This window comes from Oncorhynchus kisutch, linkage group LG7 (genome assembly GCF_002021735.2).
Source record: "Oncorhynchus kisutch isolate 150728-3 linkage group LG7, Okis_V2, whole genome shotgun sequence".
In the NCBI taxonomy this organism is placed as follows: Eukaryota; Metazoa; Chordata; class Actinopteri; order Salmoniformes; family Salmonidae; genus Oncorhynchus; species Oncorhynchus kisutch.
Window position 1 is genome coordinate 27,909,938 of NC_034180.2, and position 72,089 is coordinate 27,982,026.

General features: G+C 44.1%; 3 protein-coding genes across 3 annotated transcripts in view; all 3 read left to right on the forward strand.

Annotated features, from left to right (window-relative positions):
• Positions 1-237: 237 nt before the first annotated feature.
• Positions 238-4,483, forward strand: LOC109894384 (zinc finger protein 770-like). Its single transcript, XM_020487836.2, is given in 3 exon segments — positions 238-443; positions 823-4,108; positions 4,110-4,483. Coding segments are annotated over 2 exon segments (3,486 nt in total). The 5' UTR covers positions 238-443; positions 823-885; the 3' UTR covers positions 4,373-4,483.
• A 1,248-nt stretch (positions 4,484-5,731) lies between these two features.
• On the forward strand, positions 5,732-58,847 carry aqr (aquarius intron-binding spliceosomal factor). Its single transcript, XM_031828789.1, has 35 exons — positions 5,732-5,865; positions 6,164-6,267; positions 6,725-6,781; positions 7,107-7,147; positions 7,234-7,269; positions 7,360-7,480; positions 7,731-7,871; positions 8,462-8,530; positions 8,761-8,861; positions 10,185-10,261; positions 11,357-11,421; positions 12,638-12,868; positions 13,423-13,526; positions 15,896-15,998; positions 17,438-17,558; positions 18,010-18,151; positions 18,325-18,503; positions 19,402-19,569; positions 24,236-24,405; positions 24,926-25,167; positions 25,287-25,433; positions 26,266-26,335; positions 27,769-27,879; positions 29,199-29,308; positions 33,032-33,167; positions 34,535-34,744; positions 37,003-37,140; positions 37,247-37,318; positions 38,049-38,236; positions 39,437-39,608; positions 45,535-45,705; positions 52,085-52,170; positions 55,344-55,518; positions 56,413-56,526; positions 58,303-58,847. The coding sequence occupies exons 2-35, from the start codon at positions 6,193-6,195 to the stop codon at positions 58,609-58,611; spliced, it is 4,452 nt and encodes a 1,483-aa protein (XP_031684649.1). The 5' UTR covers positions 5,732-5,865; positions 6,164-6,192; the 3' UTR covers positions 58,612-58,847.
• Positions 58,848-70,293: 11,446 nt separating this feature from the next.
• LOC109894386 (actin alpha cardiac muscle 1) overlaps positions 70,294-72,089 on the forward strand; it is a 4,363-nt gene continuing 2,567 nt past the window's right edge. Inside the window, exons 1-4 of the mRNA XM_020487838.2 lie at positions 70,294-70,546; positions 71,317-71,459; positions 71,659-71,983; positions 72,069-72,089. The exon at positions 72,069-72,089 is cut by the window's right edge and continues 141 nt beyond it. Of these exons, the coding sequence (XP_020343427.1) occupies positions 71,331-71,459; positions 71,659-71,983; positions 72,069-72,089 (475 nt within the window). The 5' untranslated portion in view covers positions 70,294-70,546; positions 71,317-71,330. The remainder of the gene's footprint in view (positions 70,547-71,316; positions 71,460-71,658; positions 71,984-72,068) is intronic.

Consider the following 72,089-nt stretch of genomic DNA (forward strand, 5'->3'; position numbering starts at 1 on the left):
GGGCAGATTTGGATTGTGGATAGAATCTTAATCTGCAGTAAAAAATAAATCTAGAGATGAGGTTGTGTAATTAGTTTGTGTCTCCATTGGTGTGCTAAACCAACCACAATCCTATTACAAATAACTCATTCAAAGAGTTGTAGTGGATTTCTGGTTTGTTTTTGGTTTGTTATTATCACCTCGGATAGTTAAATAAAGGTTAAATAAAATAAACGTAATAGATACTGCCACTAAAGTAGACGTTCGAGCAGAAGTGACGGTAGTGTGGGAACCTAAAATAAGTCTTGCTGTTTCCGTCAGAGCATTATTGAGAGACGGACACAGTTCATTTTGAACGCTGTTGTCGTTTAACCTCAATTTATCGTCGTTTTCTGGATCACAAAGCATACATGTTTCTTGTGTTTCTCATTCTGGAGAACAACAGTCAGCCGGACTCGTGCTTGGTGAGTCTTTTATGCATTTATCATGGTGTAACTGGTAGGCTAAATGAAACACTAGTTAAGGTTAGCTAACTATCATCTTCAGTTTGTCATTCTGGCTTAAATCAAGCTTTCCGTAATATGTTACATCTCAAGTTAGGCCTATTTTATTTTAAATAGGAGTTTTAATGATCGGCTGACATATTTTATTACAAGAGCATGATGAAAGGTGTGAATAATTAATTGGTTTGCATTCCCGGGTGGACAAGTTTTTTTTGTTGTTCGGTTGAAGAATGCAGTTTTTGAGATTTGATTCAATAAATTCGGTATTATTGAATAGCCTATTCTATGCGTATACACCCATAAAAACATTGTATTTAAACTGTTTTTATGTTTTTCCTAGATTGTTCAATGAAGGAGAATCATAAAGCATTTGTGGAACATCATAGGAACGAAGAAGGCAACAATGCATCAGTGCTCCGTTTGTCAGAAGGGTTTCCCGAGTGGCTCTAAACTCCAGAGACACTATCTCATACACACAGGCCAGAAGCCATTTATCTGTTTGGTTTGTGGAAAAGCCTTTAGACAATCTGTACATTTAAAGAAGCACTCTGAAACTCACACAGGGAACTACTGCAATTGGAGTCCACCCACAGAGAGTTTGCTACATCCCATATCAGTACCTACAAACCTTGATCCATCTCTTAGGAAATCAGGACATTATTTGACTACCGATACCCCACTGTTGCCTACAGTGTCTTTTAAAAGAGATGGGCCCATGCAAAGGACATTACTAGAGATGTACACTACAGCTACAGAGATCGAACCGCAACCTGAACTAATCCCACCTGCTGATAATGGTTGCTTTATCAGCCATCAAAGCACTCTGCCAAGTGGAAATGGCTTCACAAATGTAATAGTGCAAGATAACATGATCGGCTCTGATGGAATGGAGAACGGTGCGTGGCACACAGACAATGTCCACACATGTACAGTCTGCCTAATGTGTTTTAGTTCGTCTCACCATCTTCAGAGGCACTTACCAATTCACAGTCATCCAAAACCATTTAAGTGTAGCATTTGTGGGAAGGCCTTCAGACTAAGGGTGCATTTGAAAATGCACTCTCAAATCCATGAACGTAAACCTACTGGGTTTCAGACTATCCCCATGCTAGGGTCTCAGCAGAGCTCTTCCAGAGGTAGAATGAGGGTGAACCACGAATGTCCAACTTGTTCAAAAACGTTCTGTTCTCCATCCAAGCTAAAGCGTCATTTTCTTACGCACACTGGCCAGAAGCCCTTTTCCTGTGAGGACTGCGGGAAAACATTCAGGCAGGTGTCACACCTGAAAACACACCTATATGCCTCACATAATATATCAAATTTCCAAAGTGGGCGTACCAAACAAAAACAAATAGATACTAGAAACAAAAATAAAGAGATTGAGCTACAGTGTGAAATAAGTGTCAGTGCTCCACAGCACCTGGACAAGTTGGAAACAAAGTCTCCTCTTCCTGTCAAAGTGGAGCTGAATACCAGTGGTACCAGTCACTTTCAGTGTAGCATTTGCTCGAAGACATTCAGCAGTTCAATTAGACGCAGGCAGCATTACATGATGCATAAAGAAGTAAGACCCTTTCAGTGCCGTGTCTGTGGCAGAGCCTTCCATCTTTCAACCCATTTAAAGATGCACCAATTCAGCCATAAGACCGTAGATGAATCTCAGAACACAAGTCAGGTGGATGATCACGGGGATGCTGTGTCGAAGACAGAACATGCATACCAGAATTCAGACAAAGGGATGACTACTCCAGAGACTAATGATTCGAAAGTATTTGAGCTTGATATTATTGTTAAACCAGAGCACTGGAAGCTGAATTTCAAAGTTGATAAAGACTTTCCAGTTTCCACTCTGCAGGACTCAACTGCAACATCTTACCTGGAGACACCGGTATCTGGTCAAACCAACAGCCAATGTAAGAAGATCAGCCAGAAAACAAAGACTCAGCCACTGAACCATCAATGTCTCGCATGCCTTAAAAGTTTCCCATCTCCATCCAAACTGCAGAGGCATATGTTGACCCATACTGGTCAGAGATCGTTTGGGTGCTACACATGTGGGAAGAGGTTTCGCCAGCCAACACATTTAAGGATCCACTCCCGCACTCACCTGTGGTCCAGAAATGGCAAGCAAAGATATGCTCAGCATTCTAGACCTCCATCACGTCGAATGACTGAATACAGAGGGTATCCAGTGGGTGTCCAATTTCAGGAAAAGCTCAATTTTGATAGGAACTTTCACCTCAACTCCCCTACAGAGAGTCAGTCAGGTCAAGGCAGTGCTTTTACATGTGGACACAATGAATGCAACAGTAAAGTGCAGTTTCAGTGTTCAACATCCTCTCTATCCAAGCTTCGGCTCCCTCTCCAAATGCCACCAGAAACAACACTGAATCAAAGTGGCCACTTACAATTGAAAAATCTGGCAAAACCTTCAGCAGGAAAAGTTCACAATGACCCTTTCCTGAGTATAGGTCCTGAATTGGCTTTAAAAGGTGCTGATGCCACCCCTGTGGGGAATACAAGCCATACCCAACACCAGTGTTTGCTATGTTTCAAATATTTCCCATGTGCCTCTAAACTACAAAGACACAACCTTGTACACACTGGCTTGAGACCTTTCCGATGCCTGGCATGTGGAAAAACGTTCAGACAGACCACACACCTGAAAGTCCACGAGGGAACTCACAAGTGGAGACCCTTCAGACCGGCCTCTCGACAGGGAAACCGAATGAAAGTAAGAAGGCCCCAACAACATCCGTACTCTAAAGTCTGTGCTCAAGTTACCGTGGCGAGTTCTATGAGAACAACAGAGCTGTTACATTTGAATGGTGTGAATGACTGGAGACCATTCCAGGACAATTTTGAGGATACTTGTAATATTCAAGCAGAGGCACAACAGGACAACAACATAGTCAAGACTTCTAAACAATCCATACAAAACCATTTGCACAAGCGCAACAACTCCAGGCCTATAAACAAAGTGATCTGTGTTAAAAGAAAAGCACACCTGTGCACAATTTGCCAGAAGGGCTTTGACACTCCAAGCAAACTATCCAGACACTTTCTCATACACACTGGGATAAGACCATTCAAATGCAGTTTCTGCACTAAAACTTTCAGACAGCCTTGCCACTTGAGAAGCCATGAACAACGAACACATGAGATTAAAACATGTAGTGATGTCCAGGAAAACAGCAGGTTTGGGGACCATGAAACTCTTGCCTCTGCTCAAGGAAAGACACTGAGAGACATGCCACAGTCCTACAAAGACAGTTCTGATCACTGCTCAGTCACTGATGAGGGTTTAGAACATTCTTCACAGACAAGAGACCCAGGCTTTGTGGCAAAACAAGACATACCAGATGATAGTATGGAATCTGGGAGTAGACAAAGTGAAGACTATTGGTGCACTGAGTGTCACAGTCACTTCTTGTCCCCATCTGAGCTTGCTACTCATCTAAATGTTCATGTCCAAAGCAATGAGATTACAGGTCAGACCTCATTGCAACAGGATATGGGGGGACACATGGATGTTCAAACCAATCGAGTCATAGCAGATGCAGACAGCCATAATGTTATCCAAAATGAGAGGCTTGATCATTCCTGGTGTGAAAACAATTCACGCGCCATTTCAGTGTGACACATGCATCACATCTTTTGAAATGGAAAGGGATATTCAGGTCCATAAATGTGTCTCAAGAAATCTAATTGAGTTTACTGAGTCAAGCCCATATCAGTGTGCAATTTGCTTCAAGGATTTCAAGACTCCCTCCAAACTCCAGAGATATTATGTCACCCACACAGGAGAGAGGCCTTTCCTGTGTAAAGTGTGTGAGAAGACTTTCGCACAAGCGTCTCATCTAAAAACACACCAACGCACACACAAATAAGACATGGCCTTAACAGATACATTTATATTTTAGTCTTTCAGCAGAACACTTTTATCCAGAGCGATTTACAATAGTGGGTTCATATTTTTTTTTAATTCATGTTTTTATTTACCTATATCTAATATGATTTCTTTTCTCAGTTTAGTTTTGTATGCCCACAACACTGTTCAAAAAGATTAAAATTACAATTTGATTGATTTTAATAAAATGTGCCCTTTTGTCATTTGTTGATTCCAGAGTTTAAAATGAATTTATTGTCATGTGAAGCCAAGGCATTTATGGTAAAAACAATTTGCGTGTTATTTATTGGTTAAGAGTTATTTTTTAATCATCTGCATAATTGCCATTTATTTTGTTTTATTCAACCTTTATTTAACTAGGCAAGTCGGTTAAGAACACATTCTTATCTCCAATGACGGCCTACCAAAAGGCCTGCGGTGACGGGGACTGGGATTAAAAATAAAAATATAGGTCAAAACACACATCACGACAAGAGAGACAGCACAACACTACATAAAGAGAGACCTAAGACAACAACATAGCATGGTAGCAACACAACATGGCAGCAGCACAACATGCTAGCAGCACAAAACAGTGTACAAACATTATTGGGCACAGATAACAGCACAAAGAGCAAGAAGGTAGAGACAACAATACATCACACAAAGCAGCCACAACTGTCAGTAAGTGTCCATGATTGAGTCTTTGAATAAAGAGATTGAGATAAAACTGTCCAGTTTGAATGTTTGTTGCAGCTCGTTCCAGTCGCTAGCTGCAGCGAACTGAAAAGACAAGCGACTGGCAGAACGGGTGTTGTGTGTGGAGGATGAGGGCTGCAGTAGATATCTCAGATAGGGGGGGAGTGAGGCCTAGGAGGGTTTTATAAATTAGCATCAACCAGTGGGTCTTGCGACAGGTAACAGACATGACCAGTTTACAGAGGAGTATAGAGTGCAGTAATGTGTCCTATAAGAAGCATTGGTAGCAAATCTGATGGCCGAATGGTAAAACCATACTTAGCTGTTTTGATCAAAGTTTGTGTGACATTTTTGGATCAAAAAATGTCTATACTATATAAATGTCTATCTCTGAGATTTTATATTGTCTGTTGAATTATGCAAAAAGGTACTTCATAGTTCATCCTAATAGCACATGAATGATTCAGGTAACCTATCTTCATAGACTACTATGTTCTCTCATATCACTATATAGTCTAAACTATTGTTTAGCCATAATAACAACTCTATAATGATAAACCCAGATATGATAGAAATTACCCCAAACTTGATCGATTTTCCATGTGGGTGCGCCCAAAGATTTTGGAATATACTGACTGAATATACTGGCACTGCTCTCTGTGTAGGAACTGTTATGTTTACATTCCTTGTTTCACTAGGAATCTAAACATAGCGCACCGGAAATGTGTCGCAAATAAATCGTTTTGCTTGTGTACATGCGTAGCGGGAATCACACAGATGTTTTGAAATACCAAGGTTAGTTTCTACAATTATTTGACTTTATATATAAACAAGCAATGTTTTATTAGCAACACATTTTTGCCACCATATCCAGCTATTTGAATATAACGGGTACTAGCTAGCTAGTGTAATCTACTACTACTCTTTAACGTTATTAGCTAACGTTAGCATTAACTAGCTAGCTAGTGCGCTGTACTGTAAAGTCAATTTAGCTAGCTCGTCCAGATTTATCTAGCATACTAGTGTTTTAAATTACAAATGTCATTGGAATAAGTAGTTTGCTATGTTATCTTATAGTTACATTTTTCCCCAGGAAATTAAGATAGCGAGTTGAACTGCGACATGGAGAATCAAACCCATGCTAAGAAAGCATCTGCGCCCTCTGTGTCCCAAATCAACGCAGAATATGTCACACAGGTAACTATATACGCAAATACTGTTTTAGTGCTTTGTCTTCTTAATAGCTGTCTCAATTACACTTGTGCTAAAATAACTGCCATCTCTGCTTATGCTGGACTTCACATTGGTAGTTGCTGCTGCTTTACTCTGTAAACATCCTTAACTGTCGGGAACCGAGTTTTTTTTTTCCCCTTGTTTTTTATGTCACTGATTATTTGACCGAATCACAATTTAGCAGGGGTGCGTTCAGTTCGTTTCAACGTTTGCTACGTTGCTGACGGCGTTCCACAACCCTTCCCCGTTTTTCAACTGGTCGTTCAGAACAGTACCGTTTATGTTTGATTGAACATTGCACACTGTTTTTTTCGTACTGAACACAGCCCTGGTTGCCATCTTTTTGAATTGGAGGGGAAGGGTTTCCGGGGAGGGGGTGTACTGTGGATTGCTGTTATAATAACACTCTTTCTTCTCTAAGTTGTCTAACAGATACTGGGCTCCCCATGCCAAGAATAAACTACCATTTGACCCAAAGGTGAGCCTCCTACTGACAAACTTGAGTTCAAATCATCAAATCAAATGTATTTATATAGCCCTTCGTACATCAGCTGATATCTCAAAGTGCTGTACAGAAACCCAGCCTAAAACCCCAAACAGCAAGCAATGCAGGTGTAGAAGCACGGTGGCTAGGAAAAACTCCCTAGAAAGGCCAAAACCTAGGAAGAAACCTAGAGAGGAACCAGGCTATGTGGGGTGGCCAGTCCTCTTCTGGCTGTGCCGGGTGGAGATTATAACAGAGTTATGAATATAGTGGAGGAGATGGTCTTCTTGCTCTAACAAACTATTTGTCACCCACTCAGGTTTTGGAGGATGTCTATGAGAGAGAGATTCTCAAGTCCAAGTGAGTGAACTCAACTCTTGAATAGCATCAGTATTTTGTAATGTTAACTTGTCTTAAATCCTCCATTTCTGCTATTTTATCTTCAGGTTCGCCATTAGGAAGATCATGTTGTTGGAGTTCAGGTGGGTTTTTGACCATTTTCTATGTGGCCTCAATGCATTATCAGTCATTTAATGTTTTTAATATGCTGCTATTTGTGTCCTGTCTCTCAGTCAGTACCTGGAGAACTACCTGTGGGTGAACTATAATCCTGAGGTCTCCAGTAATGCCTACCTCATGTCCATCTGCTGCATAGTCAATGAGAAGTTCAGAGAGAACGTCCCTGCCTGGGAGGTAAGAATGGATTGAGTGGCCTGTCAAACAGAAATGTTCATCCTTAGGTTCACGTAACAAATTGTTATCTGTGTTAGCATGTTGAACCACACTCGCTGTTATGTTGTGAATATGAGTGATGTGGTCAGCTGTACAGGGACAGCCCCTGCGTTAAAGCTACTTAGGGAAAATGTTTCCAGCAAGCATTGATCAATGTCCTCTAATATCAATGCATGTCTTCTTTATCCCTTGGTTTATTATCTTTATCCAGGTGTTTAAGAAGGAGCCTAGCCACTTCCCGTACTTCTTTAAGTGTGTGATGCAGGCCGTGCTGGCTGGAGAGGAGGCTGGCCTGACTCTGAAGGAGCAGACTGTACTGTTGGTCTTCCTTGACCACTGCTTCAACAGCCTGGTATGTCACACACCAACCAATGTCTACCTCTCTGGAAATGTAGAATTAGTGATTGGCTGAATCAACCACATAATATAAGTTGAGTAATGCATTGTTTTATTGCGAAAGTATGTTAGTAACAACCATAGAATGAAGAGTCCCTTTCTTCTGACCTTGTTCACTCCCCTTTCCCCGGCCTGATGACAATGGATAGGTGGAAGCAACAAAGCTGAAGCTAGATGGAGCTACTGCTTACGCCTATCCAGTAGTCTCAGGGCCACGAAGATGAGCTAACAAAAGGAAAACTTCCTTGAGGTGGTTTTAATAAAGGTAGTTTGGTTTAGGTTCCACTAGGTGACAGTATTTCACTTCAAATTGTGTATTCAGGTGTTTCCCTAGCACATTTGTGTTCTCCACTCCTTCTCAAAACCATGGGTAGCCATTGCACCAGTCTCACTCTGAAAATCAATTTTCATCCCCTATGCTTCTCCTGAACTCATTGTGATGATTCTAATCAGTTTGGTGCATTGCCATTAGTCTACCAATGTACAAATATCCTTATATCCCTCTCCGACCCACACCCATTCTCTCTCTCTCTCTCTCTCTCTCAGGAGGTGGATTTGATCAGAGAGCAGGTGCAGCAGCTCATCTCACTGCCCATGTGGATGTGTATCTTGCCTGTAAGAACTCTTCCCCTTATCTCAAGTGCTCTTATGTCCTTAGAACTGTCACCCTGTTAGATATGCATTATGTTTAAAATTGTGACAATATTTTACACATTTACAAATTGTGATTGATTAAGTGGAATAGGGTTTGTGAGCCAAAAACAACTTTCCTAGTGCAAATGTTGCATTTACAAATTTTATAGCATCCTTAAGATTGATTAATGAACACACTTTCATCTTTACAGTCTAGACTGCAACACGAGCTGAAGAAAGTTCCCAAGCTCCAAAAGTTTTGGAATCTGATCAAGAAGAATTTTGACAAGCTGGAAGGCAAAGCATCAGAGCAGTAAGACATTCTCCCTCTGCCTGTAATCTGGACCAGTAGAAATATACCTTCTGCATGTATCTGGACCAGTGGACATAGACCTTCTGCATGTATCTGGACCAGTAGACATATACCTTCTGCATGTATTAGGACCAGTAGACATAGACCTTCTGCATGTATCTGGACCAGTGGACATTGACCTTCTGTATGTATCTGGACCAGTAGACATTGACCCTCTGCATGTATCTGGACCAGTAGACATAGACCATCTGCATGTATCTGGACCAGTGGACATTGACCTTCTGCATGTATCTGGACCAGTAGACATTGACCTTCTGCATGTATTGGGACCAGTAGCCATAGACCTTCTGCATGTATCTGGACCAGTAGACATAGAACTTCTGCATGTATCTGGACCAGTAGACATAGACCTTCTGCATGTGTCTGGACCAGTAGACATAGACCTTCTGCATGTGTCTGGACCAGTAGACATAGACCTTCTGCATGTATCTGGACCAGTAGACATAGAACTTCTGCATGTATCTGGACCAGTAGACATAGACCTTCTGCATGTGTCTGGACCAGTAGACATAGACCTTCTGCATGTATCTGGACCAGTAGACATAGAACTTCTGCATGTATCTGGACCAGTAGACATAGAACTTCTGCATGTATCTGGACCAGTAGACATAGACCTTCTGCATGTGTCTGGACCAGTAGACATATAACTCCTGCATGTGTCTGGACCAGTAGACATATAACTCCTGCATGTATCTGGACCAGTAGACATAGACCTTCTGCATGTATTAGGACCAGTAGACATAGACCTTCTGCATGTATTAGGACCAGTAGACATAGACCATCTGCATGTATTAGGACCAGTAGACATAGACCTGCATGTATCTGGACCAGTAGACATAGACCTTCTGCATGTATCTGGACCAGTAGACATAGACCTTCTGCGTGTATCTGGAAGAGTAGACATAGACCTTCTGCGTGTATCTGGAAGAGTAGACATAGACCTTCTGCGTGTATCTGGACCAGTAGACATAGACCTTCTGCGTGTATCTGGACCAGTAGACATAGACCTTCTGCATGTATTAGGACCAGTAGACATAGACTTTCTGCGTGTATTAGGACCAGTAGACATAGACCCTCTGCGTGTATTAGGACCAGTAGACATAGACCCTCTGCCTGTGTCTGGACCAGTAAACATAGACCCTCTGCCTGTGTCTGGACCAGTAAACATAGACCCTCTGCCTGTGTCTGGACCAGTAAACATAGTCCCATCAAAGGCACAGTGATGTGTGTCGCTAATTATTATTTCCCTGTCTTTATTTCCAGAGCTAAGATGGAGAGGACGTTCCTCTCTGCTCTCATTAAGAAGTTTCTTGGTGTTCTGGTGTCCATTTCCCCAGCAGGTAACATTTAGCAACACAGTTATGATTTATGAGCAAAGCACTGTTTCATTATTCCCCACAAGCAGCAGGACACCGCGGAGGGGAGGGGGGTCAGATTTACTTAGAAGAGATTCTCAAGGCTAAAAATGGTCCTCATACAGAAAAAGCTGTTGTGCAAATGTATTTTAAAAGTTAGCAGAGATACAAATCTTACTCTGGCGGCAGGCAGCCCAGCGGTTAAGAGCCTTGGCCAGTAACCGAAAGGTCGCTGGTTCGAATCCCATAGCTGGCTAGGTAGGGGGGGGGGATCTGCCGTTCTGAGGAACCGGGGCCGGGGAACAGTTGTGACTCAAGGCCAAGGCAGTTAACCCCTGACAACAACTTCTCCCCGGGCACCGATGAAGTGGATGTCGCTTAAAGCAGCCCCCCCCTCACCTCTGATTCAAAGAGGTTGGGTTAAGACACATTTTGTTTGAATGCATTCAGTTATGCAACTGACTAGATATCCCCTTCCCTACCAGTGGCAGACGAGGACAGCCCAGGCAGGTGCTACTTGCTAGACTTTATCCTTGTATATGATTAGCCATAGATCTTTGATAGTCTTTATCTATGCGCAGACCTCATATCTCTGTGACCGTCTCAGCTGTCGCCTTCTCTCAACTCAGACCTCATTACTGGTGTGAGACCCACTTTTTCAACCCTCTATCTATCCCAAAGTTCATCCTTTCCTTCTGACTTGACCCCCACTTTGAAAGGGCAGTCCTGTCCAGATGCTTCCCCTCCTCACAGTCTCCATGGTGATGTAAAGCAGGGTGACCAGACTACCCTTAGCCAACCTGAATGCTCAGAATAGCATCTTTCCCAACATGCAGCTGGGTGAAGGTGGTCATGCTGAGACCCAGACTCTAATCGTCCTGGTCCACAGCACGGACACATTGATCTCCCAGTGTGCTGCAGTGCCTGAGGAAGACACACACACCGTGTTCTCCATGCACGCCCAGGCCACTTCCTGGCACTACCTCACACACACCACCCCCCCATTCCCTTCTGTGTGATAGCGTGTATGGTCATGTATTTTATTACCTGATCTGAACGTCTCTGTGTTGTCTCTCTCAGGCCCTGTACCCATGGAGAAGGTGCACTACTGCGAGAGGTTCATCGAGCTCATGATTGACCTGGAGGTAAGTAACACCATTTATAAGGGATGCTATGTTCTTGTTGTAGTTATGAGGGGTACCAGGCAGCCATTTCATATAGGATCAACTGAATATCTGCAATCACTGAGCATGCAAAGACACTTTTGAGTTCGCTGTACCTACCTGTACAGCTATTTTGGTCTTGATCTGTGTTGAGTATGGAATGACTGGTTTTTGTTGACTTAGAAAATCTAGGTTATTTCTAACATAGAGGTGTAAGGTCACAATGTAGCACGCTTTCTTATCCTCTCTACTCTGGCTTTATGATGACATGTAGCGAGGTGTCACAGTCAAGGTGGTCCCTTCCCTCTCCAGGCTGCAAGGTGACGCTGCTCCTGTTTCCACACAGGGAGGATAGGATGAATTGAGTTCTATTCCATCTGATGACAGGCTATACTTTTTCCCCCTGGCTCCGGCAAGCTGCCTCTGGAGAAATCCTTTCCCTCAGCAGTATCATTTTACAAAGGGATGGCAGAAATCTCATACTTTCCTCTCTGCGATGATATGATGATGCCCTGTGAGTCTCTGTATGGAAAAAGAGACCCTACATTTTACACTTCTGCTAGGCTGAGCTGTCTTATCTGTCATGGCTGGTTGGGGATCAAAGATGGCTGCCGTAGATAACGCTTGCCTGTGTTGTGAGAGGGTATAATCCTTTGCAGCACCTGCCTTCTGTATAGAGGTGAATTCAATGGAATAAATGAAGGTTCTGGTGTTGCCATTTTTCATAAATGTTTCTGTATAAGTATTGTCATTGTTTCTCTCCTTTCCTCTTTTTTTGGAATTGTGAACTCTCTAACCCTCATCAAAAAGTGTCCAAAACAACCTTCTCAAGTCGACCCTTTATCAATAGGGCCCTATTTATACTTTGGGCCTCAATGCTGGGAATTCTGTTTGGTAGATGGATTGATCTGAATGACCCCAGTGACTGAGTCAATCCATACATGGACTAATCCTGGTTAGTGATGTTGCACTGTCTCCTTGTTATCAGCTACAGGTCTGGGCGGCATAGTAATAGTAGGCTGGGTTTTAGAACACCCTCAATGTGTTTAACATTCTGACTGAAGACCCTTTTTGTTTTTCTAGGTGTATGTGTCTCAAAATCTATAATTATTGAGGTTCTGGTCTCGTATAAAGGCTGCTGTTTCAGCATGGTTTTCCCGTGATGTGTAATGTGTGGATCCATTCTGTCTGTGTTCAGGCCCTGCTGCCCACCAGGCGCTGGTTCAACACGGTGCTGGACGACTCCCACCTGGTGGTGAGCTGCCACCTGTCCAGTCTCATGCAGAGAGAGAAGGAGGGTCACCTCTTCTGCCAGTTACTGGACATGCTGAAGTTCTACACAGGCTTTGAGATCAATGACCAGACGGGAAACGCCCTGACAGAGAAGGAGATGACCACACTCCACTACGACAGAATCACTTCACTGCAGGTACACGCATACAACACCATGCTGGCCTGGTTTTGTTTGGTTCCCCTACCCGTCTAGTTAAGAATGTGTTGGGTATAAAAATAGTTTATTTGATAGGGATTGTTAACATCAGTGGCACATTTTAAGCGTTGAAAGTAGAGCGCGAGAGTCGCGTGCACCTGGGCGACGTGGCCGGTGCTGTCAGTAAAACATGTACGAATATGAATCATTCATGATTTAGTGACAGCTTCCAGACGTCTTTGACAAGGAATAATGTCAAGTCACATTTCAGTCCCAGAGAGAATTCTCCATAGATTTCAGTGTTCAACATGTTTCATGATTTTTTTTTTACCTCTCAACTTGATATGATCAAATGCATCTTTGTATAAATATACAGGTTGGTTCATCTGTTCTTAGCTTGGCTCTCCATCTGTCCATCTCTCTCTTTTCCCTACTTCTCTCTAGCCCCACATAGATGCTGGATTAATAAATGAGGGAAATCCGTAGGGTGCCTGACATCACACTGGCTCTGAGGTGTTTGCACCTGCTTTTAAAGTTTGTGTGTTGTCTTTCAGAGGGCTGCCTTTGCCCATTTCCCAGAGCTGCAGGACTTTGCCCTGTCCAATGTGGCAGCAGTGGACACACGGGAATCCCTTACAAAACAGTTTGGTCATCTCAGGTAAAGTGTGTCTGTGTGATAGACGGGTGGGAGAAGAATCAATTGTTAGTGTGTGTGTGCGCTTCCTATCCTTGTCTCCTTTCCTCCTGGTCCTAGGTGCTGCTGGTTTGATATAGGTAACACTGGGTCTCAGCAAGCCAGGCAGTGAAATATAAGCTGTTTTTGTGTGTGGAGGAAAACATCCATACACATCTAAACCTTTATATCTTCACGCTACCGTGATGACAAACCTTGAGTTGTCACTGGCGTAACTTTAGCATCCCTAACGCTGCCCCCCCCCGACAGTCACCGTTAGTCAGCCTGTGAGTCCTTGAATGTGCAGTAGAGTGGTACCAGCCAGAGGGAGAGAGAGAGAGGCTCGCCTCATTAATTGAATCGATCTGCAGGAGCTGGAGAATAAACTCTTTGAACAGCTGTGTTTGTCAGATCATGTCAGGGAGTGGCCTCAGCAAAAAACATTCCCCCCCTTTGACGGGGCCTTGTTAGTGTGTGTGTGGGGTGGCGGCAGGTAGCCTAGAGGTAACAAAAGGTCACTGGTACGAATCCCCGAGCCAGCAAGGTGTGCCGTTTTGCCCTTGAGCAGGGCAGTTGTCCCTAACAACAACTGTTCCCCGGACGCCAATGACGTGGGTGTCTCTGATTCTGAGGGGTTGGGTTAAATGCGGAAGATGCATTTAGTTGTACAACTGACTAGGTATCCCTTTTCCTATCCTTGTCTCCTTTCCTCCTGGTCCTAGGTGCTGCTGAGTTTGAGATAATTAACACTGGGTCTCAGCAAGCCAAGCAGTGAAGTATCAGAGCTGTTGTGTGAATTTATTCCAGAAGAGAGGAGCTCAAGCTGTCGTTTCTCCTGTGTATTGTTGTTCTCGTGAATGAAGCCAGGCTCTGCATTGTTATCCAGTCGCCCCACTGGCTTCAAAGTAGCTCTGGAAACTCCACATATGCCCATCACTTTTAACAAGGCACTTTTTTACCCAGAAAACCTTATTTTTAATGCCAGCTATTTCAGCTATGCTACCCACAAGATAAACTGCCACTCGTCCACTATTCCCGATTGATCTGCTAAGTACCCAAAACACCCACAGGCGGAGTATTTTTCCCTTTCAGTTTTAAAGGCCCAGTGTGGTAATACAGATTATTTTCCTGGGTTTTATATATATTTCTTCACTATGAGTTTGGAATAATACTGTGAAATTATTGATTTATTTTCAAATAGACACAGGCCACCACCCCTTGTCTTACAGGAGGAAGCTGTTCATTCTTGCCGATGCACAGAAAACCCAGCCAGTTGTATGTTATCCATGTCGTCGTTCAGCCACGACTCTGTCAAACACAAGATATTAGACGGTGGCAGAATCATTATGCACAAAATAAGTTAGAAATAATGCGGGAAAAACCCACAATAGCACAATTGGTTAGGAGCCTGTTAAACGGCAGCCATCTCCTCCGGCGCCATTTTCCCCTCCCCACTCAGACACCTCTGACTGTCCCAGCAGACTTCTTGCTTGAGAAATTGCTCTTAGCTAAGAATCTGTTTTTGTTTCCTTTTTACCCTTTACATTTGTTGGGGGAAAACAATTACAGTAAGATACTTAATTGTTAACAGAAATGATTTGATATTGAGATAATTGCTGCATTCGTCTCCTTAACAACTCAAAGCAGCTATTTTAGTTTGTCATGAAGTACAGTACAGCAGCGTGACCCATACCAGTCCCTAGACGGACCAACTGCATGGCCAGCAAAACCCACTGATCCGTGTGGTCAAATCATGGCATCATCACGAGCCTGCCCACACTTCTGCTCACAATGACACGTGTCCCGCTCTGTCTGTACAGGACTCAGTCACAGTGTCTCTTTATACCTTACCCCTGCCTGTGTCATGGCACATGCCGAGGCAGCCTCTGCCTCAGCTCTGAGAGATGGAGATGTGGTTGGATTTGAATAATCGCATCGACCCCGGCCCCTGGACACGCCATGCTGACAGAGCAGGACTGCAGTGGCCGCTACTTAGCAGAGCAGAGTTGAGAAAAACACGAGGACTAGCATAGATTACATTGCAATTCTAACAAGCACAGATTTAAGGAACAGCCTGTGTGTTGGGAAAATTTGGCACTTTTCACATTGTCAAATAAAGGGTAGCGACCCGGACGCTGGAATAGGGGAGTTTTCCTCAGAAAAATAGAATCATCGGCACAGTGTAAATATTCTCCTGAATGTGCATTTCTACCCTTGGGTCTTGTTGTAGTAAACAGACTGACCTAGCAGAAAATATATGACTGTTTAAATCATGATGCTCAAAGGAAATAAATATTAATTGGAAGTTTGTAACGTCAAATATGCTAAAGTTGTTTATTTTTTCCTCCATGCAGTTCCAACACTCTCCACAGGGTGGCCTCGTATCTATGCCTCTTACCAGAGCTGGCAGAGGGACAGGACACCACCTATGAGAAGGAGGTCCTCCTGGAGCTGCTGGTAGGTGCTACGAAACAGGGAGACGTTGTCCTTAACCACTGATTGGGGATCAGGTATTTGTGTCATCGTCCTAATGCTTTAAGTTAGGAATGGGGAAAGGGTTATCTGATCCTAGATCTGTGGTTAAGGGGGAAGGGAAGGGAACGATAATGAGACGCCACCCAATGTGCTTGGCTAAACCGCAGCAACGTCAGGATATGGTCATTTTCAGAACAATAATTGCCTGGGGAACGTAGCGGCATAACAGGTATTTGTGGCTTGTTTAAAAGCCACTCATTTATGCTTTTGACCTTGGAATACAGTATGCAACCCCCAACAATGTTTCTCTTATCCTAGGAAAAGACAGCAGTGGATCTGATTGCTCTCCACACACACACACACACACCTTTTAGTCCCTCCTAAAAACAGAAATCCAGTGTGTTAAACAATTCTCATCCCCCATAACCCTCTGTCACCAAGCGACCAGCCACTGACCTGCTCTGTCCTTACTACTGTAATTACCCACTTCAAGTCTTCTCTAGGCCTCCTCTTCCCACTACTGAAGAGAAGCTTTTCCATAATTAGCTGATTAGATTGTTTCCCAGAACCAATGTCAGGGGACTCATTTGGCCCCGGGTTGCCCTGGGCAACCGAAAATCTCCAAAGATTCCAGTTAGGTATTATGTGTCTGTCAGAGGCTCGGGGCGCTGTGCTGTACAGTAGGGAGCAGAGCAGCTCACACACACTGCAGAGTCTGCAATTAAACCTGGGGAAGGAGAGGACTGGAGTTATGCTGTGTTCAGCCTCTAGCTATCACTGTTCTGATGGTTATTTAATTTCCCCAAGACATTAACCAACCACTCTTGAATTCTGAACAGAATATTGTTTTTCCTTTTTAATATGGACTGAATTCCTAGGGGAAGTTGGGAACTTGAGTTTTCCTGGATTGCAGTGAATTTGATCCAACGTTATATTTGTTAGTTTTAAAATTGGTATTTGAACTGGACGTTACTTTCCATCGAGGCATAGGGTCTAAAGCTCTATGGACCTCTGCCAGTCCCTGATGGACATGAGTATGACAAAACCCTGGGTTGGATAGTGCCTGGCAGAGAACACAGCAGTGTAACAGGATTAGCGCAGCATGGCGGTTATTGACAGTGGTCACATATGGGAACACAGGGATTATATAGGCTTCTGCATCATGTTTGGAACACAACCATCATTTAGGCCACAACATTAAGGCCCCTGACCTAAAACACATGAATGAATGAGGAGTTTGTCGTGACAGGGGGATGGTGACTGGCAATACGTCTGACCCGATTTAATTTGACCAAACATTGTTCTTAATACCACTGAGTAGGGGGGGGGATATGTGTTGCAAGGGCAGTCTGTACCAGAGTAGACCAATGGCTCGTTCATTCAAATTCTTTGTCTGTCTTCCTACTCACACATTCTTCCAGGTGTCTCGTCATGAGAGGAGAATCTCCCAGATTGAGCAACTTAATCAAATGCCTCTTTATCCAACGGAGAAGATTATCTGGGATGAGAACATCGTCCCCACTGAGTACTATTCTGGCGAAGGTCTGTCTTTCTATGCTATCTCCTCACAAACTCATCTCACACACACACACCGCTGTTATCCCACACCTCAGGGGCACCTTAGCTGGCATCCTCTTAATGGGCAATCCTCTTTAGGCTGGCTGGAGCACCTTCACCAGCTAAGATGCCTACAGCCCCGTAAAGCCATTGAAATCCATGAGCCTAACGACATTTTATAAGGCTGTTTTAGCCTGCCAAGAGATTACAGGTGTAAAACTAGCTGTATAGTCGACTCTGCAAATGTATAGTTCACTCTGCCACTGTTCTAGCTAAGGGATTGTCCCTGTCAAGTGGGTCCAGAATTGTTCCTGGTCAGGGAAAACACAGGGCCATGTTTGTTACTCTGAAATAGATGTGTAGGTAGTAGGTCTATTACCAATGACATGCATTTGTTCCCAAATCTGTTTCCTCTCTGTGTGTGTGTGTGTTCCAGGTTGTCTGGCTCTGCCGAAGCTGAATCTGCAGTTCCTGACCCTCCATGACTACCTGCTGAGAAACTTCAACTTGTTCCGTCTGGAGTCCACCTACGAGATCAGACAGGATGTGGAGGACGTGGTGACTCGCATGAAACCATGGTGAGCAGAGAACGCACACACTTAATAACTGATGGTAAAATAAGGTTGCCACATTTCTGTTTCTTTCAAATGTATATTTTTGTATCACTCATATATTATAACTCAATTTCTATTACATTCAGGCAGTGTGTTCAGGTGTTTAGGGGCTGACCTGTTGTCTTGTCTTCCTATAGGCAGTCAGAGTATGGTGGTGTGGTGTTTGGGGGCTGGGCCAGAATGGCTCAGACCATCACAGCCTTCTCCATTGTGGAGGTGGCCAAGCCCAACATCGGCGAGAACTGGCCTGCCCGCGTCCGAGCGGACATCACTGTCAATCTCAACGTACGAGACCACATCAAACACGAGTGGGAAGGTACTTGGCTCTCTTCTCCTTTCTCTATCCCCTGCTCTCTCGCGCTCCCCCTCTTCTTCCTTTTCAGCATTCTGTCTATACCAGGTATTTCCGCTGTCGCGGATACGTCAAATAAAAATGTCATTCACATTAAAACATTTTTTTACAAATATTTCAAACAGTCCATTTATATTTTCCAACGGGGCTATACATTTGGGTGAGGTTTTTTCTCCCGCCTGAGTAGCCTCGTTTCACTGCCAAAAATAAAATTAAACCATCTAGTGTTCAGCGAAATAACAACACAATGTCAAAAACAGGTAGCTTAGTCAAATAATTAACATCCAATCACATTAACCATTACTCTCTCGCGGGAATTCCACTAATGGTCCGTATGTAGCCAAACGTAGCTGCTGCTCATTCCATTTGCTCTAAAATGTATAAATGGCTTAAAAAAGTAAGAAAAAAGTAAGGTCCATAGAGACGCATACCAGCTCAAATGGTAGTATTGTTAACCAGTAAGACTAGCTGGAAACCAGTAAGACTAGCTCTTAGCGTCGGCTAATGGGGATCCTAATGAATCAAATCAAGATTCATTGTTTTACCATGAACATATCAAACCATATGACATTGCTGATTGTAGCTAGCACTAGAGGTTGTTCTGTCAAATAGGAATGTTTTGAAAGATGAAATGTATGATGTGGAAATTGTGCTGGTTAATTTGTGAATTGATTTATTTAAAATCAATCTGTAGTTTTATTAAAGGGGCCTCTGCTCTCCACCCACACCTAGCAAACCTCAGTGTGCAGGAGGATGGCTCAATGTCATCTCAAAATCCCCCTCTCCTCCCCCTTGTATAATTACAACTTCATGTTTTAAAGATCAGCCGAGCGCTGACGGGGCTCTTTTTCACCTTTCCCAGGGCTGCGTAAGCACGACGTTTGCTTTCTGGTCACGGTGCGGCCCAACCTGCCCTACGGCACGCGCTTTGACCGCCGCCAGCCCTTTGTGGAGCAGACAGGCCTGGCTTACGTGAGGGGCTGCGAGGTGCAGGGCATGCTGGACGACAAAGGCCGTGTCATCGAGGAAGGTAGGCTGGCGCACACACACACACACAGATGTGCATACATGCACTTCCCACCGCCACAGGCACACGCATCCTGCCCATACACACTCACACATACTCATGTCACACACCCTTCGCATCATCATCCTCCTCCGACCCCCTAACTTCCAGCCCATGAAGTCTAGGTGGCATGGTGACACTCAACCAGAGAACTGACCTGTTCACATTAACATTCCATTAACGTTAGGGCAACCCATCGCACCTGAACGCTTCTCAATGCTTTATTTATTCCATTTTATTCATGTAGAAAAGGACATGTTATACAGTGCATTGGGAAAGTATTCAGTCCACATCTTGTTACGTTACAGCCTTATTCTAAAATGGATGAAATGAATAGTTTTCCTCATCAATCTACACACAATACCCCAGAAGGATAAAGCGGAAAGTTTTTAGTTTGTGCAAATTTATAAAAACATACTTTACTTGTGTAAATATTTGGTCTCTTTGCTATGAGATTTGAAATTTCCATCGATCATGCTTGATGTTTCTACAACTTAATTGGAGTCCACCTGTGGTAAATTCAATTGATTGGACATGATTTGGAAAGGCACACACTTGTCTATATAAGGTCCCACAGTTGACAGTGCATGTCAGGCAGGTTTGGAACCTCCAAGATTCTTCCTAGAGCTGGTCAAACTGAGCAATCGGGGGAGAAGGGCCTTGGACAGGGAGGTGACTAAGAACCTGATGGCAACTCTGACAGAGTTCCTCTATGGAGATCGGGGATCCTTCCAAAAGGATAACAATCTCTGCAGCGCTCCACCAATCAGGCCTTTATGGTAGATTGGCCAGTCGGAAGCCACTCCTCAGTAAAAGAACCATGACAGCCTGCTTGGAGATTGCCAAAAGGCACCTAAAGGCTCTTAGACCATGAGAAACAAGACTGAATACTTTCCAAATGCACTGTATGACAGGCTGTTCTAGACTCCAACATGACATCCATAGTCTCAGATCCATCCTGTGACTGGGCTGCCATGGTTTTTCTTTCCGCTAATGTTTGCCTATGAAAAGAGACATTCAGGCATACTACCCTGATCGAAGGTCAGTTTTGCATTACCCCTCCTAATGATTAAGGTTATGATTGGGGAAGTGTACGCTGATCCTAGGGCTACTACAGACAGCTTCTACCTAGAGACTTCCTCTTCCACCAGCAGCGTTCAGAGTGGGCTATTGGAGTGTGTAATGTCAGGTTAACCTAAGTGTTCCTCCTTTCCCCTGTCTGAACATGTGCCCGTGCACCACTACCAAAGCACTATTATGTACCTTCTTCACTCCTCTCCATATTCCCACTGTATTAAACATATAGAGAGAGGTGCTAACTGGGCTGGTGTATCTATGTAACAAGCCTAGCGCTGTTTAAACTTTCAGATGCCCATAGGGCCGAGCCAGGAACAGGCATATCACATGTATCACTGGGCTCTTTGTGAAGAGTGGTGCTATCATTTGTATTTATTTATTTATCCTCCATTTATTCAGCAACCCAATAGAGATTTAAAAGCTTTTATAGATGGGGGCTTTTTTGCCTGGTCTACATTGCCATAAGCTGTAAAAGTCAGCAAAGCTGGAAAGAGCTCAAAGATACAAACACTTAAATCTGATTTTTGGCTACTTTTCCCTACTGGCTGCCTACCTGCATAGCTCTTCAGACACCAATCTCCAGCTGTCCTCAGCCATTTATTCCAGTGTGTAAGTGTCCTCCTTTCAGCCACTCATTCGTCAATTGCACCACGCTACTTTTAGTAGAGGGGATTTAAAGGAAATGCATGGGACAGGGGCCACCGGCTTGAGTTTCACTACCAAGGCTCTGGACTATGGCACCACCAATACTCCCATTTAAATGTTTGTGAAAGGTGAGACACACACAGGCGCGTCTGTGGCTCCCTATGGGAATAAGTCTAAAGCCTCCAGCCTGTGTGTGTGAGAGGCATGAGAATGTAATGTGTGTCGGTGCTGAGGTGGGAGATGAGTGGCATGAGAATGTAATGTGGGGGTGGATAGTGAGGTGGGCGATTAGTGGCCTGGACTAGGATAAAAGCTCTCTTTGGGACCAGGGAAGATGCCCTGGTATTCATGAAATGGTAGGCAGATGACCCCTAAAATATATTTTGGGGGGTCTGGCCAGTGTAACTAATGCTTCTCTGATCTCAAGATCTTTCATCTTTCTCTCTCATCTCTCTTGCTGTGTGTCCTTGTGTTACATAAGTGATGAATGTGGCCAGGCTCATATACCACCGCCGTACATCATTAGCCATGCATTGGCTAATAGACTATGTTTGAGCATTAATTGGGTTATCAGTAAACCTCCAAATGCAATTTGGAGGTTTACTGGAGCAGATGGAGCAGTCCTCCATAGGAATGGAATGAATGGTGTTCTACAGTATTTACATTTTAATGTTTCAAGGACAAAATTATATGTATTTAATTGTTTTTGTTGTAGTGGCGACAGTAACATTAGAATGTTACGTTAAACTGTACTTTAGGGACAATGTTTTCATGCTTTTTTAAAAATGTTTAGCTCACATAATATACAGTTGGAGTCGGAAGTTTACATACACTTAGGCTGGAGTCATTTAAAAATAGTTTTTCAACCACTCCACAAATTTCTTGTTAACAAACTATAGTTTTGGCAAGTCGGTTAGGACATCTACTTTGTGCATGACATGACACAAGTGATTTTTCCAACAATTGTTTACAGACAGATTATTTCACTTATAATTCACTGTATCACAATTCCAGTGGGTAAGAAGTTTGCATACACTAGGTTGACTGTGCCTTTAAACAGCTTGGACAATTCCAGAAAATTATATCATGGCTTTAGAAGCTTCTGATAGGCTAATTGACATAATTTGAGTCAATTGGAGGTGTACCTGTGGATGTATTTCAAGGCCTACCTTCAAACTCAGTGCCTCTTTGCTTGACATCATGGGAAAATCAAAAGAAATCAGCAAAGACCTCAGAAAAAGGATTGTAGACCTCCACAAGTCTGGTTCATCCTTGGGAGGAATTTCCAAACGCCTGAAGGTACCACGTTCATGTGTACAAACAATAGTACGCAAGTATTAACACCATGGGACCACGCAGCCGTCATACCGCTCAGGAAGGAGATGTGTTCTGTCTCCTAGAGATGAACGTACTTCGGTGAGAAAAGTGCAAATCAATCCCAGAACAACAGCAAAGGACCTTGTGAAGATGCTGGAGGAAACGGGTACAAAAATATCTATATCCACAGTAAAACGAGTCCTATATCGACATAACCTGAAATGACGCTCATCAAGGAAGAAGCCACTGCTCCAAAAAAGCCAGACTACGGTTTGCAACCACATGGGGACAAAGATCGTACTTTTTGGAGAAATGTCCTCTGGTTTGATTAAACAAAAATAGAACTTTGTCCATAATGACCATCGTTATGTTTGGAGGGAAAAGGGGAGGGCTTGCAAGCCAAAGAACACCATCCCAACCCTGAAGCACGGGGGTGACAGCATGTTGTGGGGGTGCTTTGCTGCAGGAGGGACTGGTGCACTTCACAAAATAGATGGCATCATGATAAGGGAAAATTATGTGGATATATTGAAGCAACATCTCAAAACATCACTCAGGAAGTTAAAGTTTGCTCACAAATGGGTCTTCCAAATGGACAATGACCCCAAGCCTACTTCCAAAGTTGTGGTAAAACAGCTTAAGAACAACAAAGTCAAGTTATTGGAGTGGACATCACAACGCCCTGACCTCAATCCTATAGAAAATATGTGGGCAGAACTGAAAAAGCGTATGTGAGCAAGGAGGCCTACAAACCTGACTCAATTACACCAGCTCTAACAGGAGGAATGGGCCACAATTCACCCAACTTATTGTGGGAAGCTTGTGGAAGGCTACCCAAAACATTTGACCCAAGTTAAACCATTTTAAAGGCAATCCTATCAAATAGTAATTGAGTGTATGTAAACTTCTGACCCACTGGGAATGTGATGAAAGAAATCAAAGCTGAAATAAATAATTCTCTCTACTATTATTCTGACATTTCACATTCTTAAAACGAAGTGGTGATCCTAACTGACCTAAAACAGGGACTTTTTACTGGGATTACATGTCAGTAATTGTGAAAAACTGAGTTTAAATGTATATGGGTAAGGTGTATGTAAACCTCTGACTTCAACTGTATTTTAAAAGTATGCAATAGGTGTCTGTAATAGAATAAACGTGGTAAAAACACATTAAGACATTTCTATAGCTTCCAAAATAATTTTTTTACAACTGTGGGGAAATGCAAAGATAGGGGGTGCTGTTTTGAAGCCACCACACTGTCACTCATCGTGTGTGTGTGTGTGTGTGTGTGTGTGTGTGTGTGTGTGTGTACAGTATATAAATCAATGGTTGCATGTTACAAGATCACATACCAGTTTCTGCCTTGCGTGCATTTTTTTTCTCAAGTGAATTAATACTAAAAACAATCAACTTTTAAATATTAAACTGTTTACAATCCTATCATATATTTTATTTAAATATATTCTTTCTACTACCCTATTCTTGCTGGAAATGCACAGGTAAACGTTTTTACCTTATGTGCAAATACGTATTAATTTAATCTTGACCATAATGTACCACAATGTGTTGTCCCTATTCTATTCCCCAGGCCCTGACCCCAAGCCCAAACTGAGAGGAGACACCAGGACATTCAGAGTGTGGCTGGACCCTAACCAGTACCAGCAGGATATGACCAGCAGTATTCAGAACGCCACTGAGGACCCCTACGAGTCCTTCAACATCATCATGAGACGCAAGCCCAAAGAGAACAACTTCAAGGTGCGTAAGGGGGACTGTATTACTGCTCATTACACATGACCCAGACCACCTTTGTTATTTAAACTCCCTCAATATCCCTCCCTCCCCTCCATCCCTACTTTCCTTTTTTCATACTACCTCTCACCTTCCTTCCTCCCTCTTTCCCTTCCCATCATCCCTCCCTTTACTTGAGCATCGCCGCCAGGCCTTGATCTCTTCTTCTCCACCCCACCCCTGGGTGATCAATCACTGACTGGTGCGGCTGGGTCCTGGAGCTGGAAGCCTGAGGGTGATCCAGGATTACCTCCAGCTCAAAGCCTCTGATTCCCCCCCCACTGACCCCAGACAGAGGCCCTCGGGGGTGCGTGACCTTTCACTGCACGCCCCCCTCCCCCTCATCTGTGTCCATCACTGGAGGCATGTCTGTAGTAGGATACACATTCTGTTAAATCAGGTTGCTGCTGGCAGAGAAGGCCAAGAGAGCCAGGAGTTATTTTGGCAATTCAAATGTAACTATCTTTGTGTTGTTTTTCTCTGCCAGGCTGTACTGGAGACGATCAGGAACCTGATGAACACTGAGTGTGTGGTCCCAGAATGGCTCCATGACATCATCCTGGGCTACGGTGACCCAGGCTCCGCCCACTACTCCAAGATGCCCAATCAGATCTCCTCCCTGGACTTCAATGACACCTTCCTGTCGATCGACCACCTGAGGTCCTGTTTCCCTGGTTACACTGTCAAGATCACCGAGGACAACCCTGAGCTGCAGATACCCCCTTTCAGGTTAGGGGTCAAGGGTCAGATGGAGTAGGGTTGGGGTCATGGTCTTCCTGGGGTGTTGTCTTTTTCATGTGGTCCAACCTCAACATATCTTTGAACCTTCTGCTCTTTCCCCATTCTAGAATCAAGTTCCCTGTGCAGAACAAGGTAGACAAAGGCAAGAAGAGGAAGGTAGACTCTGAGGAGAAAAAGGAGGAAGAAAAAACGCTTATAGTGGAGCCTCACGTCACGCCCAACCGGGGACCCTACCCCTACAACCAGCCCAAACGGTGAGGGTTAAAGTTCAGGTTCCCAGGTCAACCAAAAGAGTTCGGGAGTCCCTGCAGGGTTGGCACCGCACAGAGGTCAAGTCCTTGTCCTCTCTCTAGCCAGTCAAGTCTCATCTTGCTCCACTATGTCCACAGGGCTCCTAAATACAGCACCCACCTTTTTGTTTAGCCTATGCTCAGGGCCTGCGTGTTTCCACCCCTAATGTGCCTGCCTGCTCCAAATTTAGCTTCCCCCAAAGGCCTGACTAGTTTATGCTTGAGGACGCTTACTGAGCAAACCTTTCCCCCTAGAGCAAAAACAACCCCTGCTTTGTAAAATGCAACGCTCTTAAAATGTTTATATTTCTGTCAGGGACGTTTTATACTGATTCCTATTTATTCGGGTTGGTGTGTTTTGATTTGCTATGTTAGCGTGAGTTCTGGGGATTTGCGCTGTTGGCTGTGTAGTGTTTTGGTGGTTCTGTTTGGTGAGGTAATTTCCTGACATTTTTAGCCCTGTAGCGAACTAGATCAAAACAAACTGTCAAATTCGGTTGTTGATGTCTTAATTATATCAATCTTAATCATAACTGAGCAGAAATTAATTGGCTTTTTATTTAATGAAATGATCATTCATCTGATCTGATGGTAACTTTGCTTCTTCCAGTTGCACTTTGATATATTCAAATCCTGTTAGTCACAGAAGCTCCTCTGGGTCCCTTGACTGAAACGTCTTTCATGAGGCTTTCAAACACTTCATCACAGAGCTTGTTGAAAACAGCTTTCGTTTAGCTTCTCTGAACATTTTCCTTAAAACCTTCTAACCATGAGTTATAACTTTGTGTTTGAACAGAAATACCATCCAGTTTACACCAACTCAGATTGAGGCCATCCGCGCTGGGATGCAGCCTGGACTGACCATGGTAAGAACATTTTACGGACCTAAGTATACCTCTTGTCTGCTACATTTTTACACGAATGCAATAAACTGACCTCATACTGTTCATAGGAATCATTGATATTACTTTTCATACTTTAATATATTTTCAAGATTAAACATCTTGTAGGAATTGACTACTCCCTACCTGGCCACTTGAATAAACCAAGGCAATGGACAGACGGCATTAAAAGTTTGAGAAACAATTGAAGTCTCCCGTCCATTGGCTTGTGAGTTAAACTGCCTTTCAATCACTCATAGCCCAGGGTGTGATGTTGGCTACTTCAGCAGGCCAGCCATACCAGTGAGCTGTGATATGACAGGTGTAATATTGACCCTGTCTGCTTGAAGAGCTGAGGATTTGTGACCACTCTTCCTGATGCAGGGGGCTCCCCAGCCACTAGTAAATAAGGTGCAGATCAGTCAAATACTTCCCTGAAAGCCCATCCGCTAAATTATCTTAAATGGTCCAGATGAAGAACACACACACACACACAGCCTCTCAGAAACGCACATACATACTCTACTACCCTCTCTGGTGTTTCTGGTGACGGCACACACACACATTACCGCCTTGCTTTGATGAAGCTCATTCCTGGCCTGGTGATTGGTAGCTGGCTGAGTAAATATGGCAGTCGTAAAACAGCTCTGCACAGACACACACACCTCTCACTGGCATGTCACGACAATCTTTAGCAGCCAAGACAGCCTCCCAGTCTCATGCTTCTCCTGTCATCTGTTGGATCAGTGTAGGAGCCATTTTTAACCCTGGTTTAAAGTTTTTACTATGTTTTGGGGTGGCCAGTCTGTAAAGTGGACTGGCTTTTATGTGAGTGCCTTTAAAGGACTTACTTGAGGTAAGACGGTGGCTAAATGTTTTTATGAATATACCGTCAAGTAAACTCCATACCCAGTTGTAGCCTCGGCTTGTCTGTGAGTACCTTTCGTCCTGGGAAAGCCCTGATGAAAATGGAGTAGTTTGTTTATGATCCTTTCCACCTGGTGTCGTGGTGGTTATGTTTGAGGACAGTGATAGTTCTAGACTAGACTTAATGATCTCTAAAGCCTTAATTGGATACAAAGAAGGTCAAGAAGCCGATGGAAAGAGCTACATGCGCTCTCTAGTTTTATTTGTGTTGTCTGTGTTTCTGTGTCTTTGCCTGTGAGTGCAGGGAGGATGACCTTGCATGCACTTCTCACCTTAGCCCTACTCACACACACCGGGCCTAGCTGATCCACTGAGGGGGAAACTGTGTGTGTGTTCTGACAGGCACAGGGCCGCCTTGTCAGAACCACTGTGCTCTCCAATGGCAGAGGCATTTTCTGTTAGCTAACCAGCCTTCTCCTTTTTCTCCTCCGTGCACTTTCTCTCACTGCCTCACGTTCTCTCTCTATCCCTCCTCCCTCTCTCTCTTTTAGGTGGTGGGTCCTCCAGGTACAGGAAAGACCGACGTGGCCGTCCAGATCATCTCCAACCTCTACCACAACTTCCCTGAGCAGAGAACCCTCATAGTCACACACTCCAACCAGGTAGGAAACGCCTCTAAAATGACTCAATTCACATATACTGTATATACAGTGTATTTGGAAAGTATTCAGGCCCTTTGACCTTTTTCCACATTTTGTTACGTTACAGCCTTAGTAAAATAATAATAATAATAATCACACTACCCCATAATGACAAAGCGAAAACCGGTTTCTCTGGTCTGATGAAACCAAGATTGAATTATTTGGTCTGAATGCCAAGCGTCACGTCTGGAGGAAACCTAGCACCATCCCTATGGTGAAGCATGGTGGTGGTAGCATCATGCTGTGGGGAGGTTTTGTCAGAGGCAGGGACTGGGAGACTCGTTAGGATCGAGGGAAAGATGAATGGAGCAAAGTACAGAAAGATCCTTGATGAACTGCTCCGGAGCACTCAGGACCTCAGACTGGGGCGAAGGTTCACCTTCCAGCAGGACAATGACTCTAAGCACACAGCCAAGACCATGCAGGAGTGATTTTGGGACAACTCTCAATGTCCTTGAGTGACACAGCCAGAGCCCAGACTTGAACCCAATCAAACATCTCTGGAGAGATCTGAAAATAGCTGTGCAGTGACATTCCCCGGAATCCAACCTGACAGAGCTTGAGAGGATCTGCAAAGAAGAATGGGAGAAACTCCCCAAATACAGGTCTGCCAAGCTTGTAACATCATACCCAATAAGACTTGAGGCTGTAATCGCTGCCAAAGGTGCTTCAACAAAGTACTGAGTAAAGGGTCTGAATACTTACGTAAATGTGATTATTTCTGTTTTTTATTTTTTATAAATGTGCTCAGATTCATAACCTGTTTTTGCTTTGTCATTATGGGATATTGTGTGTAGATTGATGTGGGGGGACAACTTAATCAATTTTGGAATAAGGCTGTAACGTAACAAATTGGAGAAAGTGAATGGGACTGAATACTTTCCGAATGCACTGTATTCTATCATTTATAGGCATGTAGCAGAAGCTTTTATCCAAAGCAACTTATGGATAACACACAGGCCCCTATATTCATAGATATGGCCCTTATAGTCACAAGTATTGCATGTTGGAAGCTTTTTATGAAAATGATCTTCACCTCTTGACTGATAGGAAGTAAAGTTGCTGCAGGAGGAATTCACCAATCCTCTCCAAAATGGTGCCATTAATCACTGAGAAATCCCAGCCTAAAGTCACGGAGGAAAAATTAAAAAGCTCCCCTGTGCCCCAGTCTCCTCGCCTCAGTATTTAATCAAAAAGCCGTGTCCCCTTTCTGTTCACCCTGCAACACTGTAAGAGGTGTGTGTGCGCAGGCATTCACCTCTGTTCTGTGTGTGTTCCAGGCTCTGAACCAGCTGTTTGAGAAGATCATGGCTCTGGACATAGACGAGCGTCACCTCCTGCGTATGGGCCACGGAGAGGAGGCACTGGAAACCGAGAAGGACTTCAGCAGGTGAGAGAATGCCACGTGGTGTTACACACACACACACACACACACACGTACACGTCTCTCCCTCCCCCTCTCACACACGCCCAACTACACACACACATTCCTGGCTGATCTCACACACAAATCTGCACATGCATACATCTATCTGAGCACACAACCAGCTTCACATACATACAGTGACAAGTATGACAAGTATACCCAGTCGGTCCCACTCATAATTAGTCCAAGTCAGAAAGAGCCACTCCATACCCTCCCCCCATACACTCCAGCCTGGTCATGGCTTTATCTTATTTAGGGACTGCGCTCATGCTTGCTCGCTGTCTCCCCTATTTCCACCAACCATTCCATCCTGACTAGTGCTCTCAACATTTGGGCCCTGTACAGGGTCTCACTGGCCCATTTGGGACTCATTTGTTATGAAAAGTGGTGTTTTTAGAGTTTTATTTGGAGGACCGATTGGCTACCAAAACTGGTTGGGCCTTCAAGACCTTGCTAGGCTGTGGATTTGAGGCCTCGGTTGCCCCTCGTTGTTGCAGACCCCTCGGTAGCCCCTCGTTGTTGGTTGCCCCTCGTTGGTGCAGACCCCTCGGTGGCTCCTCGTTGGTGCAGACCCCTCGTTGGTGCAGACCCCTCGGTGGCCCCTCGTTGGTGCAGGCCCCTGGTGCATACACACAGATGCCAGGAGCAGATTGTCTCACCGGTAGGAATTCTCAGGGCAGCCGCAGTAGTTCACCCACCCACACAATCGGGGGAAGTCTTTGTGTGGCTATGTGTCTCATTCAATGCCTTGAGGTACTGTGACTCAGAGACCTAACCACACAGACATTGACTAGCGGGAGAGAGATGGGGAAGCCAGCAAACTGAAACCATTTACAACAGACCTGAGACTGAGTGGGGAAGGGAGGGAGGAAGAGCGGAAGGGAGAGACCCAAAACCTTCACACGAACTACCTAAAAAGTATTGTTTATTATTGTCAGTCTGCTTTAAAGACCAAAATAGAGATGTCGGTCTAAAATAGTTCCAACCTAATTTAATATTCAGTGCTCGTGCGGCGGCCATTTTGACTAGCTTTGATCTCGCTGTCAGGCGGACTAACTAGTTCATTGAGAACAAGTCTAAACCTCTGAGGATGAATAGCCTCAGGCCTTGTATCAGAGCAGGAGCCTTATGGAGTCTGCCGGTTAGGCTACTACATCTTTAGCCAATGGAAACGATGTGTGCTCAAAGAATGTCAGTGGAAACCACAACATGGGTCTAGTGATACAAAATATACATGGATAGGGTCAGTTGTGTTGATTAAATTGGCAGACATTGCTCTAAACCTAGAGATCTGCCCTTACCTAGCCTTGGCTCACTAAAGTCTTAGTCCGGGATTCAATCCGATCGCGGGTTAAAGGCATTGCAGCTTTTAAAGGCAATGATTCTGCATTCGCAAAGATCCCATTTCCAGTCAATGCTGCGTATGTCGGCTCAATCGGAAAATCCGCAATGCCTATAACCCAAGATCGTATTGAATCGCGACATTAGTATTAGGAGTTCATGCACGGTCCTCTTCTGTTTTAAAACTGAATGGTTTCCTCCTGTTTCTTGCCAACTGAACACAGCTCCTTGTTGCATAAAGCAGAGGTGACGAGTGGATGTGACGGCCCTCTCTGTGGAGGAGCACCATTGCGTTATGCAGATCAGCTAAAGCTAGCTACAGCACCAGGACGAGAGGCAGATTAAGCTGCTGCTAAGAACATGCACACTGACTCCACATTCACTCCTTCCTTCCGGTCCAATGACGAGGAAGGAGTAAGCTGGGGAAACTAATTAACACTACTGTATGGGATGAACAATGAACAGGCATAGAGGCCTTCTCTGTTCTCACTGCTCAACCAATGCTAGTGTACAGTGACATTAATATACAATACTTTGCCTTTTAATCAAAAATGTCAAATGCTGTAAATGGAGTTTCCCTTCTCTCTATTAAGTGAAGTTTTAATATGATATTGAAATACTGGTTGGTCAGAGAACACGGGTGTAAGTTGAAAGCTCTTCGTGACTAAATGGGTCAGTTTGCCTTTTCTCTCTTTCTCGGTCTCTCCTGGGATGGTAGCGCAGAAGGCTGCTTTTGTGAGGAGGGAAACAAGGTCGCCACTTTTTTATATATTTCATTTTCTCATCAGCCGGTGTAATTCTGTTTGAATCCTCTGCTGTGAAGCTTAGTGGGATATCTATTTATAGGTCCCTACCTCAACTATCTCACACACAGCACTGTGTCTGGGTGACCTCTGACATGGCATGTCCCAGTGCCACGTACTAATACTAATTGGCCTTCTGGTTTGTTGTGGCGGGACACCTGACTAGACGACAAGTTCTTACTGTCATTTAGTCTTTTCCGTTTGTTCAAAATAACTATTTATTTATTTATTCAATAGTAGTCAATTGTGGTAAATAATATATTTGATCAGTGGTACACATTATTAGTGACAAAGGAAATTTGGTCAATCTAGCTATTAGTTTTGTGCAATTAATTCCCATCAAGTGTTTTTGGTACCTGTACTTTACTATTTATATTTTTGACAAATTTTACTTCACTACATTCCTAAAGAAATATTGTACTTTTTACTCCATTTTCCCTGACCATCAAAAAGTACTTGTTACATTTTAATGCTTGCAGGACAGGAACATTTGTCAAATTCATACACTTGTCAAGAGAACACGTGGCCATCTCTACTGCCTCTGGCGGACTCACTAAACACAAATTCACCTTTTGTAAATAATGTCTAAGTGTTGGAGTGCGCCCCTGGCTATCCATACATTTTAAAAACAAGAAAATGGTGCCGCCTGCTTTTCCCCTTTACCCCTACCTACATGTACATATTACTTCAATTACCTCGACTAACCTGTTCCCCAGCACATTGACTCAGTATCTGTATATACTGTAGCCTCGTTGTTATTTTATTGTGGTACTTTAGTTTATCTAGTAAATATTTTCTTAACTGTGTTTTTCTTAACCACGTTGATTAAGGGTTTGAAAGTAAACAGTTCACGGTAAGGTCTGCGCCTGTTTTAGTCGGTGCATGTGACAAATACATTTTGATTTGATTACATTTATATAAGGATTTTTAAAGCATTTATACTTTTACTTTTGAGACGTAAGTATATTTGAGCAATTACATTTCCTTTTGATACTTAAGTATATTTAAAACCAAATACTTTTACTGAAGTATTTTACTGGCTGACTTTTCACTTTTACTTGAGTAACCTTCTATTAAGGTATCTATACATTTACTGAAGTATGACAATTGGGTACTTTTTCCACCACTGCCATTGAGTTAGTTTTCGTATACTTTTGATTATCCACTTGAAGCCTGCTGCCTTGTTGCTTGCAGCTGATTCTCACGTGTAGGATGAACATTTTAGCGGTTTAAAACGCTAGGCTGTGGTGTCACAGGTTTAGGCTTCAGATCTCCTCTCAACATGAACATTTCCCCTCAGAATGGCGTGATATGATCCTCGGCTCTGGAAGGGCAGGCAATGTGTAGGGGAGGTTGGTACTGTTAACAGCAATATGAGAATAGGATGTTCTGATTGTATGGGGTTGTTCATGTTACTAGGTGTAATCAACGTCACAAAAAATAGGTAAAAAAATTTAAAAAAAGACGCTAATAAGTCCCAATAATGTAAGGGTTGAGGTTTTCATAGAATGAAAAGACTGATGTAATGTGGAATGTTGTTCAGGTATGGGCGTGTGAACTACGTGCTGGCCAGGAGGCTGGAGCTGCTCCGAGAGGTGGGTCGTCTGCAGGAGAGTCTGGATGTCCCTGGAGACGTGTCCTACACCTGTGAGACCGCCGGACACTTCTACCTCTACCAGGTCAGTACAGGAGGGATGTGTGGGTTCTGGGTGTATGTGTGTGTGTGTCACTTTCCAGTACAGGGAGGACATATGCATTTCCTAATGAATCTTTAATTCCTGATATCCTCACCTGCAAAAATGGAGAATAAAATGCATCTCTAAAATCAAAATTCAAGGGGATAAAGTCTGCTTATCCATGTTACGCTTGAAACATCCCAGTTCAATAAGTGTCAGTATCTATTTTCCTTTCACTTCATATCTGGCTTCGACAGCGAATACCAACATATTATACCAATCCCTCAGTTATTATAGTCAATCCTCAGTTTATTTTTGTCACCTAAATACTGCATACTGGCTCCAGGATGCATCAGCAGAACAGCCCAGAATAGACAACAGAGCCTTTTTAAACAGAGACGACAACCCAAGGCAACTGTCAACTTAAGAAGACCTGAGAGCTCATCCAATAGCCCAAATCAAGAAGAGTTCTCACTGAGGAGGCATGCTGTCAGTCAGACGAAACTGTGAGCACGGGAGGCAGAGGAGTGAGGGAGACGCTGGTTTAATAGCAGATTCCACAGTCGTCGTGTCAGGCTCAGTATTGTAGTGGGGTTTATGGAACCTATGGTGTATGCCAGACCCCTCGCTCAACACATTGAAATCCTCCATGCCAGTCAGGGGGCTCCCCTCTTCTCTGATTCCTATAGTCATCAAGCTTTTTATTGTCTTTGGACAGACGCGAGCAGAACAGACACCAGCTATCTACACGACTTCATGGACAACTCATCAAAAATATCTCCCGTAACATTGTCATAAAGGTTTCTAAATGGTTACCTCTCTCTGTGTATAGGCCTGGGCTCTGTTCCTCATCTGCCCTGTCACCTTACCGCTCAGAGACCCTGTAAGGGATTGGACATCAGGAAGTAATGAGCTTGAGATGGTTCTGATGGAGAATATCAGGGGTGGATAATGGTCTCTGTTAATCGTTATGGTCTATTAAAGCAGATGGCCAAGCTACAGCCCCATTTGTAATACTGATTAAATTGCAAGTTGTTCCACAGTTCTCTAAGGCTGTGTTTGTCACGGTTCCACACGTTCCCGTGACACTCAAGGGGAAAAATATAATTTATATTTTATTCTGTTCTTTTCCCGTTATATTCTCACATTAAAATGTGTGTTGACTGTGTTTGCGTCCATGTCTGTGACTGTGCGTGCCTTTTTGTATGTGATGCAATGAGTGTGTTTGTGTGAAGAAGCGTTCGTGCTCTGTGAATGGGACTCGACTGTGTATCTGTATGAGTGAGAATGCGTGTGTATACCAATAAGAGCAAGACCTGTAACATCCAGGAGGGGGTGTATGTCTGGTGTCCTCCCTCTCCCCGCTGTAGGTGATGTCTCGCTGGGAAGAGTACATGAGCAAGGTCCGGTCTAAGCAGGGCTGTCCGGTGGAGGCCGAGGCCGTGGCAGCACACTTCCCCTTCCATAAGTACTTCTCCAACGCCCCCCAGCCTGTGTTCTACGGTCGCTCCTACGAAGAAGACATGGACATTGCAGAGGGCTGCTACCGACACATCAAGAAGATCTTTACCCAGCTGGAGGTAGGGCAGGCCACACACACACACACACACGTCACATGTTTATCTAGATGAAGGCACATGCTCAACACGCCAAGAAGCTCCTCACTCTGTCAGAGGTCAACATGTCACACACACACACAAGCTCTTGAACACACACATCTTCACCCCAGTCAGTGGTAGGTGTGTCTCACACACACACCATGTCAGCAGATTGGCTGTTCCTCATGGGTCATTAGCCAGCTGTGTGGGCAAGTGGGAGCTGGAACACATTCACTGAACACATGATTGTGTTTACCCCACTGGCTCCATAACAGGTCTGCCTGGGCTCACTGGTGATTGGACATCCTACTCTTTAAGGAAGTAGCATTGCAGCGACCGTTACATTGCATCGAATCAGATTTCAACAGCTGTTTCTGTTGTGATATTAGGAGTTTGTAATATGATGCGGTTGGATAGATGGCGCAATTATTTTCTTTTCCATATTCACCACCATCTTTATCTCCATGCATCTCTTTCTCTCCCTCCTATCCCTTTCCTCTCCCTCTCCTCGCTTTCTGTTTGAGTGTGTTCTGTGAGACATGGGTTGGCATTACATGATGATATCTCACCCTGCTACACCACCTCCCCCATTGGCAGTGACACAGGACCCACTGCATGTCTCCCCAGATGCAGCTGGACGATTACAGATCCCTGCATTCACTCTGCCTTCCCTACACACACACACTCTGAAATCGGACTTCTGTGTACACATACAAACATGCCCCTCCTGGTTGCACCCAGTCTTTTATATAGAGAGAACAATAACATTAGAGATTTATGGGAGCGACGGCCTTGCAGAAGCAATAAAGAAGTTATTCACTGGAGGTAATATCCCAACATGTATGTGTGGCCTTGATTTTTATATGGCTTCCCTCGTATCACTAGCCCCATCACATCAGACGTGAGAACCTCACTGTGTTCACTCACCCCGGCCTCACCCTCACCCATGATGCTGCTGCTGCAGAGATATCGGTCTGTCTCCCTACTCAGACGTTAGAATCTCCCTCTAGAATCACAGGAGAATGAAAATGCTCTGTTGCCTGGCTGCCTACCAGGAGTGTCTTAGAGATGTTTGTGTGTTATGAGGTGCCATCCCAGCAGACGATGCCAACACATATACACACACACACACAACTGGAACACAGTGTACAGCCGTCTACCGCTTGGGTTTCTCTACATCCAGCCTCGTGCTGTTTATCCTCTTTTTCTTCCTCTCTCCTTTCAGTCCGGAGGAAGAAAGACGGCTTAATTTCACCCTTCAACTGCTGAGGAACCACGGGGGGTTAAAAATAGCCCTCATTAATATTACATGTTTTGGTCGCGTTTTAATATTATTGTAAAAATAGTAACTAATCAAATATTTATCTCTCCCAGTTCCCTCTGAGGCTCCTCCTCAGCCCTCCTCACCCCCTCTAGCCCATTGACCGCAAATGTGGCCGTCTCAAAATAACCACACTAGCCCACTCTCATCCTCAGCAGTATAGAGCTATGATATCTCTGCCTGGTCTCTCTCAATTTAAGCCACTCCCTTTCAGTCTCTTTTAGGAAAACACCCCCGATCTCGCTTTTCCCAATCAGAAGAGCCCTGTAATGGAATCTGTTCTGAAGTGCTCGGCTGCTCACTTAGCTTCTATTGAACAGTAACCCATATCCTTAAAATGCTCTCCCTGCCTGCTCCTGAGGATAGAAAGGACTGACAGAGATTGCTGAAAAGCAGGATATCCAGTCTTGAGATCTCAAGGATTTCCTAAAAGCATAGCAAGGTCACGTGCAATTACTGTCTTACAGTTCATTCCTTGTTTTGGTATTTTTTCAATGGAATCTCTTCAGAATCCTATTTTTAGGTGATGGAATGTGACTTTTTTTGTTTTCATATTTAAAATTTTAAAAATTAAAAAATGTATGGCCTTGCATTTGACATATATCTGGACACACAATTGATTATGGTCCTCTATTTTGGCACAAAAGCATTTTTTCCGACATAGATGTTTTGTGTTTATTGAGAGCATCGAGTTAAACCTCCATCCACGGGGATGTGATCTGTGTTATATTACCCTTCATTATTTATTTATTTTTACATCCAAAGACCATTGTGTCATCTTATGATAAACATCTGCTCGCTTTGATGCAGCCCTTTGAACCAGTCATCACTACCTGGCAATGCTGATGATTTAACCTTTAACCCTATCCCCAGCCCTCTGAACCACCTTCTTACTAGTGTGTGTGTGTGTGTCCATCAGGAGTTCCGGGCCTTTGAGCTGCTGAGGAGTGGACTGGACCGTTCCAAGTACCTGCTGGTGAAGGAGGCTAAGATCATCGCTATGACCTGCACCCACGCTGCCCTCAAACGCCATGACCTGGTAGAGCTGGGCTTCAAGGTCAGACAAACACACAAACACTACACACGATCACGACACTACGATCACACACACAACTCGGGACAGAGGCAACTCGTCACCTACACACATGTTCTTGTGTTTTCAGTATGACAACATCCTGATGGAGGAAGCAGCTCAGATCCTGGAGATCGAGACCTTCATCCCTCTCCTGCTGCAGGTAAATTACTACAGCCAGACCCCAAAATCCCACCGGTGCTAAACCCCAATGTTCAGCTCTAAAGCCCTTTTTTTAGGTCTATACTTCCCCTAAGAAGAGAACTCCTTGTCACTCAGGATGAATGGGTCCATCCACTGTTAATGTGGTCATCATGCTGGGACCTAATAGCCTCAGGTAGCAGATGGCACTAGGGTCTGTTTACAGAGGAGACCATTAAGCCACATCAACCAGGCCAACAACCTCTTAGTCTCTCGCTCCAACCAACGCAAACATCCAAACCCATCATGTCTGCTGTCGTAGCATCGCAGGCGGTAACGAGAATCCACATCCCCCACCTTTAATTTTTCTTCCATTGGGTCCCTATCGGAGATTGAATCTGGCTCGATTTATGAGCCTTGGTAATGTTAGGTTTGTCTGGGGTCAAGCCCTCATTACTCTCCCTCCTAATCAGCAGAAGCATAGTAAACGCATCAGTGAGGCTCCGCTCTGTCTCTATCCTACCTCTCCTCTCCTGCATTCCCAGTATTCTATGCCAGCCAGATAGTTGGCGCACAAAGTTCACCACTCAGTTAACAGGCAGAGGGAGGAGAATGGAGAGAAGGAAAGGTGAAGAACAGATGTGTGAAGAGGTGCAGGGCTGGTGATGGGCGCTTTTGAAATGCAAGGCTTTTTCCCCTAAGAACACTTTGTGGAGAAGAACTGACCTTGTGTCTTTCCTCTCTCTCTCCAGAACCCAGAGGACGGTTACAGCAGGCTGAAGCGTTGGATCATGATAGGAGACCACCACCAGCTTCCCCCCGTCATTAAGAACATGGCCTTCCAGAAGTACTCCAACATGGAGCAGTCCCTGTTCACCCGCTTCGTACGCCTAGGGGTGCCCACCGTCGACCTGGACGCTCAGGGACGTGCCCGCGCCAGGTGGGTAAGGCACACTGGGGACAGGGTTCAGACAGAAATGCTGAATACGGCACATATTATTCTCATCTAATCAAACATCAACAAGTCTGAACATGCGGGAAGTCATTTGACGTTTTCATCATCAAACATTTGTGCAAAAAAATCTACAGAATATTTGGTTTAGTGTGTGTGACATCTCTTAATCCTCTTAAATGTAAGACGAGACAAAAAGAACTAGTCTGTTAGCCAGGAGGGTTTAATTGGTTATGTCCATGATCTAATAGGTTCTAAGTAGCCGCTGATACACGTGAATGGCTCCCTGGCTAATTGGCTTGGCTAATCAGTAGTAGTGCCCTCAGTATGTACTGTATACTAACGTGGACGCTAAGCTAGAGTGGTGAATAGTGAATCTCTCTTTAAAGGTGCTACACACAGGGTTTGTTTGACACTTTTGCGTTATAATTACAGAAAATGTTGATCATATATCTGGCGCTAAAAGGGGAATGATAGTGTTTCACATTATTACTTACCTGCCAGCCAGTATTGTGGTTGGCTGTGATATTTGCCTATCTGCTGGGGAAACTGTTTTGACTTTGTGGCTGGGTTATCTAATGGACATCACTAATTTCCTGGTTGCGAAAATTCTACACTGTTCACTCAATTTCAGTTTGTGAGAAAACAAGCACTGAATAGTGTTCCATCACTGTACCATCTAAATCACAAACAAATATATTTCAACTACAAACGATGTAGGTTTTACAGCTGTTTGAAGCTGCTTCAAACAGCTGTAAAACAATGTTTTTGTTCAAAATATATTTGTTAGTGATTTAGATGGTACAGTGATTCCGTACACTATTCAGTGCTTGTTTTCTCACAAACTGAAATCGAGCGAACATTGCATTTTTGCAGCTAGGAAATGACAGAGTGGTTTCCACTAGGTAACCCAGCCACAAAGTCAGAACAGCTTTCCCAGTTTGACAACAGATTCCGCTCTGGCAGGAGAAATCCAACGGCCAGTATCACGGCCAGTCACAACACTGGCGGGTAAGTAATACTGTGAAACACTCATTCCACTGTTAGTGGCAGATAAATGATGGCCACTTTCTGAAATTACAATGCAAACATTCTACAAAATCCTATGTGTAGCAGCTTTTAAATAGTACGGTGTCTTTCTCTAACCATATGAATGAATGCTAACATGGTTCTCCACCTCTCCTCCAGTCTGTGTAACCTGTATAACTGGCGCTATAAGCAGCTGGGGAACCTGCCCCACGTACAGCTCTTGCCCCAGTTCCAGGCCCCCAACCCTGGCCTGACCTTTGACTTCCAGCTAATCAACGTGGAGGACTTCAACGGAGTGGGGGAGTCCGAGCCCAACCCTTACTTCTACCAGGTTAATAATGCACATTTCTACAGGAACAAGCACTTTGCGTACGCACACACACTCACCACAGTAGCAAAGTAGTGTTTATTGTTCAAGGATTCATTCGTTTTAAACCTTAATGGATTCAGAACAAGTCCAGATGATATGTTCATTACCTGGGCTAGCTCACCGTTAACACTGGATCCACTCAGGACAGGCTAATGACTCTCTCCTCCAGACTAGCAGTTAGATTGTCTTTCCTTAGGAAGTGGCTTAGGCTGGTGTCTGGCTCTGTGTCTGTCGGTGTGTCTGGCTCTGTGTCTGTCGGTGTGTCTGGCTCTGTGTCTGTCGGTGTGTCTGGCTCTGTGTCTGTCGGTGTGTCTGTCGGTGTGTCTGTCGGTGTGTCTGTCGGTGTGTCTGTCGGTGTGTCTGTCGGTGTGTCTGTCGGTGTGTCTGTCGGTGTGTCTCGGCCTGTGTCTTTCTCGGCCTGTGTCTTTCTCGGCCTGTGTCTTTCTCGGCCTGTGTCTTTCTCGGCCTGTGTCTTTCTCGGCCTGTGTCTTTCTCGGCCTGTGTCTTTCTCGGCCTGTGTCTTTCTCGGCCTGTGTCTTTCTCGGCCTGTGTCTTTCTCGGCCTGTGTCTTTCTCGGCCTGTGTCTTTCTCGGCCTGTGTCTTTCTCTGTGTGTGTCTTTCTCTGTCTTTCTGTCTGTGTGTGTGTCTGTCTCTGTGGTTTCTGTGTCTGTGTGTGTGTCTCTGTCTCTGTGTCTGCGTCTCTGTGTGTGTCTGTGTCTGCGTCTCTGTGTGTGTCTCTGTCTCTGTGTGTGTCTGTGTCTCTGTGTGTGTCTCTGTCTCAGGGTTTCTGTGTCTGTGTCTGTATGTGTGTCTCTGTCTCAGGGTTTCTCTGTGTGTGTCTCTGTCTGTGTGTGTGTCTCTGTGGTTTCTGTGTCTGTGTGTCTGTCTCTGTGGTTTCTGTGTCTGTGTGTGTGTGTCTGTCTCTGTGGTGTCTGTGTGTGTGTCTCTGTCTCTGTGGTTTCTGTGTGTGTGTCTCTGTCTCTGTGTGTGTCTGTGTGTGTGTCTCTGTCTCAGGGTTTCCGTTAGGGAAATGTGGCGCCAGACATTTGACTGGCAGCGTTTTAATTTACCAGACCCATATGCATCTGATTAGGGCGTCTACCCACAGTGCTCAGAATTACAAATCAGGTTTAGATTATGGTGATACATTTGAACAGAACATGCAGCGCCGTGCGTCGTCCTTACGGAGTTCTGATGCACACTTTGAAGCTGGGTTTGGCGGTATTCAGATGTTCATGCCGCCATACCGTTTCTGTGCCATACCGTTTCTGTACCTTCCTGGGGTATAAAAAGGGGAGGGGGGCTATTTCTGGCGGGACGCACAAAATAATTTAGGCAACAGAGATCTTGACCCAGGCGAGGATTGAATGTCTCTGCTTTAACCAAGAAGCTTGATGTAGCCACTTAGCCAGCAAGTTAGCAAAACCCATGTATAGCTGGAGCTCTGTGCTGGGTATGTATTTGACATCTTATATTTCTTGTCTATATGTTATAAGCAGTGGCGTAGCCCTCAGACCCTGTACAGTTTATGGTATAAACGGTATATCGGCCAGTAATACTTTGAATATGTTAGAATAACTGTCCACATTTACTTTTCCTTAGTCAGAAAGATGAGTAATGAACAGCAAAATCAATCTACTTTCCCTCATAGTATTCTATTGGTCGGCTTGTCGTTCTGTGCAAGAAGGAAATGGCCTGTTCCAAACAGACTCTGGGACAGTTGTGGGACGATAGATCCCAAATTCATACAACCAATACATTAACAACAAAAACAACTTAAAAATCAATGAGGCTGATGCAACAGAGCAGAACGTTTAGGTTAAAATGTTGATAAACGATCATTTCTTCACATTATAAGCGCACCAACGCACACAAGCAGTAGGCTAGGCACAAATGTTCATTCCCTAATGCCATGAGCAGGAAAACACTTTGTCAAAAGGGCACCTCTGATGTTAGCAGTTTCATGTGCCGGATAAGAAAATAGCTGTTAGAAATCTAGGAAGAGGAGAGATCTAAAGATGTAGTCTTACATTACAGGACAATGACAGAATGTTGATTTGAAAACCAATAGAACATGAGAGAAATAAGCTTCTGGTTTCAGTGGGATATGGATGTCTTTATTAAAGAATTGCCTCCACGTTTCTATGGTGGGATTTTGCCGAGGCTACTTTGAAGCGAGGTAAGACTTGCCTCATATGAAGTAAAACGTTCCGGTTTTAAGAAATGAAGTATATGTTTTTGAAATGCATACTCCCTCCAGCTCATTGCCAAGTGGTGTGTGAAGCGCTGAAGCGTATTTGCCTATGTACCTAAATGGCGAATGGGAAGCACGCTTCAATTACCAGATGCGAAATAAAATAGTATCTCTTTTTAATCGTGGCCATCTCTAAACTGTTTTTAACACGTGATTGCGTTGTTCAAGCTTGGTTCACTCCAGCAGCCACGAACAGGCTGTTTGAGTAGCTGTATCAGCAGCTACATGACAGAGCTGGATCTGTATGCTGTGCACATGATAAGGTGCATCACGACTAACAAAAATGCACTAGGCAATTTAATTATGCAAATGAACCTGTAGACCGATCAGCATGACCGGTCAAATGTTTTTCCATCAACTGGTATTTCCGTCAATGAATAGGCTAAAACGCATTATTTCACAAGGGGATTGGTTTCTTCTTCTCCAGGACAAGTGGCCTGCGGCAATTAGATTTATCGGCTTTTCATATTTTTTAGGGGGGGTGGCAAAAACCGGCTATTACTGGCTAAGGGAAACCCTGGTGTGTGTGTGTGCTGAATCTGCCCATTGTTGGTTAAATGAGGAGCATGTGTCTCTCGGTCTGTCTCTGTGTGTGTGTGTCACATGAGCTCCTCTCCTCTCTGTTTTCCTATTGCCACTTTTAGGTGCCTCAAGGAAATGTAGCACATCTCATAAATACTCACCCCCCCTTAAGCACTCTTGTCCCGAGACCAGAGGGGTAGTGGCCCCCACCACATATATATACACACACATCAAGAGATCAGAGGGGTGAATTGGACTCTGGAGAGGCAATAGTGTCCAAAAGTGTGGTGAATGCCTGTCACAGCTGTTCAAACATCCCCCTTCCCCCATCACACACTCCAGCTCAAGGCACTCCATTGGGCACTAGCAACAGGAGACCTAGCCAACAGCGATCTATCCCCCTGTCTCTTTGGCATGGCTCATTTGCTAAAGTACATTTTACGTTAATACTGCAACCCCTCAAGATCATTGTGAGTGCCCCTGCTCTGTACACACACTTGCAATGGGCCATAAAATGAAAATGCTTCCCCTTATTAATGTACATGTACCCCAGGTTGGGAACCACTGGACTACACTGTATATGGTTTTAGCCTCACTTCATTATTCAATAGATCACTGATGGGAGCTAGAGAAGATTGAAGTCACTAGTCATTGGAAAAGGTTAACATTAGATGGATTACTTTAGTAGATTACTTTAGTATGTCTGTGTATTTACCAGTACGTTACATTCTCAGTGTCTTTCACTCAGCCCTGATTCTACAGTAGTTCAACTGAGGACCTTTTAACTCTTTAATTTTCCAAAACGCTAGAACCGCTAAGGCAGTAATTTTGACTGCTCATGGGCTTTTCCTAAATACGTCTAAATACGTCTATATACTGTAACATGCTGCTGCTGGTAGAGTCTTAATATCACTAACGGAACTGGAGTTATAACCAGTTTTATGGTGGCATGTCTTTTTTTAAATGGGTTTTCCCCCCCATTGCTCATCTTCCTGACAGTTGGGTCTGGTCTGCTCCTTCTCCCAACAGTGTAATGGGCCGTGCCCAGTTGATAATCACTCAGATAATATCCTCAACTGAACCTAAACTATACCGAAACTAATTTCACACGCATAAGAACCAATGAAATGACGTAAAGTATGATGAGGGAGAATGGGTGAGTTGATGAGGGAAGGGAAGGGAAGGGAAAAATGCTAAATGTGGTAATCACCAGTTGTCATGAAGAACAGAGTGGGCCATTGTTTTGGTATATTTGAAATGTTTATCTTTCCACCAAACCCAAGCAGTTTTATCAGTCTACTTGGCGTACACAGTGAGAGCTTGCCATTGTAAATTACCCACCAAGACCACGATGAATGGATGCACATGCTGCGTTTGCGCTGCTATAAGATCTGAATGAGAACTCTGGAGAGGAAGAAATGAATCATGACATTTCTGGTTATTCTCCTGATTAACCTACAGCTCCGAGGCCTACAACAGTGCACACTGAGCAAGTGCCCGTGCCACTACCAAATGAAACGGTGAGACAGGAGAGAGGAAAGAACTGCACCATTTCTAGATGGAACAAGCCAGTGACAATGCTACGTGACAATTTACCAGCACAAAATGTAATCACTGAGACAGCAGGCCCTTCATCTCAACAAAATACATCAGAAATGCCCTCACCAGCTTTCATTGTTTATGCGACATGGCCATGTTACAGCATTCAGAAACGTTACTGTGGCTAAGCACGGAGACCCTGTCTGTTGATGAGCTGGGAAGCATTCATTTCCATCCTGTATGTCCGTGGAGCATTCGGTGGGAAGAGCGTGGACATGGAGAGCTTTTGTTCAGACATGTATGGGATACTTTTCTTTAGAGAAACCATGTCACAGGATCGCTTCAGAGATTATGCGTTACCTCCATTTTGATGACAGACAAATTGGCCACGGTATCTGATGTATAAGACTATTTTTAGCTGCTGTCATATTGACACTAATATTTATTATAATGCCATTATAAATCAGCTTTTGTGCTGATTTTCACTATCAAGCACACTTGGTGCTTTAAAAGATGTTTAGACTACTGCTGTTTTCATCGATTGACCACGTGTCTTGCTGACCGCGTGCCTTGCTGACCGCGCCTTAGACCTTCATAAACACAACAAAATATTTTTTTTTGCGATAGCGTATATGAAATGTATTAATTACACTGTTAGAATGTTGCAGTCAGAATGACTGCTCATTAGCTTGTAGAGGTGGGGCCCTCGAGGCCCAGCGGTTTTAGTGTTAATGGGCAGAGGAGTGTGCCACAGCAACATACTCTTTCCCTCCCTTTTTCTTTCCCTCTTTCCTTCCCATCTTCCTTGCTTTCAGCCACATGCCAGTCCTGGGCCGTTACACTCAAACTGAGGTGATGGGCAGAGGCAGCTGTTGCCATGGTTACTGAGATATCTGGAGTTTGGGCACATTAGATCACATTTATATTAAGCAGTGACATGAGACAGACGGGCACAACTACTGGATACGCCACACGCAAGCACCCACACACTGATGTCTGCGCTGATGGGTGGATATGTGTGCCTTACTGCATGTCTGTATCCTAGGGAGTGTCTCTGGGCTTCAAACTGGGGCCCAGAGTATTTCCTGGTCAGATCACACAGTTAGGAAAATCTCCTGGCCTTAGTCATATTAACGGGCTCCATATCAGTCCATCCAGGTGAGGGGAAACACAAGGTACATTGTTTTTATGAGATTCCATGGCTAGCTGTCTAGCAGAGGAGGGGAAGGGGGAGAGATGCCTCTCAGACTCCACTCTGTGTCACACCAACCACTGCTTGGGCACAGATTTAATATACACACACAATGGTTTACATTACCCTAAAGGACGGATGCTCTCTGGGTACTAAAAGAGTTTGACTTTAGTGTGGAAATAAATTTGTATTACGAACATGAACACTTTTGTAATCATCTCACTTTCTCCCCTATGTAATATAGGCCCATTTAAAACGAGTAGGGGGAACACATTCTCATACGCTAGGAAATTGGTTTTTGTATTTGTATTAGTATTTTGTTTAATTTCCTCTGTGTGCAAAACGTGTTATCTAACCTGCCCTCCCCTCCCTCCCTCTAGAATCTCGGTGAGGCAGAGTACTGTGTGGCTCTGTTCATGTACATGCGTCTGTTGGGTTACCCTGCCGACAGGATCAGCATCCTCACCACCTACAATGGACAGAAACACCTCATCAGAGACGTCATCAACCAGCGCTGTGCTGGGAACCCCTTCTTTGGACAGCCCAACAAGGTAAGGTCTCATATATTTATATGTGCGCAGAATGACAGAAATCACATTTAGATTATGGTAATTCATCTTAACAGAACATGCAACTCAGAGGAAACTTTGAAGATGTTAGAATAACTGTCCACATTTACTTCTCCTCAGACAAGATGAGGAACAAATAACAAAATCACTATCCTATGTCTATCTACTAACCCCCATAGTAGAGAAGTTGACCTATTCTATTGGTCAGCTTATCCGTGCGAGAAAGAAATGGCCTATTCCAAACAGATTCTGGGTCAGTTGTGGGACGATAGATCCCAAATTCATACAATACATTTGGGGGAAAAAACACATTAAAAATGAACGAGGCTGATGCAACGGATCAGAACATTAACTTAAAATGTTGATCAACTATTTCTTCACATTATAAACTGAGCAATGCGCACAAGGAAGTAGACTACGCGCAAATGGAAGTTCAATAATGCAATTAGCGGGAGAACACCGTTGTCAAGTGCACTGCACCTGCCAGCAGTTTCATGTTACAGAGATGAAATTATCCCTTATCAATCTTGATAGATGGGCCATCTAAAGATGCAGCAACTAGCATGGGTTGCTAATAATAATTGTTCCTTTGGCTCCTGAACAATGAAGCAAAGTTGTTTTGAATACAATAGAACATGAGAGAAATAGGCCATTTTTTTCGATGGCATATGGACATCTTTAAAGAGTAATTGCCTCCACATTTATAGAAACTGATTTTGACTAGGCTACTTTAAAGCAAGGTAAGAAAAAATATTAAGTAAAGTATTCAGATTTCACACAATTAGGTATGTTTTCAAAATGCGTACCGCCTCCAGCTCATTGCAAAGTCGTGTGACGCGCTGATGTATGCCTACCGTTGGCTACGCACTTGAATGGGAAGAGCGCTTCAATTACCAGTTTGAAAAATAAAATAGTAGCTATTTTTTATCGTGGTCATCAAAACAATTTTAACACGCGATTGCATTTAGAATTGTTCCTTAATGATTGAGCCTATAAAAGCACATGTTTCACTCCAGCAACAACAGGAGCTGTAGCAGCAGCTCTCACGCTGTCTGACAGACTTTCCTCTCTAACTAGGCTCTGTATCTGTATGCTGTGCGTGTGCGATGAATAAGAATCATAACGACTACCGAAAATACACAGCAATTTAATTGTACAATTTAAGTGTACCTATAGACCGATGACCATGTGCTGTATTTACATCGGCTGGTATTTTCGTCAATTAATAGGCTAAAAAGCATTATTTGCCTATTTTATTTATCAGCTTGAGAAAAAGATTGGCCAAAAATGGCTTTTACCGGCTAACGGAAACCCGGGCACACACACCAAACCCGGACACACACACCAAACCATGTAAACACACAGAAACCCATTCTTTGGACAGCCCATGAGGGTAAGGCATCACAGATTTGGACACATACAGTGCATTCGGAAAGTATTCATACCTCTTGACCTTCTCTACATTTTGTTACGTTAAAACCTTACTCTAAAATGGACTAAATAAATAAAAATCCTTATCGATCTACACACACTACCCCATAATGACAAAGCGAAAACTGTTTTTTCAAAAATGTTCCAGAAGGACATCCATGTCTGCAGCACTCCACCAATCAAGCCTTTATGTTAGTGGCCAACGGAAGCCCCTCAGGAAAAGGCACACGACAGCCCACTTGGGGTTTGCCAAAAGGCACCTAAAGGACTCTGACTGTGAGAAACAAGATTCTCTGTTCTGATGAAACCAAGATTGAACTCTTTGGCCTGAATGCTGAGCGTCACGTCTGGAGGAAACCAGGCACCACTCATCACCTGGCCAATACCATCCCTACGGTGAAACATGGTGGTGGCAGCATCATGCTGTGGGGAGGTTTTTCAACGGCAGGGACTGGGAGACTAGTCAGGATCCAGGAAAAGCTGAACGGAGCGAAGTACAGAGATCCTTGACCTGCTCCAGAGCGCTCAGACCGGGGCGAAGGTTCTCCTTCCAACAGGACAACCACCCTAAGCACACAGCCAAGACAACACAGATTATGATTTGTTTAAGTCAAGGGATCTGAATACTTTCCCGAATGCACTGTACACGACTCTAAGCATGATGGGATGTTAATTTCATAATGAACTTTGGAACCACACATGTGTGGATGCACCTGCTTTCAATATACTTCATCCCTAATTTAATCAAGTGTTTATTTTATTTAGTCAGTTAACTGAAACTGTCACTGATTAGCCAGATAGTGTTCCAACCAGGGCTGAAGCCATCCCTTGTTAGAGGTGAATGATGAACATCAGCATTGTTGTGCTACGCACCTCAAGGCCCTGGGTTTGAATAGTTCTGTATTCCACTGTGGACCACAGTACAGTGAGCCTTAGGAACTGTTCACATACATATGCATCAGGAGCAAATTTAACATATCTCAAATTTTTAGCATACTATGCATTTTTAAGGACTTGTTGTAGTTACTGGGTAAATGGTAAAGTGCTCTCCTAAATGTGTGTGTGTGTGTGTGTGTATATATATATATATATTTTTTTAAATATATTTAAGCTAGGCGAGTCACTTGAGAACAAATGATTATTTACATTGACTGCCTACACCGGCTTAACTCTGACTTTACTCTGCCTACACCGGTTTAACTCTGACTTAACTCTGATATTTTTATAAACACTAAAGCCGTTTGCTGTGTTTAACCTGCTACTTTAACTGGGTGATGGGGTCATTTGATTAATGCACACAATCACATTAATGCAAACTCGATTTAGAGCGATCACACTCATACACACATCCATAGGCAGGTCAGGGCTAATTTAGATTGACATTGATAGAACACGTAACACAAGCGATAAGGTTAATCAGTCCACCTAGTTATTCACTGCGACGCTGTGGAGGGAGGGATGAAGGGAGAGGGAGGGATGGATGTTAGGAGCCTGCACTCCCCTTCTCTCCCGGTGGGTTCATTTTCTGAAGGCAGTGCTAGGGCTCTGCTACACACAGGGACACTCATACAGATGGACTCAGTTTGGACGACGGTGTCATAGAGAGATTGTTATAATTCTCTACCACTGCCACCTCTGTGTGTGTCGCTGAGCTCTCATTACCCCCAGCATAGCCCTGGGAACACTCAACCAAGTGTAAGATGGGACAATTCGGCATGGGCAATTCCCCGGAAATAGTTTCACGGAGAGTCCGATTTTTCGCTTTAAAATGTATGTCAAACAAAAAACATTGGTTGCTTAATTAATCAACCATACAACTATATGTACAAGAACTACTTTGAACCATTTCCACAGAACAATTTACAACAACAAAAAAGCATCTACTTGAAGAACAGTACAGTTGCAAAGTTTGTTAACAATGATGGTTTGTTTGTTGATGTCATCATTCTGTTACCAAACTTTGCATCTGCACTGTTCATTTGACCAAAAAATACATTTACTTGTTCTGTGGGAATTGTTTAAAGTAGTCCTTGTACATATAAGTTGTATGACTCTGTGTCACCCTGTTACCATGGAATTTCCTGCTTACGGTCTTCAGTCGCTGCCTACAGGCACATGAACAAGAGGGGAGAGCAGAGCGAGACCAGAGATACAATAATGAATATTTGAATCAGGTGACCATCTGCTGAGATTCAGGATGACAGTGATGAGAAAGAGAGCTAGTGTCTTTTCTTTCTGGTCGGGTGTCTTCTGTCAGGGATTCTAGTGTGTGTGTGTGTGTGTGTGTGTGTGTGTGTGTGTGTACACCCTAGAACAGATTCCACTACCCTTGGATGTGTGCCTGGCTGCTTGCCGTGAAGTCATGACCTTTGCGATTCCCTCCCTGGAAGATTTCACATAAATAACTTAACACAATGCAAAAGCCCCCGGGATATCTATCTAGCCCCCTCTCTCTCTCGCTCTCTCTCCCAGAGCTAAAAATAAAAGGTTTCAGCCTTTACTCTGCGCTGGAAAATATGGTGAAGCATTTTGGCTGAAATTGCACAGCATATTTTCCCCCTTCAGTTTCCACTAGGCTATGCCATTGGGTGGGTGGGTGTTGTGGGGTAACAGTAGGCCGGTACGTGGGAGGGAGGTCCTGAGAGCGACTGGCCTTAGTGTCTGAACAGACACATCTCGAAGTCTCACGCTGTTGTAAAAGTGACATGGTTGCTTCTGGTGCTGCACCTGTTCTTTATAGCGACAGGGAGATTTAAATAAATATTGGTCCACTTCCTGGTTTTTCTACCTCCCTCTCTCCCTGGCCTTCCTTTCTCCCATAAGGGGACTCGGAGGGGGTTTGGCTTGTGGGACTCCCAAGTCAATGAATAGTGCATTCGACCAAAAGAAAAGGCTACGATAGGATGATTTATTTAACACTGTTGCTGTTCTGAAGCTCAACGGCTCTTCTCTTCTCTCTGGCGTATTGATCCACTCAGGAGAATGGAAGAGGCCAGTCTCTTGCTACTGAGATACCCATCTGACATTCTTCACCACCTAGACCCTTCCAGTCAACATGAATGGTTCACTGGTAAGGCCTTGAACTGTCTGCAATGCGCAAAGTGTAGGTTGATGGATGAGGTGTTTGATCGAGACAGCCTGGGTCTAGCTATATCAACTGAAGTCGGCATTAACTACTTTAGTGAACAGCTCAACCTATTAAATACTGTATGCAACACTATTGCATAAGGCTGACAATAAAGCCTCCCAAAATCAGCTTGTTTCCTCACTGCAAGGAAAATGAATTCTTTGAAATGTGCTTCTTATAAGGACAGGATTGCCGGGGATAAAGCAACTCGCCTGACACGCGATTCCTCGGCTTCAGAAATCCTGGCTATTTTCCTCCTATAACAGCCATAAATTGTGTGTGTTGTCACCCTGAGTCTGTGAGTGCCAGGTAAGCAGCCTGGGTACTGTAGGTAAATACCCTGGGCTGGGCCCCTCTAAACCGTATTACACCCCCCTGCCCCTCCATGTGGCCCAGCATGATTACAGCAGGAACAACACATAGCATTCCCGCCTCCGTAAGAAGATCCGCTGCTCTCTGGATTTTTAGGAAGGGAGCTCAGCTCTCACACTCGCTCGTAAACATCTGAACTAAATCCAGCCATCCTCAACACACACATGCACTCATATTCACTAATAAACATAAGAAATAAGAACATAATAAAGTAAGCATACAGGGTCAGTTCCAGTACCATATTTACAATGTGCAGGGGGGGGTACTGGATCGATAGAGGTAGATATGTATTGGGTAAGGTGACTAGGCATCAGGATATATGATAAACAGGGCAGCAGCAGTGTATATGATTGTATGTGAGTGGGTGTGTAGAGTCAGTATAAATTATGTGTGAATGAGGAAATGATGGAGTGAGTGTTTTGTATGTGTGTTGGAGTATCCGTGTGCTTAGTGTGTAGGGCCCTGTGACTGTGCATAGAGACATAAATAAGAATACAATAGAAAGGTCAACTCAGTCTGTGTAGCCATTTTTGTTAGCTAGCTATTTAGTGGTCTTATGGCATGGGGATAGAAGCTGTTCAGGCGCCTGTTAGTGTCAGACTTGATGCACCGGTACCGCTTGCCATGTGGAAGCAGAGAGAGAACAGTACATGGCTTGGGTGGTTGGAGTCTTTAATGATTTTCCGGTTTCTTCCTTTCACACCACCTGGTATATAGAGGTCTTTCCTAGCAAGGAGCTTGGCCCAGTGATGTACTGGGCTGTCCACACCACCCGGTGTAGCACCATGCGATCCAGGGCGGTGTTATTGCCATACCAGTTGTGGCTGTACAGGAGGGGACTAGGCACACACCCCTGTGGGGCCCCCGTATTGTGGGTCAGCGTGGTGGAGTTGATGTTGCCTACCCACACTACCTGGGGTTGGCCCGTCAGGAGTTCCAGTTGCAGGTGTTCGGTCCTAAGCTTGGTGACGAGCTTGGAGTTGAATGCTGAGCTGTAGTCAATGAACAGCATTCTCACATAGGCATTCCTCTTATCTAGGTGAGTGAGGGCAGTGTGGAGTGCAATTGAGATTGGGTCGCCTATGGATCTGCTGGGGCGGTATGCAAATTGGACTGGGTCTAGTGTGTCTGGGATGATGGAGTTGAAGTGTGCCATAACCAGCCTTTCAAAGCACTTCATGATTACAGATGTGAGTGCTACAAGGCAGTAGTCATTGTGGCATGAAGCCTTAGAGTTCTTGGGAACAGGAATGATGGTGGACATCTTAAAACGCAGACTGGGACAAGTGGAGGTTGAAAATGACCGTGGATAAACCTGCCAGCTGTTCAGAGAACGCACCCTGGAATACCATCGGGGCCCGCGGCCTTGCCGGTATTGGCCTGATTTAAAGACGTCTGTGTTAAATAATGGATGTGTGTGTTCCTCTTTAGGTGACGACTGTGGACAGGTTTCAGGGTCAGCAGAATGACTACATCATCCTGTCACTGGTCCGCACCAGAGCTGTGGGACATCTGAGGTAGGCACTTTACCACACAACACACACACACTTTAACACAAGCAGAAATCCACCACACTAGTCACTTTACCACACACGCACACACACACACACACACTTTAACACAAGCAGAAATCCACCACACCAGTCACTTTACCCCCCAGAGCAGCTTTTTTAAATGTCTTTTTTTAAGTTAGACTTTTTAAAGAGTCTCTTGGTATGAATAAATGTGGAGTTTTCTGAAAGTTGGTTAGGTCTTTGCAGACTTATTTCTCATGTCACGCACAGGGTGGATAAAGTCAGCTTTTGAGGAGGTAAAAGAAAGGAGAGCGTGCAGCCTCACTAACCATTTTTTGTTAAGTACAGCTGCAGCATTGTGTAAAGATGATTGGGGTGAGAGTATCGAACAAAGAGCAGCTTTACCATCAAAGGCTTTTTGTAAAACAGCCTATTACAGGTTCAGAGAGCCCTGTTGGTAACCACTCGCCTGTGTTAAGTTGTCTTTTTCTGCCCTTTATCTCAAACTCTTTCTTTCTTACCATCTTTGTCGGTCTCCCTGTCTCTGTCCCTCTCTTACTCTTTTGCTTCCCTTTTCACTACTTTTACTCTTTTTCTCTTACTGTTTCTTTCTCTCCCTCTCTTCCTTTCTCTCTCTCCCTCCCCCTGTCCTCCTCGCTCTCTCTGAATTGATACCGAGTGAAAAGACCTTTCATTTCCAGGCTGCTGTGAGATACCGACGAGCCCCTCTTCCTTAATACGCTGCGTATTAAACACCAGGCAAAACATTGCCACAGTATCTCTCTGTACCAGGCCACGCGCACACATACTCTCCCTCTGCTTGTGATATATAGTGGCGGGTGTGCTGGTGTAATGTGTTTTTATGGATGAAGGCCTACCCCATTGGAGCCGCGACACGGCCGACAGAAATTGAAGTCTCCAAATGAAGCTTTGGCTGGATGAATATGCCATCCTCTCTTTTGACGCCTCTTCTAGTTTAGCAGCAAGTGTATAAATCCAGGGCCAAAAAAATACTTAAACTCCCTTTCTCTGTGTGTCTGATAAAGGGGCAGATTGATGGGCTGGTGATGAAGTGGTGCGTGTGGGCCAGGGAGAGTCTCCAGTTTATCATGTTGTCGGCACCCAGGCTTGCACTCGTCTCGCCTATCTCCCCTTTAGTCTTGTCTCACACAGGAGATTACACACTTCTGCCTAATTCACATTTCATTCTCTGTCTCTTTTTATATGTGGAGTGAGTTTTAAAGCACCTCTATTATGGCCAAGAGTTAGTTATTTACTGAAGGGGAGAGGAAATGCTATATTGTAACTGCAAGACATGAGCGTTTCATAAATGTGACATTGCAAGTGTTCTTTTTGAATGGCAAACTGTACTTTATACTATGATAGACATTAAACCACTGTTGAACATGGCCTTATGAATTCTCAAACGACCACTTCAATAACAACATTGCCTACTTGTCTGTTTTGAATATAGAAATACATCAAGCTAGAGATGATCTCTGTGTCTGTGCTAACTCGCTTCACTCTGCTCATAGCAACCCGCTGCCACGCAACTGACCGTATGACAAGCTGACCCCTCGATCTGACAGTCCTAGGAGAAGCCCTCCCACTGAGAGACACACTGGGAGGGACACATACATACAGACGCACTGTGACAGGATCACACACACGCATGTACTGGGACGCACATACACACACCGGGTCAGACGCAGACACACTCTGACAGGCGCACAACAGCACACATGTGCAGGTATACACAAATGTTCACAGAAACACACACACACAAACACCAGAGCGTTGACGTGCAGGGAGACTGACACACCTCCACAGGCACAGACAGACTCACTGCCCCTCTTTGTGGCTGCTTATGTCAAGGAACCACCCAGGTGGGCGTCCCCTACCCATGCACACAGAGCTGTTTCCCCAGGTGAAGACTGCTTCTGATTGGCTCCTCTCTTGTCAGGCTCTTTGCTGATTGGAGGGCTGCTCTTGTGGTTTGTTTCTGTGGCAGTGATGTGTTTTTAGGTAGCTTTTCCATGGTCCACATTCTTGTGACTTGTTGTTGCCTTGTTAACTAAAGAGATTACTACACACAAACACTAGTACGCTCACGCACACGCAGACACACAGTTTAACACAGCACACCATAGAAACACACAAGTGTAGATTCATCTCGTGGTCTGCTTGTGTTCATTCCACGTCTTGTCTGCTTATGAATGTACGTTTTGTGTGTAGAGCTTTTGCACACGGAGACAAAGATTGTTTTCGAATTCCACCAGAGCTCCTTGAATAAGCCAGAAAAATCTCCTCCCTTCCCACGCAAAAGCCTTCACCTCGGCCCATGTTGACAGAATCAGTCTTAGTGGAGCTGGAGAAGGAATTAGTCAGCTGTTATACAGTCATTTGGTATTTCTACCTGGAACTTGGACTGGAACTACCTGCCGTTGTCTTGGTTGAACTACTGCCTCACTATGGTCTGAATACAATAGATAAGCCTGCTGTTGTAACATAATTGTTAACCAGCAGCCCATTGTGACCAGTTGGTTTCCTGCTTTTACCCATATAGTCCAGAAGTTGACATTTAGAATGAGATATTGTGCTGCTAATGTGCGCTGTCTTATCATGGCTGCTTAGATAAATGAGGCATATATCATACATCTATCTATCCCATAATGTCACTGGCTCCTCCCTGGGGACCAGGACTAGCAGAGCATAGAAGCCTGTAAACAATATTTTATTAAACACGCCACTACGGCACGGCTGTATTACAGCCAGGGAAACGGAGAAGATTCCAGACTCCCCTCTCCCTCCTGCTAATCCTTTAATTCCACTGGCTGGAAAGAAAGTAGCCCATCTCCTCACCCCTCTGCCCCTTTCTTTTGTCTGTCGCTCATCTCGCTGTCTTTTCTCTCCTTCTCGTTCCTTGCCCTCTGTTTTTTCTCGTCTCGCCATCTGCCCCTCCGTCTATTTTTGTATTTATCCTCACTTTTGCCGCCTTATCTTTAAAGACTCTCTACTCCTCCTCTCTCATCTGTCCCTTTCGCTCCTTTCCAATATTTTTCTCACCCACTTGATTTGGGAGTGGAAGGGCTGTGTATAAGCTTGTGATGTATAGGCTAACTGCGCCAAGTGGTTTAAAATGTAATTTCTCTCTCACCCCCTCCCTCTCTCCACAGGGATGTGAGACGGTTGGTAGTAGCCATGTCCAGGTCCAGACTTGGCCTCTACATCTTTGGACGGGTCAGTCTGTTCCAGAACTGCTTTGAACTGACTCCTGCCTTCAACCAGCTCACTGCCAGACCCATGAAGCTCCACATCAGACCCAATGAATATTACACCCAGGGACAGCCTGTGAGTACACACACTAACACTTGCACAATCACACACAGAGACAAATGAATACACACACGCAAGTTTGAATATGTGTTCATGCACACTCAGGCACAACTACACGCAGAACACTTTGAGTCAAACACTTTCTCACACACAGACATTTCTATGCAGCACCCTCTCCAGCTCCTGCATAGTACATGCCTCTTCATCCCCACTGCAGCCTAATCCTGCCTGTCTGAATTCTCAATGAATGGAGTAATCCCCCCTTCCCCCCACCTCGTTCTATCCATCCTCTTACCCACCGGCCCAGTCAGTTAACACCATTCAGGTAAAGGACGACTGTGACCGACGGGGGGACAGTCTGTTATTAACCCCCACACTGGCACAAGAGCTCCAGTTCCCGGGGGGACAGTTCTTCTAGGTGCCCACATGTGCCCCCCTTGACCTGTCAGAAAGAGTCCAGTCCCGGATGCTCCACTTTCTCCTCATCCTCATTTCTCCTCATTTTAAGGGGAAACAGTTTAAGCTCAGCTCACCCACAGACTTTACTGCGCGCCCACTGGTTGAATCAATGTGGAATAGATGTTGACTTGACATCTGTGCCTAGTGGGCAGTCTTATTTTGCAATGCGGCAGCTCCCTGCTCCCACCACACACACACACACAGCTCAGTGGACCGCTGCAGTGCCAGCGTAGTACTATGTCTAGGGGGCATTAATGCAGCTGAGAGAATATTCAACTCACCCACCAGGCTCTCTTCCTATTTGCATATTCCCTTTCTCTGCCTCTCACTCCCTCTTGGTATCTCCCTCACTCACACCGTAGGCGCATTAATAGTAAGTGGTCTAAACTAATCGATTTGAAGAGGACTGAAGGGAGAAATTAATAAACTGTAAACCATCTCTCCCTCCAGAGAGAGCCTCGTTCGTCCCAGCCCGACCAGGCAATCAAGAACATGCCGGAGATGGCCAACCTGGTGTACAACATGTACATACACATGATCCAGAGCACCCAGCAGTACAGACAGGTAACTACTCACCCCGCTACACCCAGCAGTACAGACAGGTAACTTCTGACCCCGCTACACCCAGCAGTACAGACTGTAACAACTGACCCCGCTACACCCAGCAGTACAGACAGGTAACTACTGACCCCGCTACACCCAGCAGTACAGACCGGTAACTCCTGACCCCGCTACACCCAGCAGTACAGACAGGTAACTCCTGACCTCACTACACCCAGCAGTACAGACAGGTAACTCCTGACCCCGCTACACCCAGCAGTACAGACAGGTAACTACTGACCCCGCTGCACCCAGCAATACAGACGGGTAACTACTGACCCCGCTACACCCAGCAGTACAGACTGGTAACTACTGACCCCGCTACACCCAGCAGTACAGACTGGTAACTACTGACCCCGCTACACCCAGCAGTACAGACTGGTAACTACTGACCCCGCTACACCCAGCAGTACAGACTGGTAACTACTGACCTCGCTACACCCAGAAATACAGACAGGTAACTGGTGACCTCACTGCACCCAGCAGTACAGACAGACGGGTAACTACCATAGTACACCAGCAATTGGAAAGACTAGGCTAGCTCCCCAATTACAGACTGAGTACAGGCTAATAGTCCAGCTATGAAAGGCTAGGCTAGCTCTCCAATTACAGACTGAGTACAGGCTAATAGTCCAACAGTGAAATGCTAGGCTAGCTCCTCAAGCACAGACTGAGTACAGGCTAATAGTCCAGCTATGAAAGGCTAGGCTAGCTCTCCAATTACAGACTGAGTACAGGCTAATAGTCCAACAGTGAAATGCTAGGCTAGTTCCTCAAGCACAGACTGAGTACAGGCTAATAGTCCAGCTATGAAAGGCTAGCTCCCCAATTACAGACTGAGTACAGGCTAATAGTCCAGCTATGAAAGGCTAGGCTAGCTCTCCAATTACAGACTGAGTACAGGCTAATAGTCCAACAGTGAAATGCTAGCTCCCCAATTACAGACTGAGTACAGGCTAATAGTCCAGCTATGAAAGGCTAGGCTAGCTCCCCAATGTCACCTATCAGTTTATTTACCCACACCTGAGACCACTGGTTCTCACAAACACACCTGCTCCAATACAACCTCTTACAGTAATTCATCCAGGTCTTCAGTATCATTATCCCTCATCTGTTTTTAGGTTCTGTATTTTGTAAAACTTTAATGCAGTGGTGGAAATAGGTCAGATGTAAGAGAATTGTTTTAGTTCTGCATGCCGAGCCTTAACAGGCCACGAGCCTAACATTTTAGATGAGGGAACCAGAATGAGTTTTAATTAAAAGAGCAGTACATTCTTTTGTTTGACACCGTGGGGAGTGGAGGATAAAGGAGGGGGGAGGGATGATAACGGGTGACGCTAAGCTACCCCACCCCTCTCTCATCCCCCGCCTAAAGTGGCAGGGCTGCAGTGGAGAGGGAACTTTTGTTTTCCGAACATAACAGGGAGACATGTGCCCCTCCCTAACCTGTCCCTAAGGCATGTGCATGGATTCTGTCCTCAACCAGAGAGCGCAAGGGAAGGAAGGAATGAGAGCAAAAGCGATAGAGACAGGAGGAAATAGTGAGAGGGGGGGATGGGACGAGCAGTGATAGAAATTCTTTGTACAGCATGGAAAATCTGTTAGCATCTTGTCTGAGACATTTTGTCATGAATTCAAGATATGATGAACATTTTCATAAATGTAGGAATTATATGGTGACACCCATACACCCACATTCCTCACCTTCCTCTCTTTCCCTGTGTTCTCCTCCATGCCCAGCAACAGCAGAAGCTCCTGCCTCCCCCTCGGCAGACACAGGCAGAGGAGGACCAATCCGAGCCCCCAGTTGAAGTGGAGAACCAGGAAGAGACCCCAGTTGAAGTGGAGAACAAGGAAGAGACCCCAGTTGAAGTGGAGAACCAGGAAGAGACACCGATGGAGCAGGAGCCCTCCGGGGAGGCCGGCACAGAGAAGATCCCACAGGAGACACCAGAGAAGGTGCAAGAGGAGCACCCCAAAATGCCAGAGCACCCTGGCCGAGATAGCGACAGTGATGGAGAGGAGAGTGACGAAGCGGAAGCACCTTAAGGTGGGGCTTCTCTGTGGGCCTCTGCACTGCTTTATCTGCCCATAGATGGGGCCAGAACTGGACTGTCCCTTAGAAAAGAGCTTGGAGCTAAAATGATTATCCTGTTTTAGAATTATTTTTCTACTGAAGCCGTGAAGATGTCTTGAGAAGCCTTGAGGATAATGTTTAATTTGATTTTCCGAAATGGTCTGTTTTGTAATCTGTACTTTTGTATTAAAATAATTCTCAATGTGAATGCAGTCTTGAGTTTTTAATTTTCTACATACATTTCCAGACTCCCAGCCATCCTATTTCAAATCTCCCTATCATGTTACTCTTCCAGTCTACACACTCCCGTTCTGCCCCGCCCTCAGACAGCGTCACTGTCACCTGTCAATATGATTGGCTCGCCCAATAGCGTCTGGACAAGCTGCCACTAAGCTGGATTTATAGGTCAGTCACCGTGCACATGAAGCCATGGGGGGAGAGAAGCCGGGACATCAGACATACTGTATCACTCACAACTCCACTCAAATCATCAGTGTCCATATCCGTATTTGGAAACAAATGGTCACAGTGGCATACAGTTCACTGAGATGGTGGTGGTGGATTAGAGCCTACCCTTCCCTGAATCCCTAGTTCTAGCCTCATTGGTCCTGGTAGTGTAAAGAGGCCACAGCCTGCAGGCTCACAACACAACACAGACTTGGAATTTAGGCATTATCATGCACCAGAGGTTAACTAGCTGTTGCATACGTCAGGCTAGCCTGTAACCCTCTCTCCAAGCAACACCCTCACTGTCTGAGAGGAGAGCTCGCATCCATAGCTGCTCAAGTCACAGTACAGTCGTGATTCAACCGACCTGAACGCAGCCAAGCTAGAGAACCCGTATTGCTTAGATTCAGGGAAATGGTTATCATTGAGAGCAATGTATGTAACCCGATTATACAGTTTTGTTTCAGTGTACAGGTGTCCTCTTCAAAGGCTGTTTAGACATTCAAAACATGTTAATGTTTGATTTCAAAGCCTCTGCGACATCAAAGCAGATGTACTCTAGTCAGCCTATAATAGATATCTCTTATGTGTCAGTTATACACTGAGTGCGCAAAACATTAGGAACACCTGCTCTTTCCATGACATAGCTTTCACCTGGTCAGTCTATGATCCCTTATTGATCTCACTTGTTAAATATACTTCAATCAGTGTAGATGAAGAGGAGGAGACCGGTTAAAGAAGGATTTTTAAGCCTTGAGACATGGATTGTGCATGTGTGCCATTCAGAAGGTGAATGGGCAAGACAAATAAATTGTGCCTTTTGAACAGGGTATGGTGCCAGGCACACCGGTTTGAGTGTGTCAAGAACTGCAACGCTGCTGGGTCTTTCACGGTCAACAGTTTCCCATGTGTATCAAGAATGGTCCACTACCCAAAGGACATCCAGCCAACATGACACAAATGTGGGAAGCATTAGCGTCAACAAGGGCCAGCATCCCTGTGGAACGCATTTGACACTTTATAGTCCATGTCCCGATTTAATGAGGCTGTTCTGAGGGCAAAAGGGGTGCTCAATATTTGGAAGGTGTTGCTAATGTTTTGTACACAGTTTAAATCACAATCCATAAACAATTACAGGGTTAAATAATTCAATTATTTGTATGATAAATATCCCCTTACAACTAGACTTGTCCCATAAATTCCCAGATTCTTCTCTGCATTGATTCTGCATGTGCAGTGCAACAACCTTTTTAAACCCACAACAACCATGTTTTTTTAAATTGAGCAACTGGTCCATGAATGCACACATTGTGTCATAGCCTCCCTCTAGAAAACCAATTATCTTTATCTCCAGCTGTCCTCCCTGGCACTCCGTTTCCCCTAGCAGAGCCTACCTTGTTGCAGTAAATTAGCGTTAACTGGGAGGAAGAGGCCACTCATACAGACTGACTTGACTTTGGCAGCTCCAAGCAGGAACTAAACTGAGACTGAGGGGATATCCATTCCACAGGCAAGGAGGAAAAACAGACTCGCACTTTCTCAAAGAACTCTCAAACTTCCCACATCTGAAGGTGAACATGTCTTTTATACTCACTCCACAGGTACTCTCCACAATATGGCTTTACATAGCTCTACTTCTCAGTGCTTAATGGCTTTCTACTTGTTAACCGTTAACTGCCATTGGTTGATGTGTCACTAACTACATGCAGTATAACAGTGCTGTATGCATTTGTCTGTGTGCAGAGGAAGTACTGTGACTGCACTTCTCTACGTCTTTTAAGGGTCTTTGTAGACGGTGAATTTAAAAGACAAAAAGGTATGACAGTAAACTGTTAGATATGATTTGATGCTGTGTACTTTTCTGTTCTCAGGATGTTCTTCAGGTTAAATGTTTTCATATTGCTTCAAAATATGAAAGCAACTTTTTATTGCTCATTTTATCCTAAATGGTTGAAATAGTCAATGAATCCTGGGAAAGTGGTGTTTTTTTGGAATGCTAATATTGTCTCATGTTTTTAATGCACTGTAAAGGGCATTCCCTGAAACACGAGACAACCTCGAGATTAACCAGTGCAGCTGATCTCATCACACGGTCTGTCTCGCTAAAACAGGATATTACACAGAACAGACAAGGAAGTGGGGAGGAAAGTGTACAATACCTCAGAAAACTGAAATAGCCTTGCTAATGGATCTGATCGTTGGCTTTTGAACAAGTCAGTCTGACAGTTCCTACTTCAGCTACTGAGCTCTTGGAAGATTTTCTTTTAGATACAACCACAGATTGAATAAAATGTTAAACTTTTTGCGTCTGCGGTTAAAGACCAATGAGTGTTATATACACTGACTGCAAATGAATCCTTAGTGCTTGCTGTTCACTGCCACTTTGAGCAGTGTCAGGTCCACTAAATCTTCTGTAGGGTAGGCGTAGACTCCCTGTTGACCCCAGCGGGTAGGGACCGTGGTGGTAGCGGGGAGTGTCAAGTACATCCACATCAACTGGGGCCGGCCCCGGCATTCAATCTGATCAACTCCAATTACAGATGGGAGTGTCACAGAGTTTATATCCTCTGATTAAATCACCATAGATAGGACCTATCTAATCTGAAGTCTGGGAGCCATTGATATTTGTATGGGTGATGTATAGATGGGATTATGCAAATCTGATCTGAAGGGATATTCATTGTTTTTGATCACATGGGGAGTGGAACAGCTCTGGCAAAATAAACACTATGGTTTCCTTATTCTTTTGATGAGAAATCAATACAATAGACACAATATTGGCTAACAATTTCTTCATTCTGTCAACTCTGCAAATTCCATCTTTGTGTGATGCAGGTTGCCTAATGTTTTATATTCGTGATTGATTTGTTAACGGAATGAAAAACGTAAATCTTTTTCCCCTTCTCTTCTTCTCTTTCTCCCAGACTAGGATGGCCAGTTGCGGGTCGTGTTTCTGGAGCATTGTGTGGCTGGTGATTTTACTGATCATAGGCTGGCCCCTCAGTATCTTACTCGGGGGGCTCTATGGCCTCGTCACCCCCCTGACCACCTGCGTGGGCCTGGACCGCCTGTCAGACCTGCTCCTGGAGGGGGCCAACCTGGGTCGGACCTGTGCCCAGAACATGAAACACGGCAAGGCAGTGTGCTGAGACCAGTCCTGATCCTGACTGCTGGTTCTGGTCGTGTCACCGTGGAAACGAACGTTTCCTTCACAGAGGAAGAGTTACTGTTCATGCCAAAGGCCATTGTGTTATTGTTCGTCTTGTCACGTTATTGAGGTGTTAATATAAGTTCAAAGCCAAAACTTCACTTCCCAAACATTTAACATAATGATTATGCTCGCTCTATAAAAGTGTTATTAACAGTGGATGTTCTTTTTTTGTTTGGGTTTGTCTATTCTACAACTTGAAATACAGATACTTTGTATTCATAGCCTGAATTTGCTGATTTTAATTCATGATGACATCCTGCACAGGGCAGAGAAGAATGTTCTACAGCTTAACTTTAACAATAGAGCAGTTCTGGATTTAAACTTATAAAGTGATACAATTATTTTGAACTTACATAGTGTTTCTTGATCGAATTGTCATTAGACCGAAAATAAAATGTCTGCCTGCCTCTAATTTACATAGGAATATCTCTGCATTGTCAAATTTTCAGACTGAAGTGGAAGATTTAAATTGCAACTCATCAGCGTTTCTTTGCTTATAGGGAAGGTTTTGGTGTGAACTTGTTAGATGATGTGAACAGATGGAAATCAGGATGAAGTCCTGTAACATATTTTGATGCACTGTGAATGTCAGATACTCTAGGCTGTCCCTCAATGAAGTGCTGAGATGTATGGGTCTATCAGCAATCATAAAAGTTCAACTTCGACCCTTAACGTGAAATGCAGAAATTGCAGAATTCAGTAACTGAGGATAAGATGTAAGAATAAGCATTACCTCTCTAAACTATGATAGGTTGACATTTTTAATTGCGTATTGGCGAATTCAAATTCTCAGGAAGGATTACCTTATGTCACCTTTCAATGGTCTTTATTTTTTTCTCAAACTATGTGATTTGGATCTGTCCTTATAGAACAGACGAATTTCCTTCTCTCAGTGAAAGTCAGCATCACCTTGACTTTTGCTTAAAAAAGCCCATTCTGGCACCATAGTTCAGCAAGCCATTGAAAGGTCCACCAGAGATGCCATCCTTTCATCCCTTCGTACTCTCATGCAATTGGGACATTGAAGAGATGAAACTTGAAAAATATCTCCAGTACAAAGGAAATGCACAGAGAACACAAGGTCAGAGGGGAGAAAGAGAGTGGAACATTCCAACTTTTCAAGCACATCTATCAGGAAGTTGACTTTTGCGAAACCTGCTTCATGCTTAAACCATTCATCATGGACAATTCCCCCTTCAAGAATAAAAGCCAGAGTAAATGCACACTGAAGGATGATGCATTTAAATGAATTGCAGAGCTATGAAAGTCCAATTGAAACAGTGGGTTATGCTGGCATGAGTAAAACTAATTCTTGGTAAATTCCTCTATTGTGCTAGATGAAGTACCTTTATAGTTTTTGTCTCCTTAAAATTCTTCCCCATCTTGACACAAGGCCATGTCATCAACTTAAAAAAATAGCACAGGTTCCAATACTTTAAAATCCCTAATAGGATTTAACCAAAACACTCCTGCTGAGTGTAGCCTTTGCCATTACCAAAACACTCCTGCTGAGTGTAGCCTTTGCCATTACCAAAACACTCCTGCTGAGTGTAGCCTTTGCCATTACCAAAACACTCCTGCTGAGTGTAGCCTTTGCCATTACCAAAACACTCCTGCTGAGTGTAGCCTTTGCCATTACCAAAACACTCCTGCTGAGTGTAGCCTTTGCCATTACCAAAACACTCCTGCTGAGTGTAGCCTTTGCCATTACCAAAACACTCCTGCTGAGTGTAGCCTTTGCCATTACCAAAACACTCCTGCTGAGTGTAGCCTTTGCCATTACCAAAACACTCCTGCTGAGTGTAGCCTTTGCCATTACCAAAACACTCCTGCTGAGTGTAGCCTTTGCCATTACCAAAACACTCCTGCTGAGTGTAGCCTTTGCCATTACCAAAACACTCCTGCTGAGTGTAGCCTTTGCCATTACCAAAACACTCCTGCTGAGTGTAGCCTTTGCCATTACCAAAACACTCCTGCTGAGTGTAGCCTTTGCCATTACCAAAACACTCCTGCTGAGTGTAGCCTTTGCCATTACCAAAACACTCCTGCTGAGTGTAGCCTTTGCCATTACCAAAACACTCCTGCTGAGTGTAGCCTTTGCCATTACCAAAACACTCCTGCTGAGTGTAGCCTTTGCCATTACCAAAACACTCCTGCTGAGTGTAGCCTTTGCCATTACCAAAACACTCCTGCTGAGTGTAGCCTTTGCCATTACCAAAACACTCCTGCTGAGTGTAGCCTTTGCCATTACCAAAACACTCCTGCTGAGTGTAGCCTTTGCCATTACCAAAACACTCCTGCTGAGTGTAGCCTTTGCCATTACCAAAACACTCCTGCTGAGTGTAGCCATTGCCATTACCAAAACACTCCTGCTGAGTGTAGCCTTTGCCATTACCAAAACACTCCTGCTGAGTGTAGCCTTTGCCATTACCAAAACACTCCTGCTGAGTGTAGCCTTTGCCATTACCAAAACACTCCTGCTGAGTGTAGCCTTTGCCATTACCAAAACACTCCTGCTGAGTGTAGCCTTTGCCATTACCAAAACCAGGGGAGCTATATGCATTTGTAGATTAAACTATTCAAATGTAATTCATGAAAAAGGGGTCTTTTTTTCAAAGCACTATTTAAACTCATTTTCTCGCTCTCACTTTTGACTGATACACATTGTGACAATAATTCTCTAATGCTTTTTATATGGGGAATTATAATCTTTGCAAAAATTCCTTTGAAAAAAGATGGATGCTTCCCAAAATCTTAGTGAAATATTTATGCGGGTGCCATATGAGACCTAGTTGGGTTGATTTTTTTTCTCCCAAAAGTCCTGGGGGCAGAAAACAACTTGCCAAAAACCGCCTGATTTTAAGTTTGTCTTTTTTCCATCTCCCAGAAGTCTTGGCAGGGGATGAGGCTTGGTTGGCTGGAGCAGCCAAGGCAAGCTGACAACGTCGTGCTGAGAGGCTGCATGTGAGAGGAAGCGAGAGAGAAGGAGGTGGGGTAGAGAGCAAAGGAGAGAGAAAGATAGGGAAGGGGAAGACAGAGAGGGGAGATGGAAGAGAAAAAGGAGGGAGGAAGAGCGAGAAAGAGAGAGAAGCTGAGAGAAAGATAAAGGAGAGAGAGGGAAGAGATTCGGCTGGGCTGGTGAATATTTTTTGGGGGGTGTGAGATTGGGGATGGAAAAAGACCGGCGTGCCTCGCTGGGAGGAAACCTGGGTGGCTCAGAGAAAGGATATATGTGTCTCAGCATCCAATTAACCCCATACTGCTTTGTAATTTCACCCTCTCACACACACACAAATACAGGGATACTCCTGTACTGTTAACTCAGGGAATGTCAAAGTTGGCCACCTTTCAAAGGGAGAGGAGAGTGGTACTCTAAACTGTGTCGGTGCAGTACGTAAACAAGAGCTCACAAACTCATCGCAAATGGGGTTTGCGTGTGCTGATGGTCGTCTTTATACTGTAGTAAAGTATCTTGTGAACCTGTGTGTTATTCATGTGTAATAATTAAGCATTAAGGCATGAGGAGGCCTTATACCACAGCTAAGGTTTCTTATGCACGACGCAATGTGAAATGCCTGGATACAGCCCTTAGCTGTGGTATGTTGGCCATATACCACAAACCCTTGAGTTACAGCAATAAATTAAAGCAGTAAAAATACATGTCTTGTCATACCTGTGGCATACCACAGCTGTCAGCCAATCAGCATTCAGGGCTTGAGTCCTGGTTCGAGCCCTGAATGCTGATTGGCTGACAGCCATGGTATATCAGACCGTATACCATGGGTATGACAAAATATTTATTTTTACTGCTATAATTACGTTGGTAACCAGTTCATAATAGCAGTAAGGCACCTCTGGGGTTTGTGATATATGGCCAAGCACTCCGCATTGTGTCGTGGGTAAGAATAGCCCTAAGCTGTGGTATATTAGCCATATACCACACCTCCTCGGGCCTTCTTGCTTAATTATACAGTTGAAGTCGGAAGTTTACATACACCTTAGCCAAATACATTTAAACTCAGTTTTTCACAATTCCTGACATTTAATCCACGTAAAATTCCCTGTCTTAGGTCAGTTAGGATCACCACTTTATAATAAGAATGTGAAATGTCAGAATAATACTAGAGAATTATTATTTCAGCTTTTATTTCTTTCATCACATTCCCAGGGGATTCAGAAGTTTACATACACTCAATTAGTATTTGCTAGCATTGTCTTTAAATTGTTTAACTTGGGTCAAACGTTAAGGGTAGCTTTCCACAAGCTTCCCACAATAAGTTGGGTGAATTTTGGCCCATTCCTCCTGACAGAGCTGGTGTAACTGAGTCAGGTTTGTAGGCCTCCTTGCTTGCACGTGCTTTTTCAGTTCTGCCCACACATTTTCTATAGGATTGAGGTCAGGGCTTTGTGATGGCCACTCCAATACCTTGACTTTGTTGTCCTTAAGACATTTTGACACAACTTTGGAAGTATGCTTGGGGTCATTGTCCATTTGGAAGACCCATTTGTGACCAAGCTTTAACTTCCTGACTGATGTCTTGAGATGTTGCTTCAATATATCCACATAATATTCCATCCTCATGATGCCATATATTTTGTGAAGTGCACCAGTCTCTCCTGCAGCAAAGCACCCCCATAACATGATGCTGCCACCCCCGTGCTTAACCGTTGGGATGGTGTTCTTCGGCTTGCAAGCGTCCCTCTTTTTCTTCCAAACATAATGATGTTCATTATGACCAAACAGTTCTATTTTTGTTTCATCAGACAAGAGGACATTTCTCCAAAAAGTACAATCTTTGTCCCCATGTGCAGTTGCAAACCGTAGTCTGGCTTTTTTATGGAGGTTTTGGAGCAGTGGCTTCTTCCAGGCTGAGCAGCCTTTCAGGTTATGTGGATATTGGAACCGTACCTGTTTCCTCCAGCATCTTCACAAGGTCCTTTGCTGTTGTTCTGGGATTGATTTGCGCTTTTCCACCAAAGTAAGTTCATCTCTAGGAGACAGAATGTGTCTCCTTCCTGAGTGGTATGACGGCTGTATGGTCTCATGGTGTTTATACTTATTTGTGGAGTGGTTGAAAAACGAGTTTTAATGACTCCAACCTAAGTGTATGTAAACTTCCGACTTCAACTGTATACCCGGAGGTTTGAGCCCCGAATGCTGATTGGCTGAAAGCTGTCACAACGCAACACAGGGTGCCTGATTACAGCCCTTAGCCGTGGTATATTGGCCATATACCACAAGCCCCCGAGGTGCCTTATTGCTATTATAAACTGGTTACCAAAGTAATTAGAACATTTTAAAAAATGGTCATACCACATGGTCTGATACACCACCATAAGAATAGCCCTTAGCCATGGTATATTAGCCATATACCACACCTCCTCGGGCCTTATTTCTTAATTATAATATGTGCAGAACATACATTATGTAAGCATTAACTGTATGTAAACTATAGGTTTAACTTAAGATGGTGAATGTTTACAAAGTATGAAGCACGACAAGCTGTGAGCTTTGAACATGCTGTCTGGAAATTAGTTCAGAATTATACAATACATTCTTGGTCTTATTCCCGGTGAGCTTTTCCTTGTCAACCTGCTTTTCTCTTACTTGATGAATATGGATGCTGTTGTAGGCATGCCAGTTCTTATATATTTAATAAATAGGCTTGTTTTGGTGGACTGCACTTGGGATGAGGATCTGTTTATCGTTCTATCTATCCAAGATCATAACATCAAAACATTATTTATTCATTTTATGCAAATATTACCTTGGTAAAAAAAGCTCATCAGTTACTTATTCTGTTCAGTGCTCCGCTTATCTACGCTTTTAAACACATTCATTGATTTCATTTCCACATGTGAAAATGTGTTGGAATCATCCAGTGTGTGTTGTTCATAGCAGCCCAAAGACCATGGTGCACCCAGTACCTTCTCCAGGTTAGAAGGCCTGAAGCAAAAACATGTCCAAGACAATCCAGTTGCTTCTCAGTTCAGAGTTGTGTGGGAAAGGACTAAATGCTTTCATAGCATATATATTGAACCAGTTTTGATTAACTGTTAAAAACTGAAACACAGTGAGTTGCATCTTATGAAACCAATCTTGCTCAAGCTATTGTGAAAGCACATTTAAAGCATTACGCAAAAGGTGTCCTTCAGGGGTGTGAATTGGGGCCTTTACATTTATTTATTATTATTAGTAATTCCCAATGGAAATCAAATAGACTCACTTTTGCTCAACAGTTTTGCCCCTATGATTGTGGTTTCAGTCCTAATTTTTTTATTGTTTCTCCTTCAGGGTGTGTGATTAAGGAGATGGCACAGGAAATATGATAGTGTCATGTTTATTTAGCCTCAATGACTACTGCTAATGTGACAATCTCAGTATGTGAATATTTGAGCAGCTTCCAAAGTGTCTCTTCCCCTCACTCTGGCACTGCCATCCTCCCGACATGTTGTGTGTTATCATACCCTTCTCCACTCAGAAATGATTTTTCAGACTAGGATAATAATTCAGTTTAGCCAAACTGAACAGGGGGTTCATATGTTCATAGCAAGACAACAATGTTTGAAAACAGGGGCAGAATGATGAGGAAAGCAGGCCTAGGCTAGCATTCATTATGTAATGTAAAAACAAAGAGTAACAACAAGAGGGCTATGGCTTGGGGTAGGGTGACAGCAGCATATGATTCATGGCTAGTTGTGCCCTTTTGTGTTTCTTCCTTGTGGTTGACCCCTCCAATGCTCTCAGCCAGTGTTATTTTAGACCAACTTGTTCTTTCTCTGTTTCAAGAGCACAGGCAGTGTCATCTGAAATCTGTAATGTCTTGTCCTTTTAACAAAATCTGAAATAATAGTTCACCACACACAAACTGGTGGTCATGAAAGGAACACGTATTTCTTCTGTTCTGATGTGTAATTGTCAATTCAAAGGCATCCCAAACATATTTGCTACCATTAAATATAAATACATTATTGAAATTGCAGACGGAATGAGTACAGAATTATGCAAATGCTGTTGGCATATAGCCATTATATCACAGCTATCAATAATAATCGAAATGCCTATTTTAGAAAATGATTTACTCAATAACAATAAATAATGCATTATGGTTATTGCAATCGTTATTGATTTATGCAAATCCAATCACCCAAATGTATGAGTTCCACAATTGAAATATCAATTTCTTCTTGGAAACAGACATTAACTAAACAGGCCACGTAGGCCTATACAAAGAAAACAGGTTCAACTGAATCATTTATTTCACAACTTCAATTTTGTGCTGCTGCTTCACACTGCCTCAATGACTGACCTCTCCCTCTTTTTAAAGAGAATCCAGAATGGTGGGGTTTGGAATTTCTATTCTTAATCATGGAAAACAGCTGCTGTAGCCAGCTGTGTGGCACAAGTGGTCTCCCCATATGCTGATCCACTGTTTCATCCCATCTTAATGTCTATTGTCTGGGAATTGTTACTACTGTGACCTATAACAAGCTTCTTGGCATTTGCCATAGGCCTCTGTAAATTCGATGTGTAATCGAACTAGTAGCCTATCCATGTACCACCTGGAATTAAACGTGTTATCATTATAATCAATCAACCAATCAATGAATCAATGCTAGAATCTGCTTAATTTCCCAGAGAATAGGATCAATGGAACAATGTTCTGGGAACTTGCAGCATCAAGATGTCAACTAAGATGTCATTTTAACATTAAGGAATCAATGACTTCACAGTCTTTAATTGACAGGCGGTTTATTTCAGTCGTTGTACTTTAACCTGGTATTTGACATCTGTGGAAACAGAGTTGTGAGTAGCCCAGTGGAGGCTGGTGGGAGGAGCTATAGGAGGTCAGGCTCATTGTAATGGCTGGAATGGAATTATTGGAACAGAGTCAAACATGCGGTTTCCATATGTTTGATACTGTTCGATTAATTCCATTCCAGCCTTTACAATTAGCCTGTCCTCCTATAGCTCATCTCACTAGCCTCCTCTGCTGTAGCCTATTGTCCGGCTGACCCGCATTGTCTAGCTGCCCTCATCTTCCTCCCTACATGGGCGTCGGGCAAGGATGCCGCGTGCGGGACTCCCCTCTCCTCACCATTCCATGAATGGGCACGCGCTTGTCAATGGTGCGAGGGCTACCAAATAAGGAGAAGGTAGCGCACACTGTCAGAGTATAAACTGGCGCGTCCTCACAGCTCCTTGCCCCTGGTTGTACCCTCAAGGTCCAGCGCACTGTGCTGATCCGGTGAGTAGCGCTAGTTTCATCAGCTCTTCCTTTTGAGTCATGAGTGAGAAATTACACGTGTTTTGGAATTACCTCGGAGGACTACAATTATGCTAACCCGACTGGAAAGATTCTGAATGGAATGCTCTCGTCCGCAACTAACCAACTGGCATCCCGTCACTGGAACTGCGTCAAAGATGCACATTTTTCACCGTACACTAATTCTACGTTTTTCGGGCTGCACACATTTTTATTTTTCAATTGTTATTGTCCCGCGTTTGACACGTGGTTATTGTATACAGACCGTGGATAATAGATGGGGACATGGTGTGCCAAGTAACAAATGCTGATGTAATAGTAGGCTACTACATTACCACAATGTGAGCTGCATTAACAAGTCAAAATAAGTCAAAATTGGTTGGCATGAATCATTTGTACAAAAAGTCACTAACCATTTAACATTCTGAATTACAACCACAAATACTTGCTAAACTAGGGTCCTCTATAAAATGGATTGACTGAAGAGTAAATCATGTCAAATCAGTATATGATAGTTGCAGCATAGTTGCATCCATCCCTTATTTCAACTGATGTGATTCAACTAACAAACCTGCAGTAAACATTGTTCTAAAATATAATGCCCATATATAGCCTAGCATTAACACTTTCATTTCAGTTGCCTTATATGCATAATTCATAGCTCAGTTGATTGGAGCATGGTGCATTGATTGTGCCACATAGTCCAAGCTTAAAATCGTGTGCAAAATGACCATATTATTTTACTGTTACAGTCAAAGCTGACACCATGTGCGACGACGAGGAGACGACCGCTTTGGTGTGTGACAACGGCTCTGGCCTGGTAAAGGCTGGCTTCGCCGGAGATGATGCACCGCGCGCTGTCTTCCCATCCATCGTGGGTCGCCCACGTCACCAGGTAGAGTACTTCACCTAAAGCTGCTGTGTGAAAACCAAATAAATAGAGTCAATAAAAAGTGGTTAGGTTATTATTGTCTGTAAAATCACATCACGTTGGAACCTTGGAGAGCCATGTGTAAATTCCACTCAGAGGCCATATGATAGGCTGTCATACTCATACGCCACATTGATTCAGACCTATCCTTGCGTCTTCTCAGGGCGTCATGGTCGGTATGGGTCAGAAAGATTCCTACGTTGGTGACGAGGCCCAGAGCAAGAGGGGTATCCTGACCCTGAAGTACCCCATTGAGCATGGCATCATCACCAACTGGGACGACATGGAGAAGATCTGGCATCACACCTTCTACAACGAGTTGCGCGTGGCACCTGAGGAGCACCCCACTCTGCTGACAGAGGCTCCCCTCAACCCCAAAGCCAACAGAGAGAAGATGACCCAGATCATGTTTGAGACCTTCAACGTCCCCGCCATGTACGTGGCCATCCAGGCGGTGCTGTCCCTTTACGCATCTGGACGTACCACAGGTATGATGGATAGATAAGTAGTCTTCAGCCATGACCTCCTGAAAGGTCTTGTTCAATGCTAACATGTATCACCACACTTTTTCAGGTATTGTCCTGGACTCTGGTG

Excerpts from the sequence above, each read along its gene's own strand:
- aqr (XM_031828789.1), top strand. The coding sequence starts at position 6,193 with ATGGAGAATCAAACCCATGCTAAGAAAGCATCTGCGCCCTCTGTGTCC. Across the intron at positions 29,309-33,031 it reads ACCGAGAAGGACTTCAGCAG|GTATGGGCGTGTGAACTACG; the intron begins GTGAGAGAATGC and ends AATGTTGTTCAG. Across the intron at positions 37,141-37,246 it reads TGGTAGAGCTGGGCTTCAAG|TATGACAACATCCTGATGGA; the intron begins GTCAGACAAACA and ends TTGTGTTTTCAG.